The 60,948-nt window shown below is 39.0% G+C and overlaps 2 protein-coding genes across 9 annotated transcripts; both read left to right on the top strand.

Annotated features, from left to right (window-relative positions):
• Positions 1 to 1,425: 1,425 nt before the first annotated feature.
• Positions 1,426 to 31,853, top strand: ap3d1 (adaptor related protein complex 3 subunit delta 1). 8 transcript variants are annotated; one of them, XM_061738185.1, is made up of 35 exons: positions 1,426 to 1,694; positions 4,959 to 5,054; positions 7,481 to 7,561; positions 7,857 to 7,937; positions 8,077 to 8,184; positions 8,348 to 8,477; positions 9,248 to 9,387; positions 9,741 to 9,814; positions 9,952 to 10,001; positions 10,364 to 10,413; positions 10,798 to 10,846; positions 12,552 to 12,697; positions 13,062 to 13,210; positions 13,304 to 13,534; positions 13,808 to 14,039; positions 14,153 to 14,298; positions 14,475 to 14,616; positions 15,310 to 15,381; positions 15,485 to 15,560; positions 15,765 to 15,964; positions 16,146 to 16,219; positions 17,295 to 17,318; positions 18,506 to 18,674; positions 18,968 to 19,111; positions 19,551 to 19,604; positions 21,710 to 21,820; positions 22,072 to 22,227; positions 22,649 to 22,696; positions 23,915 to 23,935; positions 24,316 to 24,505; positions 24,760 to 24,848; positions 25,518 to 25,603; positions 28,622 to 28,743; positions 28,948 to 29,027; positions 29,159 to 31,853. In XM_061738185.1, exons 1-35 carry the CDS (start codon positions 1,599 to 1,601, stop codon positions 29,252 to 29,254), a joined length of 3,813 nt encoding a protein of 1,270 aa, XP_061594169.1. In that variant the 5' UTR covers positions 1,426 to 1,598; the 3' UTR covers positions 29,255 to 31,853. The 8 variants fall into 8 exon arrangements, with proteins under 8 accessions (XP_061594169.1, XP_061594166.1, XP_061594165.1 ...); XM_061738182.1 differs by having other exon boundaries at positions 10,798 to 10,870; positions 18,971 to 19,111; XM_061738181.1 differs by having other exon boundaries at positions 10,798 to 10,870.
• A 2,053-nt stretch (positions 31,854 to 33,906) lies between these two features.
• cdc34a (cell division cycle 34 homolog (S. cerevisiae) a) lies at positions 33,907 to 58,453 on the top strand. Its single transcript, XM_061738180.1, has 5 exons — positions 33,907 to 34,344; positions 49,197 to 49,283; positions 49,934 to 50,031; positions 53,936 to 54,070; positions 55,592 to 58,453. Exons 1-5 carry the CDS (start codon positions 34,162 to 34,164, stop codon positions 55,812 to 55,814), a joined length of 726 nt encoding a protein of 241 aa, XP_061594164.1. The 5' UTR covers positions 33,907 to 34,161; the 3' UTR covers positions 55,815 to 58,453.
• The last annotated feature ends 2,495 nt before the right edge of the window (positions 58,454 to 60,948 follow it).

The raw sequence follows: 60,948 nt of genomic DNA, 5'->3' as shown, positions 1-60,948 counted from the left end.
ATAATAATAATAATAACAACAATAATACATATATACAGTATATACCCTTGTTCTTGACATATAAAAGTATGTCAATATAAAAGTAATTAAAAGACAAGTGAGTCAATAATAAAAGTAGCTAAAACCAAAGGCATCAAGCACAGAAAAGAAGAAAAAGAGTCAATGAAAAAAATCAAAAACAATCACCATAATAAAAGTAGCTAAAAAAGAAAGAAAAGCATCATGCACAGAAGAAAAAAAGACAATGAAAAAAAATAAAATAAAAAATCATGGTCATTATAACATCAAATGTTGGTAGTTCAGTAAGAGAATCTGCTTATAGCAGCGTTTGAATAGCCTGATGTTCTTGCAGACCTTCACACTTTCATCAAGATTGTTCCAGAGTGTTATACCATACACTGAAATGCACATCTTTTTCAATGTAGTATGAGCCATTGTCTGTTTAAAAGTGTGTTTATTCCGTAAATCATGAATACCATCTCTTTTCCTAAATAACGTTTGGATGTTTCCAGGTAAACTATTATTCCAGGCTTTAAACATGGTCTGTGCCGTTTTGAATTTCACCAAATCTGGAAACTTGAGCAAATAAGAATTTTAAAACAAATTATTCGTATGATCTAGGTATCCCGCTCCGTTTATTAACATCAGTGCTCGTTTTTGTAAAGTGCAAATCTTTTTTAAAGTGCTTTTATAATTATTACCCCACACTAGGGCTGGGCAATATGGACCAAAAGTCATATCTCGATATTTTCTAACTGAATGGCGATACTCGATATATATCGATATTTTTTCTGTGCCATAATTGGGGTTTCCCCCAAAGCATTATAGCATAGCATCTCTGTTAGCTTCATTTTTTCTGAGGCAAACCCTTAAAAAAACAGTCAGTTTTAATACAAAGCCTCGTGCCAAATGTCACACAGGTACATTTATTAACAGAGGTCTGCACAATATCAAAATGTATAAAACAAATGAAATAAAAATAAACTGCCCGCATATATAGAATAAAAATGCTTCTTTGAATAAAATAAAACAAATATCCCTTTCCTGCATAACAATTAAATTAAAATACACTGTGCAATTAATACAATGTAGACAGTAACAGGCAGACTTTTCCACTGAGGTTGACAGTTGTGCAAATAACAAAACATTTGTGCAAATCTCAAATAAAACATTCAAGTCAATTTGTCACAAAATAAGCTATATCAAAATAAAAAAAATAAAAAATTCTTGATATAAACGATATTGTCTCGTACCATATCGCGTTTGAAAATATATCGATATATATTAAAATCTCGATATATCGCCCAGGTTCAATTGAATTGAATAGCTGCTGCCCGTAAACCGGGGCTTACTGGACCTTTAACTGCTCAGATTTCCACGTGACGGCCTCCTTCAGCCCTCCAGTCAGCTGACCGCGGACGCCATTTTGTCAGCCATTTCCTCCCTCCACTCATCCAGCTGGCACCGTCTCCTCCGCGCTGCTCGGGACCTCCGTTCGGCCTCAGCAGCTCCCACCTGGCCGGGCTTCGGCCGCAGCACCGCGGCGTAGCCCCCTGCACACCCCGCTCCGTCTCCGGGCGGACGACAACACAGTAGACATGGCTCTGAAGATCGTCAAAGGGAGCATCGATCGGATGTTCGATAAAAATCTCCAGGATTTAGTACGTGGCATCAGGAATCACAAGGAGGACGAGGTACAACATTCACACACACGGGCTGCACGGTGAGACTGGGAGTGTGACGTTAACGGGGGAAGACAGCGGTCCCGTCAGCCGCTAGTAGCGGCTGACGGGACCGCTGTCTTCACCCGCTAATGCCGCCGATCAACGTCCGTCTGCTTACAGTTAAGAGGAAGCAGCACTTCCAGAAAACAGAAAATGACCATGAAGAGACAGACTTATTGTATGATTATGTTAAAATACCACACATCTGTGTGCTTGAACATGTCTGCTCTGAGAAACCAGTGTGGTGGACGCAATAACACTTAGGTTAGTAATAAGCTTTGCATTCTAGGAAATGTAGTCATCCTTTTAAGGCTGCACAATATTAGAAAAACATGACAATTTGCAGTATTATCAGAGCTAGGTAGAGCAGCCAAAAATTGTACTCAAGTAAAAGTACTGTTACTTCAGAATCATATGACTCAAGTAGAAGTAAAAAGTACAGAGTAACTGTTGAGTAACGTCTGATATATTTTTTTAACACAACCATTCAAACAGACAAAAGTACAAAATAATCATCTTCAGGCAAATTAAATCAATAAAATTAATTAAAATTAATAAAAAATAGCTTAAATTAAAATAATCTTAAAGTAAATTCAAGTACTTTAATAAATAATAAAATAAATAAAATATACCACATTCATCCCTGAAGGGAAATTCAACTGTCCAGCAGCTCATCAAAACAAAAGAAACAACCACACTTCCACTCAGACAATAAAAGCACATTAATATTAAAATAAGCATGAAATAAAAGGTTAAAAAATAGCATATAAAGTGCAAATTAAAATATAGTCCAGTTGTGGCAGAGGTGAGTGTGTGTGTGAGTGACTGAGTTCAGGAGGAGTTAAACAGTCTTATTGCTGTATATACTTGCTGTATAGAAATAGAATAGACTTTTATTGTCTTTATACATGGGTACAGTGAGATTAAAAGCAGCATCACCTCTCCAGTGCAAGACAGTGCAAACAGATAAGAAATATAAATAATATAAAAATGTTAAGGTGCATTTTGAATAGTGAAATCAAGACCTGCGATCCTATCTACAGATAATAACATAACTACACATGTGGTGGAATATTGCACAGATAGGCCGGGAAAAAGTATTGCACGGTAAAAAACATTAATGAAGACATTCACATATTGTTCAGGGCGATAATGGCTTTGGGGAAAAAAGGGAAAAATACAATGTATACAATACTTCAGTGTATGATGTACTTTCTTTTCTGCTTTGCTACAGCAGCAATCCAATTCATTTAAAGCATCTAAATTGGCATATCAGGCAGCACGGTTCCATCAGATTGGCCAAATACATCATTGATATTAGAAATATATCTCTTCATAGCTCTTGGAAAATCATCTTTTACCATTTGTTGCAATATTGTTATTGTAATGATACATTTCCTATATATTAATCAACCTTAATTCATACTTGTGGATAATGTGTGTATCTATTGGCATGGAGAAAAATGTATTTAAAAAAGAAGAAGAAAGAAATATGCAAACATGACACATCTATGTCATGTCAAAAATACATTCACTGTAATAACCAGCTTCTCATGTTAAACATCCTATTGAGGGTTTTATAATATCAACCATATCGTAGTTCTGGTGCTGCTCATCATAACATCAGCGCTGAGCGGTAGGACATGTTAGTGTGTGCTATTTGGTCTGACAATTTTTATAAAATTCCTTAAATCAGCTTATTCTGTTTTGAGCTTTGTGATGATGATATATATGTTGTAAGGCCATGATGGGTGGGTATTAAGTAAAGTTGGTGGGTTGTGCTGTTGTGCAGACACCTGCCCCAGGCTGATGGCCAGGTGTGAAATATAGAGTCTGTGTGTCTAATCCAAGGGAGAACTTTCAGAAATAAATAATACATTTGTCCCACTTGTCATCTGAACACGGCGTTGAAGCAGGATCTAAACCCATACGCATATTTCATCAGCATTAAGCTTGCATATGAAGGTGTCTGTGCTGTGCTGTGCTGTGTTGATATAAAAAAACTACCAAAGTCAGTTTTGATTCACAAAGCCTTGATCTCTTGGTTCAGTATATGTTTCTGTGCTGTGCGTCAGTGGTAACCCAACCTGCACTGTCTAGATGAGGTGTTGGTTGCCCAGTCAACAGAGGACAGTTTGTTAAAATATTAATACTCTACTTGGGCACTCCTGAGTACGGGTTGACTTTTGTCCTGACCACCCTGCATTTTCTCATGCTTTCTGTTTGTCTTTCACATGTGGGCTGAGTCTTTGCACAGTTCATTCATTGCAATCTCTCCCACGCCTTTGGAACAGAAGGTGTATTGAACGTGGGTGTGAGCATGTCTTGAGTAAAATTCAAGAAGGTATTAAGACCCTCGAAGCCATTTTAAGGATTTCTCTTAAAAGAAAGGATGCAGCACTAGTTGGCATCAAATAAAAATTTTGTAAGCACAGCACCTAGACTATAACACCAGTTCAGAACTTGCAGAGAGGCTCTCCCTGTTGGCCTTGTATCCACTATTCCAGCTATTTCAATATGCTCCAAAGTGTGCTGGAAAAATGCTGTGTGTGTGTCTAATAGTAGGTCAGAAACTCTTCCTGCATGCTCACCACTTCTGCAGGCCACAGCTTCTTTGGAGCAGCAGCAGAGCTCACCCGCTCCTCCTCCTCCTCCTCCTCCTCCTCCTGTCAGTGCTGTCTCATGACTGAACACACATGACCAGCACACTCTCAAACTCTACATGGCTATATGTTTGTTTTTTTTGCAAGGTTGCTCCCCTCAACAATGGTTGGCTGATTTCTTGTCACAAAGGTCTAACTCTGCTGAAAAAATGGAGTCAGTGTTCTAAAACTATATTAGGAAATGTATTGTATTAAGGTAGTGGTCACAAGGGACCCCTGCTTCTTTCATTCATTTAGATATGACGTTTCTGGATATGTTAATCAGCTGTGTTGGTTGATAAAGTTTGGAAGCCACCTCCTAACATTTTTTATATATATATAACAATTTGATGTAGTATTTTGCATTTCACTAAATACAAGAGTAAAGTTTTGAACAAAAATGGTGACTGGAGTTTGAATTTGTGATTTTCTTTTGCCCGTGCTGGTAGCATTAGTAGAGACAAGTGATGGAGACAAGAGGGAGGATTTTTCTGTTTGTTTGGTGCGCATCATCAGCCTACTGCTCAGGATATTACTCTGACTAATTTGATCTGGTGTCTGTTGTTTTGTCCTTTTCTTTGTCTGCCCGCAGGCCAAGTACATCTCCACATGCATCGATGAGATCAAACAGGAGCTCAAGCAAGATAACATCGCTGTCAAAGCTAATGCTGTGTGCAAGCTCACCTACGTAAGTTCTCACACTTTATTAGCTCTGTTTCTCACATCAGCTCCATTCATATACACTGACGCACACGTCAAAGAGACACTGTATACATCTGTTGGTTTAAGCCAACAGACACATACAGTCCATACAAACTCATGGAGTTGCTTTGAAATCAAAACTTTTTTTTCCTTTTTTCAATGAAAGTGCAGGTCTCCAATATGCTAATAAATCAAAAATGTATCGTGTAAGATAAAGAATTGAGATGCATCAATATACTGAATTTTCAATTCCCATATCTGTGGACTTCAGACTTGCACACAATACCAGGTGGTTCATATAATGTATATTCAATAAAAAAACAAAAACCCACATGAATTACATAAACACCGTTGCAGGTTATTTGGATAGAAGCTCTTTGATGGAAGTCGAGACAAAGATCCTAATCCATTCTGACATTTTTGTTTGTATTTGCTAACCACAACAAAGTAAATGTGGAGAAGTTGCATGGCAGAACACTTCCCTTGCCTTTTTTCCCCCTGAAGCACAAAGTACACATCACCTGCACAAGTTATTTGCAGAGTCAGACTTTGGATCAATGGCTCACAGGGGTATTGATGCAATTGATGATTGGAGATGCATTGTGAGCTTTTTTTGACACAATTTCCGGCTGAATTAATTTAATTTCTGTGACACTACTTGGTAAAAATGTCATAGAAGTAGAAGCAGGGTTCGCCAACTTTGGTTTTCAAGGGCAGCTGTTCTGACACGTTTTTAGATGATTCTCTTCTTCAGCCCACCTGTTATAAAAAAGAATGTGTCATTAACAGACTTGTTGACACCTTGATGACAAGCTGATGGTGATCCATTCATTTGAGTCAGGTGTGTTGAAGCAGGGAAGCATCTAAAATGTGCAGCATCTAAAATGTGCAGGACGGTGGCCCTTGAGGACGGGCACTGTGCAGACCTGCTCTGTGTCAAACTGAGGATGCATGTCCACCATAGCAGAGAATCCTACCTTGTAACCTCTGCTGTAGCATGACGTGCACTTCCTCAGCATGGTTACAATGCTTCAGGTTATTGTGGACCATAACAGATGTAATCTTTGTTTGTTGCTCAACATCCCCCGAATTCAACTCTCATAAGAGAGTTTCTATATCTGATCTACATAAAGAAATTAAACAAAAGGAAGCGACAGCGCTGCAGAAATGAACCTGCATCGTCACTTATGGCCCTTTTCGACTAGTACCTACTCAGCGCGCCCCGACTCGGGACAGCTCGTCACGCCTCGTACTGCTTCCACCCGCTTTGTCCTCATTTGTTTTTCGACACCCAGGTGAGAAGTGGGCGGGTTCGAGCGAAGCTACTGTGACGTATTTAGATTGTGTGATCTAAACAGAGAAAACAACAACACTAAAGATGTAGAACCTGAAGGAGACGATATATGTGCTGCTGGGTCTGTGGTTTGTTCGATATCAAGTTAAAAAATGAGAGTGAAAGAAGCTTAAAGCGGTGAGGTTTTTTTTTTTTTTTTTTTTCGGCGGCGCTGATGAGAACTAAAGCCTGAATTATGGTTCCGCGTTAAATCGCCGGAGTAGCCTACGGCGTAAGGTGCACGTCGCCGCGTACCCTACGCCGTAGGCTCTGCGTTGGTGTAACGCGGAACCATAAATCAGCCTTCAGCTGAGAGCCGCGAGCGGCTGGGAAGTGACCGAGCCTGGTAGATCTGGTCGTTCCTTATCGTCCGTCTAGATCCCTTTTTTTAATTCTCTCCTCAGCCACCAGGTTTATGAACATCTGCACCTCAGAGTTGGATCACCAAACAGACTTTTGCGCTGCCATTGCCTGTCGGATAAAATGAGGAAGCCGCGGGTCGCTCTCGTGCTGACTCCCGCTTCCTGACTCAAACGTCTGACGGCCCCGCTCCCCGACCAATCGGTGGCGTGTAGTGTGATGACGACAGATCCAGGGCCGACTCAGCACGCTCAGAACCTCGGCAGAATAGATACAGAAAAAGTATCTACTTGGCCAGCCTTTACCCGTAGTGGGCCCGTAGTGGAAAAGCGCAAGACAGGGGCGTGGCGAGTAGAAGCGCACAGAGTAGGTACTAGTGGAAAAGGGCCATTAGTGTTCTGTGGTGTGATTACAAATGCAACAATGGACGAGTATAAACGCCAGCCACGACACAGGTCCCGTACATAAAATATGTGTATAAAAGTTTGCACAGATATCCAACTTCTATCAATCAGTGAACAAAATAGTGTTCAATATGACTGAAATGAGCCCTTTGATTTTTGATCAACATACATGTTTAGGTGTCTTGCTTCAACTGGAATGTTTGCTCACTTTGAATCATTTTGTTTCTCTGTGCATTAAGGGGACAGACCAAGCTGCTTTCTGTGTGTGTGTTATTTTTTTCGTCGTCTTCACAGCTTGTCTCTTTCCTGTTACAGCTTCAGATGCTCGGCTATGATGTCAGTTGGGCCGCCTTCAACATTGTTGAAGTTATGAGCTCGTCAAAGTTCACATACAAGGTAAGCCTGGGATATCACTATTGGTGTTGACAAGCGGGTCTAGGAACACATCAGAGTTTGGACAGGGCTGAAAGTGGCTGTAAAGATACCAGGAATCTTTGAAGAAGTTGAGGACAGGATGATTTGTTTGACTCAGTTTAGTCTTAATATAAAAATTCATCCAAATATTTTACTGGGGAAACTCACAGCAGATTGTGAACTTGGGGTAACCAGCTCCTGCTGCAGACTGATGCATTTTTGTGTTGTTATTAGATGTATATTACTAATTTGTTTGTTTTTTTGTTTCCATTTGCAGAGGATTGGCTATTTGGCAGCCTCGCAGTGCTTTCATGAGAGTACAGATGTCATCATGCTGACAACCAATCAAATCCGAAAAGTTAGTAATGCACTGACATTGTGCAACCTCTAGATATGCCGTGACTGTTACTTTTCTCTCAACCAGCCCTTTCTGTCTTACTGATGTGTGTGTATTATTTAAAAAAGAGATGTAATTATGTTTTTTATTATTAACCCAGGATCTCAGTAGTCCCAACCAGTATGACACAGGTGTTGCCCTCACTGGCCTCTCATGTTTTGTGACTCCTGACTTGGCTCGGGACCTTGCCAATGACATCATGACACTGGTGAGTCACGCCGAATATGTCAGGTGGTTTTACCCAAAGAGCTTATTTTCTGGAGGCTCTGGACTGGCAATTCATATTTACCAACATGAAGTGTAAATATGCATCTTTTTTTTTTTTTTCAAACAATTTAAATGCCACTTTCTTTTCTCTTTTTTCTCCTTAGATGTCACACACTAAACCATATATAAGGAAGAAAGCTGTGTTGATCATGTATAAGGTGTTTTTGAAGTACCCAGAGTCCCTACGCCCTGCTTTCCCCAGGCTCAAGGAGAAACTTGAGGATCCAGACCCAGGTATCACAAAAATGTCACAGGATACCTTTGCCCTTCATTTGACTTTGTTGGACAATAATATTATTTTCTAGTTTAACTAGGAATGTTGGTTGAGAGTTTGGCTTGGATTATATTTACATTTTTAGTTAAATGTAAATCATAAAAACAACTGGCACTTTTGCAGGACAGGTGTGTGTTTACATGTTATTTGAACCCCATTCATTATTCAGTAAGGAAGAATGTGAGGTATGAGAGATGTAATACTTCCACTGGTGTGTGGCACTTCCTACAAGGGAGGGAATTGTTAATTGTTCTTTATGGTTTAAGCTTTGTACATTGGAGGTATGACTCCTTCGGTCACCTATACTAAAAAGGGCTATACTTAAAATTCAACTAAATGTAAAGGATTTAAATCAAGATTATCTGTTCGTAAATGTGTTAATTCTCTGTATTTCCTCTTACGAGGAGGTGTATAATGATCCATAGTACCAGTCTTTTGTCCTTAAATTTTAATTTTAATTTTTTTTTATATAAGAACACATACATTGCAATTCAAATCAATGACATTGAAGGGATACTGAAAAGACTCGCTTGTGAAGAATACTTTAAGTAGGACTGCATCAGTCAGCTCATTAATTATTTATTTTATATAAGTTAGTTTATTCGTGGTCATTCAAGATTCTTTAAGGATCTAAAATCTTGCATGGAATTTGATGTAAGCTTTTATAGGCCTGGGGGAAACTTGTACACATAAAATATTATTAATATGAATGTATTTTTTCTGTTCTTAGGTGTTCAGTCAGCAGCAGTAAATGTTATCTGTGAGCTCGCCAGGAGAAATCCCAAGAACTATCTGTCTCTGGCACCACTCTTCTTCAAACTCATGACCTCTTCCACTAACAACTGGGTTCTCATCAAGATCATCAAGCTGGTACGTCTGCAGGGTTGAGGGAACTCTATTTACAAACAGATAAATTGTCTGGGGATGGATAGATAATTTTTAACAGTTTGTTTTTGTTACAATACAACAAAGACAACTTGATTTAAGAATTATTTGTAGATTTTATATTCAGGAAATGTACATTAAATTTGTTGCATTTTAAAAAAATGTGCTTTAAAAATAAATTTGACCTTAATCTTGAAGTATGAAATCTACCATGAAAGAGACGCTAATACTGTTATGTCTCACCAAGTCAAGTTGACCTTTTTTTTTTTTTTAGGTCATTTACACAGCATTTTATCAAAGGCCCATTACGTAATTTATTTGTTTTATTTTTTTAATAGTTTGGTGCGCTCACACCACTTGAGCCGCGGCTGGGAAAGAAGCTTATTGAACCTCTGACAAACCTAATCCACAGGTGAGGCTATTATTATTATTTATTTTATTGTTGTATTTCAATAGATGGTAATAGATTCTCATGTCATGATGTAAATTATAATGTATGATTTTCTTTTTTTCCCCTCCCTTCTTGTACCCTGTCTCCGTCTCTCACAGTACCTCTGCCATGTCTCTGCTGTATGAATGTGTTAACACTGTAATTGCAGGTCAGTACTGAGTTGGTGTACGCTTAGTGTAGGCGATCACTCGACAGTTGGAATGTCACGTAAAAGTTGGAGGTTTTAATGGTGTAAAGTTTTTTTGTATAGATTTAATTTTAAGGAACGTAAGCATTTACATGTGCATTTTATCTTTTTGTATCCATGTACAGCAATAAATTCATAATTTTATAATTGATCCTTTGATCTCCTGCTAAATTCTCAATTCATGAATTTATAAACACAAGTTGAATTTATACGTTTTTTTTTTTTTTGTAGATTTGGCAGAAATTTTAAGTCAGAATTTAGTTTCTTTTCCCAAATATTTCCTTTTTATATTCATATTTTCCTGTCCCTTTTGTATTTTGCAGTGTTGATTTCTTTGTCCACTGGGATGCCTAACCACAGTGCTAGTATCCAGGTAGGGCTCCAAGTTCCTGTCCCATGTCTGCATAACAATGTAGATTGATGATGATTATAACCCTTTCCACTCCAGTTGAATCATAATGCATGCTTTCACAAGTCTGTCTCATCCGACATATCTTGTTAAAAACACAACAACTGTCAGGTCAGGAGGGCTCAGTTTTGCTTTCATTGCACACCTTAATATTTCACAAACAAAGGCTGGTTTGCATCATTCAAGTTTGACTTTATTTTCCATCACTTTTGTTTGCCTTCTTTATCTCTTTGAAATATTCTCATCTGAGAAGACTGAAACTGGAAAGGTTTACAATGATGTTAATGGCTCTGTCTTTCTGCTTTCTCTCCCTCTTTCTCTCTCTCTCCCTCTCTTTCTCTCACACAGCTCTGTGTGCAGAAACTGCGAATCCTGATAGAAGACTCGGACCAGAACTGTGAGCCCTCTGTCAATGCCTGCAGTGTGTCATTTTCTCATTGTCTGCGTGTTTCTGACTATGGAACAGTCCACCCTTTTAGATGACATTAACTTAGACCCCCTGACTCTGGATAACTCGAACGTTGTTACCTTTTTTACTCTCATTTAGGAGGCCTGCTTGGCATGCCGTTGTACTGAGGTATCATCCGCCGCTTTTCCACAGAAGGCCCAAGTAGCGCAGAGGAAATGAACAACTTGCACAAGTTGCAGGGTTTATTTTTTTTCATCATGGATCATTGTTTCAATTTGAAGGGGCTAAACCTGTCAGTGGGTTGTTATCAAATCCATGCACTCCCTTGCACACAGCCAGTTGATGCTTATATTCCTGTGTTCAGCCATTCGAGTTATCTGGACTCCTCTCATAGATGATTGTGTGTGGAGTAGACATTAGGTTTGTGGTATTTGTAGAGCAGATTTTCCACAAGGTTTAAGGTTTTGTTTGGTCTTTTACTGCACCTCTTGTTGGCTTTTGTAAGGGGCTTTTTAAGTGTTTTTTTTTTTTAGACTTGTGGTTTGGTTTTTGTTTGCAAAATTAGTTCATGAAATTTGGTCAAAGCAAAAGTTTGGTTCAAAGCTTAAACCTTTGGTTCCCAGCCAGAACCATATGTCACTTCGATGTAAAAAAGAAGGGACATGTACCAAACTGTAAAAGTGAACAACCTGTTACATGAAGTGTCGACCTGGTGCTGCAGTTGGAATGCATCGGTTCACTTCTGAGCAGTTTGTTTCGTGGATCAGAATATCTGTGAAAACAAGAGCCAAACCAGTTTTCATTTGGGTAGAATGTAGAAGCAGTCGCAGTCCAAGACTTCTGTGACTAATGTAAATGATGAAGTCAGGGCTGTTGGAGCACTTGTAAAAATCCTGAATAATGTCATCATTGCTTGGAAATGTTAAGGATTAATTGAGGAAAGAGTAGATTTACATGTGCAAACCATTGTATTGTCTTCAATATGGTATGGGATGGGGATAACTTTCATAACCTCGTGCTTTAGCACTGAATCCACATTGCAGGCTATTTTTGTAATGCATTCCCTGCAGTGATCAGTGTTTCCTAACATCAAGGTCACTAGCACACAGATTTATTGATTTAGGAACCTGAGAGCCATTAGTCTCTGCCAAATTAGATCGTGGACATGCCATGCTTCAGCATATTTCTGAATTTTTAAAAATCCCCTCGAGTATGAAGTGCCAGAGATACTAGTAAGGAACAAACAAAGCAAAAACGGTGTCCCGTGTGTGTGTGTCATTCCATTGTGGTGTGTGTTTTGTGTCTTTCCTTTTCTGTGTTTTTATGTTGTTTTTATTTATTTATTTATTTTTCAGTTATAGATGATTCCATTGAAGCAGTATTTGAATTATTCTACTATTACTCAATTATTTCCATTTTCAATGCATTAGTATTTTTATAATAAATGGATCTAAGATTCAGTTGCAAAGTGTACTATAATGTAAACCTTTTTTTATTTTTTCTTCTTCCTTTTGATCTATTGAAAAGCAGTTTGTCTAAAAGCATAGAATTAAGACAGGGTAGTCAGATATATGAAGGTCAGGACAGTGTTAATACAGTCACTGATTTAAGGTGAAACAGGAACTAGATAGATCCCGATGCGATGGGGAGCTCTAAAGGCTCCATATGTAATGCATTTCTTTTCTTTACCCAGTGAAGTACTTAGGCCTGCTGGCCATGTCGAAGATCCTGAAGACCCACCCCAAGTCAGTGCAGTCTCACAAGGACCTCATCCTGCAGTGTCTGGACGACAAAGATGAATCTATTCGTCTCAGAGCTCTGGACCTGCTCTACGGCATGGTATGCAGCAAAATCATCTGACCCAGACATTCTTGCACTTATGCATTTAAATACATTCTCTGTACATCTAATTCACATTTGGTGTGTCAAGTTAGCTTAAATAAAAACTTTAAAGAAAAGCCACTTTTACTGTAGGTGCTTATAAACGTTCACATGCTGCTTCTTTTTTTTTTTTTTTTATACAAACCCACTTTTTGTTCAATGTCGAACAATTTTCTGAGGTAGTGGAGCAGTCGTGTGATAACTGAGTGTTTTGTCATGATTTTAAACCATAGATGTCTACACAATCAGAAAAATGACATGTAACCATGCACAAATTATTCCCATTCTCCATCACTTTGGATTTGGTTTGTTTTCTCTCCAGGTATCTAAAAAGAACTTGATGGAGATTGTAAAAAAGCTGATGCTACACGTAGACAAAGCCGAGGGAACCACCTACAGAGATGAGCTGCTTACCAAGATCATTGACATCTGCAGCCAGAGCAACTACCAATACATCACCAACTTTGAATGGTCAGTTTGACTGCTCAGTGGCATTGTCTTTTTTTGTTTCTTAAAGTTCCATTTATTTGAATTGTAAAACACTTCTCCATATTTGCTTGACAGGTACATCAGCATCCTGGTGGAGCTGACAAGATTAGAGGGCACGCGGCACGGCCACCTCATTGCCTCTCAGATGCTTGATGTGGCTATCAGGGTCAAAGCAATCCGGGTCTTTGCTGTTGCCCAGATGGCTTCTCTGTTAGACAACGCCCACCTACTGACTGGGAACATGCAGCGAAACGGCATTTGTGAAGTCTTGTATGCATCAGCCTGGATCTGTGGCGAGTTCTCTGAGTGAGTTGATTCCTGAAATGGGATGTGCTACCTACTCCGTTCTTTGATTCCATTTTGATTAGTTGTCAGCAAATGTCTCATTTAATCGTTCACATTCTCTGATAAAAGAGACATAATATTTGACATTTTTTGCAACTTGAGAAAGATGACTGTTTGAGCATTACTTCTCCTTAGGCTTAACCGAAGTGTTGCACAGTTTTACAGATGTTCTTCTTCCAATAGAGGAGAAGATGGCAAACTATTAATAACGTAAATTCTCCCTCCTATTCTTAGACACTTGGAGAACCCAATGCAGACTTTGGAGGCCATGTTAAGGCCCAAAGTGGCCACCTTGCCAGGCCATATCCAGGCTGTGTATGTCCAGAACGCAGCAAAGCTGTTTGCCACCGTGTTAAAGAGCCAGGAGGGGAACACAGACAGCACGGCTGCACAGGAAACCAGCCAGCTAATGATAGACAGGCTACCACTTTTTGTCCAGAGTGCCAACCTCGAGGTGCAGGAGAGGGTAAGACGGATGAAGAGCCAAGCCAAACTATAGTTGTTTGCGTTTAACATTTTCCAGATCACAATGCTGTGAGAAGTAACCATCATTTGAATTGCCTCACTGTCTGTCCCCAGGCATCTTGTATACTGCAGCTAGTTAAGTACATCCAGAAACTGCAGCAAAAGGATGTAGAAGTAGCAGAAGAAGTCAGTGCTCTGTTTGCTGGAGAACTCAATCCTGTAGCCCCCAAGGCACAGAAGAAAGTACCTGTCCCTGAAGGGTGAGTTGGCTCTGTGCATGAACAATCTATGCATTTCAAACAATGGTGCATATTTTTTACTGTTTCTGTTTGAATTGCAGTGCTTATTTATTTATGAGCTTCAAGTGCAACTGAAACTGTAATACTGTAAACTATTAGTTTTGACCGGTGAATTGTTGCCATGTTTGTTTGGGCAGCCTGGACCTCGATGCTTGGATCAATGAGCCTCCATCTGAAAGCGAGTCTGAGGATGAGCAACCTAAGGCCATTTTTACAAAGGAGGAGACCAAACATTCACGTCCCCGTCACACAGAGGTGGATGAGAAAGAGCTGGCAAGGGTATGCAAGATTAAATTGTGCTGTTTTGGAGTTCTCTGTATGAATGTAACTCTTCTCTCTCCGTAACGCTCTGTATCTCATCCTGCGAGAACTTTCTTCAAAACAATGAAAAAGGAAATCTCAGCTTTGAACAAAAACATCTTTGACAAATTACTGTGGTTGCCGCTAGCTGGTAACTAGATTTTGCTGACTGACACGTCGCATCCAGTGATGTCAGACAGGGAAAGGCACAAAAAGCCTTTGCATTACACTTTTCTGATAAACTGGATTATCGATACACCTGAAATACCATTTGTGAAAGTGTAAAAAGGCTTTTGTGATATTTGGGAGGTGTTTCAAATTAGTTGTTTTCGATTACAGGTTTTCTTTTTCAATAATTGGGTTATGGAAATGTGAGTACTGAGAGCTGATATAAGTCTTAGCCATTTTTCTTATTTATTTTATCATTAAATTGAGTCCAATACCCTCTATAAATGGTGGAAAAAATCAAAAACTGCAAACTTGAAATGGAAAGATGAGACAATATTGTTTGCTAACGAAGCCATGCTTATGTAGTTATTGTTTCAACAAACTAATCCAGAGTTTGTGTGTGATTAACCTAGCTTTCCTTGTGAATCATTTCTCATGCTATAAGAAAGGTAGACTGTTATCCATTGATAATTTTATGGTGCTGTTTTTCTTCTTCCCTCCCAGCGGAGAGAAGCCAGAAAGCAGGAGCAAGCCAACAACCCATTTTACATCAAGGCCTCCCCATCCTCTCAAAAGGTATACTGATCCATTTGATTAAAAAATATGAAACAATACAGCAGTGAAAAAAGTGTTAGTTTTTCCGCTGCATATTTTATCTTGTATCTCTTTTCTGTATCAGGTGTATCAGGAAAGCTCTGGAGTGGAACACATCCCAGTTGTGCAGATTGACCTTACTGTGCCTCTCAAAGTCCCAGGTAGGATTCACTATTCTTAAATTAACACACTAAAGACTCATTTCATTCTTATGTTTAAGGCTATGCCACTTAGAATGGTTAACTTCATTATAATTTTAGCTATTTCTAAGTTGATCAGTCATGTTATAAAAGTTACATTGAAAGCATATAAATTGGTGTATAGTTTTGAACCATGTCTCACTCGTCTCATCCTCTCTTCCTCAGGTCTGCCTATGTCTGACCAGTACGTGAAGCTGGAGGAGGAGCGTCGGCAGAAAGAGAGGGCAGAGAAAAAGAAGAAGGAGAAGAAGAAGAGGAAAGAAAAGCGCAGTGGACGAGGGAAGAAACACGACTCTGGTCCCGAGAGTGAAGAGGACATCACACCTGCGCATATGGTCGACATTGTAACGGAGGAAATGCCAGAGGTAGGCGCACTGGGCTTTTAAACACCATGGTCGTTGTTCATGTGATCGCTTCCTCGTGGGTGACACAACAGAATGAACGTCGGTTTTTCAGTGAATCTTTTCTTCATCTCCATTCGTGAATGGATTCATGAAGCAAGTTATCAACCCTGTTTTTATTGACTGCACCTTATCTTCGCTCCAGAATGCCTTACCCAGTGATGATGATGACAAAGACCCCAATGATCCTCACAAAGCCTTGGACATCGACCTGGACAGGTGAGTCCTCACTATATTGTATAAGTCTGGATATGGGCTAACACTCCTCAGCTTAACACAAAAGGTGTCAAATTTCCTGAAATAGCTACAAAGTGAACCTTTTGCCAGAATGTTGAATTTTCAGGCCAATTTTTTTTTTAGTTGAGTGTTTCTTTTAACTATTAATGATTAGTCCGTTGAAGTGTTAATGTCCGTTTTTGATTACAGTACTGATAGAGAGACCTACTCAAGTTTTCCTCATTTCAAGTTTAAGACTCGTCTTAAAATGTATTTATTTTTTAAAATTTGGAGTTTTTGCTTTCGCTGTTTTATGTTACTAAAATAGTAATAATTCACTATGTAAAACCATAAATCCCACACAAGTAAAAATGAATTAATGGTCTTAGATTGGTAACCAGTGGGAAGAAATTAGACTCAGTCTTAAAATAAAATATAGTCTAATTTATTTAATGTTGTAGGTATTGATCTTTCTGATCTCACCATTGAAGCTGGTCACTGTTTGCATTTGCTTGTCTGGGCTGTTTAACTTACCTGTACGATCATGTAAGGGTATTCAATCTGCAGAACATATTTTATCCGAGTGCCACAGTAGGTGGCAACATGCCAGCTTTCAACTTGTTAGTATCGGGCTTTTCTGGTTGATGATGCCAAACGGTAAACTGGACAGATTTACAACTTTATACTATTTGGATGTCTTGTATGCTTTAGTTTTTCTCCTCTGTATCATGTTCTTCTGTTACTTCTCAGTTTGTCTGGCGCAGGAACTATGGGGCATGTGCAAGACCAATGTCAGTCCAGTTGAATGATGGCATGCAGCAGTAGCTTGACTACCAATCGCATTATCTGTGTGTTAGTCCGATTGCGAGAATTTCAGTTGAACTAATATGTTAACTTGCATTTTAAAACTACTGTTTCATTTGAATTCATGCAAAGTGATTTTTTTTTTTTTTTCTAACATCATGGAAACCCAATGATTGTGACTTTGCCCCCTCACAGTCCTTCTCATGGCATTACCCTTTCTGTTTCTTCTTTTCTGTGCCTGCACACACCCATCACTGCCTTTTTGTGTGGGCAGTTTGGTGGAATCAGCTGGGCGCAGGTGAGTAGCATCCCAGCAGCAGGACCTGGACTGCCCCTGACTGCACATGGATTGCTTCCCTTTTTTTGCTTTACGATGTCGTCATGCCTTCTAGCATGAATCGATCCGTCTTTACACATCTGGAGCTTTCAGTAGTTGCATCCTCTTGCCATTTTTCCGAGTGTTTTCAATATTTAGGCTTTAAACTCTGACCATGATTTATTTTTAATTTTTTGCTCTAAACTTGAGAATATCAGCATCTTTGTTTCTGAACTTGTTGTTCTTTACCCCCACTTTACCCTTCCCTTTTGTTCTTTGGGGGGAAAAATATCACTATCCCTAAAACAACATATAAAAGAAAACACGTCTGATTGCTGCTGATCTCACATATTAATCTTTTTGCTAGCTGTCCTCTTGGAATAGTCTTCTAAAAGCGTTTTGGCGTTTATTTTTTATTGGAACAAATAATCCATAACAGCATGCTTTCAGAAGCCTTTTCCCAGAAGTGGGACACTACAGTTCCCAGGTTCTCCTCAGCTGAGCTCAGTTAATTGGGCTTGCCTTCAAATTCTCCCAAGGTTGTTGAGGTGAAAATATCAGTTTCTGCCCTTATGTGGAAAAAACCTGATGTGATAACAAACACTGAGGAAACTCATGTTTTTTTTCTTATGGTGTTTTTAAACTAAATGTGATGCAAATTTTCACCTCTTATTTAAATGGCTTGTGGATCTTGGAAAAAAATGATGCTGCATGCTGTTGTTTGAGGGTGTGCTACAGACATATATGTCTGTATTGTCTTTATTGATTATTGCCACCAGGGGGCCTCACAGCCTGGTTTGTACTTCCAAGGTCCAAACTGAGGAAGAGGAGAACTTCACAGCTCATAAACTCACTACAGAGGAATGTTTTGGGCTAGTTTTGAGTTGCCTGGGTATGTGTTTTGCCTAAAGCTTTGCAAGAGGAATGACAGCACCGTGCTTTTAAAAGGGATCTACCAGCTTTATAGTGCAAAATGCGTGCTTAGATATGTTGGACTGCCACAAACACCCAACATGGCTTTTTTGCCTTTTTGTTACAAATCCATACTCGCAGAACCCAAAAGTTGAAGGTGTTTTCAGATCATGGAAAGACATCCGGTGGACAATTATCATGTCAATAATCTCATGAGCAAATTCAGAATGTGTACCTTTTACATTTTCTTTGTTTAGGCCGCTTGCAGACAGTGAGAAGCTGCCAGTAAGATCGCACCGTGCAGTAGAGGCTGCAAAAAGCCCAGTGGAAGATGGAGAGACAGAAAATGCTGCCCCACAGGAGCCCAAAAAAAAGAACAGCAAAGAAAAGAGGGAGAAGAAGAAAGATAAAGACAGAGAGAGAAAGGTGAATGATCTTCATATTACTTAGATGAGCTTTGCTGCTGGAAACGGCACATGTCATTTTCACACCTGACCTTGAAACTACTTCTTTATTTTTATTTTTTTATTTTTTATCCCCGTTTTTTTCCCCATTTTTCATCACCCAGTGCTCCTACCTAAGTGACAGTCCTGGGCAACTGCTTCTTTAAACGAAAAAATCTGATTTATGCTCCATAAATCTGTCAGTATAAACCTGTCAACCGCTGTCACTGTGATCACTTGGTGGGTGTACTCCTCAACCTGTTTTCTATTTTTTAGAAGAGCAAAGATGAGAAAAAGAAGAAAAAACACAAACATGAAGAGAAGGAGGAGGATCTTCTTGGGGGTGAGGCTGATGAGCCTGTGGTCCAATCAGAAGAAGCAAGTGAGGTGGCAGCCCCACCCACTTCCAGCACTGCTGAGGTATGCTGCTCTTATATGTGGAAGCAAAGATTTCTCATTTTTAACAGTTGAATGTATTAAATATTTGATTTGATTTTCGTAAACTTAATTAAATGATCTGATCTAAAATGATTGATCAAAAATGGCTCAAGAATACCCCTGCCTGCAGTAGAGTGTACAGTTGTTTTCTTCAAAGGTTATATGCAAAAGGATATATTTGAGTCATTTTCATTGATTCAACACTTCCCTTGCTTCTTCTCAGTCTCTTTCATCAGCTCTTCCGGCCAAGTGTCAGTTCCTCGTGGCTGGCTCTACAGTCTCTTGCCAAATGCCTGATTTATTTATGAAAAAGTGCACAGTCATCTCTATCCGTTTTCATGAATAGTAGTAAGATACAGATCCTGTTGGGCACTCACCCCTCTCACTTCCTGCCACTCCTCTCCCTCCCTTGCTCTTCTAGGTTTCGGATCTGGATTTCTGGCTCTCAAACGCTCCAGTGCCCTCTAACACCCAGGTTGAGTTGTCTTCCCTCCCTCTCTCTTATGTCCTGCCCTCGTCTTCTTAGTTAGCACATTCCCCTCTTCATAACCTTATGTTTCATCGACCTCTGTTATAAACTGGATGTGCTGCATAGTCTGTTTCGGTGGTCTTTTGCATCACGTTTTCCTTTTCCTCATCTGAAACACCGTTTTTGATATTTCCTCTCTCCACAGGTCACACAAGCTATTGTCTTTCATTTTAAGCCCCACCTGTTTGCAAACGCATGTCTGTGAACACAGTATGTGTAACTGTCGCACAGTCCCAGTGGTGTTGCTCTGCAGCTCTTGTTTTTGTTTGTTGGTGGTCTTGCCAGTCAACGTGGGTAGCCTTTGCTGTTGTTTTGGAGATGGTGACAAGTAAGCAGAGGTCTGACACGGTCACTATCATGACTTTTGACTGATTCTTCAGTGGTCATGTGGGTCAAACTCAGCCCCCGAATCTCGCGCTCAGAAGGCACGCCGATTTTTTTTCCAGTGTCCAGCCGCGGTACTGCAACAAAAAATCCCATGGGGCCCAGAAAGCTTTTTTCCCATAGCAATAGTAAAAGAGAAGCTAAAATTGTTCACAGGACACCTCCAGCTGTAATCACCGGCAATTACTAATATGTGTATTCTATATTTTTAAGTCATGGACTTTATATCCGTCAAAAATGTTTTATAACGGCCAGAAAAGTCAAAGAAAAGTCTCTTTCTGGGCGTGACGTCACGGCTGACGTCACAGCCGTGTCCGTGCATTCCACGGATGTATTATATTAATAGATATTATGTAATTATATTAATACATTAATAATATATGTAATACTATACATGTAATAATATACATTAATTAATATATTATATTAATACATATTATATTAATATTCGCGTCATTGCCCCGGGGCATGATGGGAGGCCCCAGAGCATCATGGGAGTTGACTCAACTGCGCATGCTCTATGGGCCCCTTAACGCGGAAGTAAACCCAGAAGTCAGAAATTCTTTCGGCGTATGCGCTGGCTGAGCAAAATGCATTGAAATGAATGGGCGGCCATTTTTGATGTACCATCCAGTTCTATAATACATCCATGGTCAAACTCCCTAAGGATTTTTCTGTTTTAAAAGGATGTACTAAAAGTTTATTAAAGCTAAAAAGGCTTATTTTTAAAAGGGAGACATACTATTTTGTATGTGTTCAAGAATATTGCCGATATTTTTTTTTTTTTAAACTCTACCATAACACATTTTGAAAATGTGAGAGATACACTTAAGGGTTTTTTTTTGGGGGGGGGGTGGAGAAAGTTTAATGTATGTAATTCTTTCTCCACACGACACCTTAAACTTCCTCCTGTACTATCAGTAATGGAGCATATAAATAGATAAAATAAGTTGAGCCTTTAAATGCATTAAATTTTCTTTTTTCCTGACTCAGCAGTAAGACATATTGTTATATTATTAATTAAACTTTATAATGTATCACAGATTTTTTTTTTTTTTTTTTTGGAAAAGCTTGGTTTGTTATGTTCAGTTCTTTTTTGTATGTTAGGATATACTCAATAATTCAGGTGTGCCTGGTGTTTGTGTTCAGTCATTTCAGCTATCAGCCCAGGAGGAAAAGCTGACCCAGAAACATGCCTCGACACCTCCTGTGTGGAAGGCTTGTTTTTGTACTAGCTGTCACTGCAGCACAACGATCATAAAGTAGCAAATATGTAGGCTGTCACAAGGATCCTGCACACCAGGCTCTTAACTTTCCAGCAGCAGCTGGAATAGCTGGTTTGTGCAGTGGATCCAGCATTTCCAAAACCTGCTGCTGTACATGTAAAGGTTATTGGAGACAAAACTAACTTGTTAGTTTATATTTGATTTACTTACTTGTCCAAGTTTGTGTTCTTGCATGATAAACTCTTGGTTTTACAAATCCAAATTTTTGTTCATTTATTTATTTTGTGGAATCACAGATTTTTACAGCTTTTTTCTACAACACAGTGATCTCACTAACTTCACTTGCATCTCTTGACACAGATGTTGCAGACACTACTGTATACGTTACGTGTTATGGTCACTAATGCATTTATTTGGTGGTGTTTTTGTGTGTCTGAACAGGAAGCAGCAACAGTAGCGGCAGCAGAAGCGGCCCCCACGTCTGGGGCACCGTCTGGCGCAGCGCCAGACTCTGAGCCTGATGAGCCCAAAGAAACCAGCCTGGAGGAGTCTGTGAGTAACCACCGATGACGTGATAATTGCAAGGTTTGGCTGAGCCCTTTGTAGTTCACAATGTCCCAACAGGATACAGCACACTGGTAGCTCTTAAGCGCTCACGTGTTTCTGTAAATGATGTGGCATAGACCTGCCAGTTTGAGAAAGAAAAATATTTTTACCAGTCGCCACGCTTCATTACCAGTTTAACCATCTATTGATTGTCCAAGAACTTATAATTGTGTTCTTTTGGGGTTGTTGATGATTAGAAGTCCTCCAAGCACAAGAAGAAGAAGCAGAAAAAGGAGAAAGAAGAGAAGGATAAGAAGAAGAAAAAGAAGCATCATCACCATCACCACCACAGCGATGGCGGTGGAGAGGAGTCGGTGCAGAATGGCACAGTCGAGGAGGAGGAGCCTCTTCCGGTCAGTGTCAGTCTTAATACAGCCAGAATTGAGAGCAAAAACAAGTATTGCTTAAATAGATTTTTATTACACATTTCTTTACTTTAATATATCATTGTTTTTTGGGGGGAACTGGCCTTAATTTGTTCACTGTTTTGGAGAAGTAAAAATGCACTGTAACTTCAACCATTGTGTTGTTTTTGAGTTTTATTTTTATAATTTTGATTTTGGGAATTTGAAATCTGCTGGTAACTCAAGGCTTCATTCCCCTACAGTAATTCTTTATTTTGGCGGCAACTTGCTATAAAACCCACAGTCATTTACAAATGTACACGCACCCTTGGTCGTTGCACATCTTTTCTACATTGATCAAACTCCTGTTTCACGGTTAACACAGTGATGGAGAACACCTGATCTGACCTGAGCACTTCTCTCCTTTCAGCCCATGTCCAATTACTGTCTGCTGGCTGAGAACTCCTACATCAAGATGGTGAGTGGTGCTAACTTGGCTACTGCTAGGGCTCATTTTGGTATCGGTGAAATCTATTCCCAAATTCAATGTAACCAGACTATGTTGGACATCCTTTGTTATTCAATGATGATTGGTTCCTTCTTGCCTATTTTTATTTTGTATTTTTTTTTAATGATACAGAAAGATGAATTGGTTTTCTATCCAAATTCTGAATTGTATGTGATTTAATGAACAAGAAAATCATTTTGATTACTTCAACAAATTGTCTCTTTCACCACCCCTGTTGTGTAGTGTTCCTGCGCCTCAGTACGTCTGTGTTTTTGTAAGAAAATGTAATATTTTTATGGAGTTAAAATGGATACCCATGGATTTTCCCAACAGAGTGAGGAAATTTCAGTCAATTATTGTATACTGTACTTGTTTTCAGACAAACATGGCAATGACCATATGTGTGTGTGTGTGTGTGTTCTTTATGGTTTGAAAACAATTTAAGTTAAGACTTAGCAGAACATGCTTGTCTTGCGATTGGGAGTTTAGAAGTCGTAGTGGATTTACACGGCAGGATTTACTGACGGCATCGGGTCACTTGACTCAACTCTTGACTCCTCCATCTGGTCTCTAACAGCTGAAGCTGTTATAAATGCATCATGTTTTGTCATTAACATTATGATACAAGTAAGTTCCGGTGACTTGATGTCTTTTTCTCCATAGTTGACGTCAGCTGGCATTTATCCCAATGCTTTCTCTAGCGTGCTATTTTATGTGCTAGAAACACCAAAGAGACTAGGGCCTTTCTGCTAAAGTTCAACCAAATTTCGATCAATTTTCCCAAGTCTAAAGGGATTGAATTTTCTTTTTCATGTTCTTCCAACAACACTGGGGTTTTGCCCTTCATTCCCCTCATGCCATCTATTGCGCTTTCACTGCCTATTTCTTTAGCTAACATTTTTCTCAAACTCCTTCTCCACCAACTCCTTCAAATTATCTAGAATACTTGAGATTTGGACAAAGTCTGCGAGTCATTGTCAAGTGTCACAAACTGCATCTTGGAAACTTTCAGGCAAGGCAATTGGTAGCTGATCCTCAAACTTAGATTTGCTTCTAAAGCTCGGTGTATCTGCAGCCCAAAACGTGTGCAATGAGAATGTCAAGCTTAAAGTCACATAGTGGGAACAAGGAAAGCATTTAAAAAAACACATTGTCTAGATTTCTCCCTTTGTCTCCCTTTCTTTAAAGATGATGGAGGATGCTGAACAGGTATTGATTTAAGTTCTGTCATTGACAGGATATCTAAGAACTCTTTCCTGGACTTGTTTTTCCTCTTTTCTCTGTGTTTACAATCTGTCGTCAGGGGCAGACTACACAAGTGCCACTGTTGCACAGTATCTTCACTTTCTGAGAATGATTCTGTCTGTTTATCTTTGTTTCAAACTGGTTTTGGAAATGTAAAGTGTGCTATAAAATCAGGGTAATCAGCTTGGTTTTGCTGTGTTTCCTGAGTGCTTTCTTTGCCTGATAAATGTTTAATTAGAGAGGGAGGGGACTTTGAATGATAATTATCAGTTCAAATAGATTTTGTAAAAAAAAAAAATGTTTATGAAGAACGTTAACAATCATTTTTTTCCCCTCTCCCTAAGGTGTATGACATCCAGGGGAACCTGCAGGATGGTAGTCAGGTTGTGGTGTCTGTTATATTCGAAAACAAGTGTGACAGCTTCCTTAAGTCCATGGAGTTCAATGTCCTGGACTCTCTGAACTCCAAGCTGCAGAGGCCAGAAGGTTCAGGTCCACATGATGGCCTCACCGTCCCCTTCCAACTTCCTCCTGGTAAGTGCTTCGCTCTTGGATGCAAGTCTTTATCTTTTTTTCTTTATCTATGTTGTGTGTAATAACATACTCACAACAAAGATATTTTAAGGGAATATGTAGTGTGTTGGCATCTTTAATCCACTAGTCTAAAATGGTGTGGACATCATCTTTCATGCAGTCTTTCACCTTTTACCAAGTCACTTGACATGTAGGCTACCATTAGTTTTCAGTTTACTTATTAAATGGTTTTTCTGGTGATTTTTTTTTTTTAGGAGTGTCCAATGAGGCGCGGTTTGTCTTCACTGTGCAAAGCATCATAATGTCACAGAAACTGAAGGGAACTCTCACGTTCATTGTTAAGGTTGGTAACAAAACATGCTTTTTCTCATGTATATTCTTGCTACCTGTTTTATGGTTGAACAGTTACGGGTTTACTTGCAAATGCACAATTCTGTCAACAGGGTTATCAGGGTTATCGACTTAAAAAGTCGTATTACATTGTTTTGGTTTTTCTCCCTGTCCTTTGTTTATTTTTTCTACTTGGCAAAGGTCTACAGAGTTTTAATGCTAATTTTCAGAAGAAATTGAGTTCTTCTAATGGCTGACATTTTACTTTTTTTTTTTTTTTTTACTGCTGTTGATACACCTCTTACCCAATGTAGACGCAGCTTAATTTGCCACATATTTACATTACCTAGCACAGCATTTTCATACTGCTTGACTTGTCTGAAACCCTTCTGTACATTAAGCTAACCATTCGGATCCATCGGGACCTTTGATTCTAGTCTCCATCTCCTTAATGGCACCCTTCAATCATTTCAGACAGACATAGGCTTTGCAGCAGTTAAGAATAAAAGGATATTTGAGAATGAAAGCTTGAAACTCTTTTCTTGTGGACTCCCAAAATAGGCACATCAACATACGAATGTATGTAATGTTGAAAAATGACTTTGTATTTTAGTAAGACAAGGGTACCATGTTACCGTCAGATGCAGTTTTTATTTTTTTATTATTTCTTTGGTCCCGGCAGAATGAAGACTCCTCCACTCATGAGAAACTGGACTTCAAACTGCACTTTACCTGCACCTCTTACCTAATCACTACTCCTTGTTACAGGTCAGTGATTTACAATGGAAATTTGAGCACCAACTAAATAATTGTATCTGCTGGATTCATTTGCAATAAAATGAAGTTGAATATTTGTCAGTTATATCATCTCAGCTGGTGGCACATAATTACAACATGTCTTTATTGAATACACCCATTGCACATTCACATTGTTCAAGAAAAATTAAGTTAACCCTTGGAGTTAATAGCTGGTTGAAGTCCTTAGGTTTTTTTTTTGACAGCTTGTTTACAGGAACTGTTAGACACTTTTGTAGGATCTCTGGGGTTAACGCCTCTCTTGACATCATCTCTACAAAGTCACGGTCTGGACTCTGACTGGGCTCCTCCAGAAAGCAGATTTTCTGCTGTTCTGTGGTGAATTTAACTTACCTTGTCCTGCTACATCACTGTTCTTCTTAGCTTCAGTTTGTGGACAAGTGGACTATAAAAAAAAAAACAAAAAAAACCTAAATAATGTCCTCCTACCGTGCTTGTGGCATGATGATTTAAAAAAATAATAATTGTAATGCTGGTAAAGCTGTAGCCTTTTTGCAGCTTTATAATAGTGCTTATATATTTTTCAAGTTTTGTTACCAAGGTGTCTTTTGACAAATTTTAGTTTCACAGCAATGTTTGTTCTTTTGGGCAGCACTGGCTTCCCTTCCACACTCCCATGAACCTGCCTGTTGATTGGGTTTTACATATGATAGACTTATGAACAGATGTTTGCCAGTTCTAGCCATCAGCTCTTACTTGCACGTTCCTCTTTACATTACTGGAAATTCTGCATTGTTCCTTTGGGGTCATCTCAGCCTGGGGGGAGCTGCTTCTGGGAAGAGTAGCCACAATCCTGAACTTGTTTTTCATTTATAGATTAAAAACAAGTTCAGATAACTTTGAACTGATGATTGCATAAATCCTTATGAGATGTATCCCTTTCCAGCCTTATACAGTGGGTACGGAAAGTATTCAGACCCCTTTAAATGTCCTCTTTTTCATTGCAGCCATTTGCTAAAATAAAAAAAAATCATTTTATTTCTCATTAATGTACAATTAGCACCCCGTCTTGACAGAAAAAAACTAAAATGTAGACATTTTTGCTAATTTATTTAAGGAAACACTGAATATCACACAGTCATACATATTCAGACCCTTTGCTCAGTATTGAGTAGAAACACCCTTTTTGAGCGAGTACAGCCTGAGTCTTCTTGGGGATGATGCAACATGTTTTTCACACGTGGATTTGAGGATCCTCTGCCATTCTCCCTTGCAGATCCTCTCCAGTTCTGTCCGGTTGGATGGTGAATGTTGGTGGACAGTCATTTTCTAATCTCTCCAGAGATGCTCAATTGGGTTTAGGTCAGGACTTTGGCTGGGCCGGTCAAGAATGGTCCCAGAGTTGTTCTGAAGCCACTCCTTTTTTATTTTAGCTTTGTGCTTAGGGTCATTGTCTTGTTGGAGGGTGAACCTTTAGCCCAGTCTGAGGTCTGCCAGAATATCTCTGTATTTTCATCTTTCCTTCAATTGCAACCAGTCCTCCTGTCCCTGCAGCTTTTTGCAAACTATGCAGGCTTTCATATGTCTTGCACTGAGGAAAGGCTTCCGTCTTGCCACTCTGCCATAAACCCCTGACTGGTGGAGCGCTGCAGTGATAGTTGACATTGTGTAACTTTCTCCCATCTCCCTACTGCGTCTCTGGAGCTCAGCCCCAGTGATATTTGGGTTCTTCCTTGCCTCTCTCACCAAGGCTCTTCTCCCATGATTGTTCAATTTCTGGTCTAGGAAGAGTTCGGGTCATCCCAAACTCCTTCCATTTCAGGATTATGGAGGCCACTGTGCTCTTAGAACACTTGAGTGCTGCAGAAATTCTTTTATAACCTCGGCCAGATCTCTGCCTTGCCACAATTCTGTCTCTGAGCTCCTTGGGCAGTTCCTTCGACCTCATGATTCACATTTACTCTGACATGCACTGTGAGCTGTAAAGTCTTATATAGACAGGTGTGTGCCTTTCCTTATCAAATCCAATCAGTTTAATTAAAGGCATCTGGACTCCAATGAAGGAACAGAACCATCTCAAGGAGGATCAGAAGAAATGGACAGCATGCAAGTTAAATATGAGTGTCACAGCAAAGGGTCTGAATACTTATGACCATGTGATATTTCAGTTTTTCTTTTTTTAATACATTTGCAAAAAAATCTACATTTCAGTTTTTTTTTCTGTCAAGATGGGGTGCTGAGTGTACATTTATGAGAAATAAAATGAACTATTTTGATTTTAGCAAATGGGTGCAATGAAACAAAGATGGAAAAATGTAAAGGGGTCTGAATACTTTCTGTACACACGGTACAGGTCAGCTCTTCTTGGTTGTATGTCTCCGGAGGCCTCTTTGCAAGGTATAATCCACATCAGCAGATGTTTCTGTTGAGCAATAAACTGAAAATGTCGGGGTGCATTTTACCAAAGTACCACTAATCCACACCTCCAAATTAATTTAATTGACTGGACTCCAGATGTGTACATTCTGACTAGAGTTAGCTTTTCTTTTGGTAATTCTTTCACTTACTTTTTCCTCCTGTACTGTGAATGTTTATACATAGTCGGTAAAAATGTTAAAACGTCGTAATTGTGTGTTATCAGCATAAGCATTTTGTGTTTATCTGTTGGGATTTGGATGAAGGTCTGATCACATTTTATGGCAATTAATGCAGAATCCTAGTTGATTCCAGGGGGTTCACATCTTTTTTTTTTTTTTTTTTTTTTGTTTTGGTCTGTGATGTTTCTAAACATGAGTGTCCCCTTACTTTGGGGATATTTTGTCAGTTTATAGGTGAGATGTTGGCTTAACTTCACCAGAGATCAATTTTAGAATATCAATAATGAAGATGGGTCATGATGTGAACTGATTTACATAACTGATCCAATTGTCTAAATCTTAGCTCAGTGATGGAAATACAGAAAAATAATTAACCTCTGGGCTCCCTGAAACTCATCTGAAGTTTTTTTTTTTCCCTCCCTCCTCCTGCCAGTGATGCTTTTGCAAAGCTGCTCGAGTCAGGAGACCTGAAGAGCAGCTCCATCAGACTGGAGGGAGTTAATATGCCGTTCCACCACCTGCTGGCCAGGATCTGCTTCCACCACCACTTCTCTGGTACGGGTTTAATGTTTCCACGTGACACATTTGCCCTAAAACACTGAGGCACACATTTTTTTTAATAATTGGGAGGTTTTAAGTCAGTATAATGATTAACTTGATTGGTAATTTTGTTTAGTTTCCCCCCCAAAAAAGTAGTAATAATAATAATCATGATTCATGCAGTTTGTGCCAGAATTCTTGTTCTTTGTTTCCTTTAAGTTGTGGAGAGGATCGACTCCTGTGCCTCCATGTACAGCAGGTCTATCCAGGGTCATCATGTCTGTCTGCTGGTCAAAACTGTGAGTGAACCAGTAAAAGTCTTTTTGTCCTCTGTTCTCCATCGAATCTTGGTATAAAACGTAGTTGACAACTTGTAGACAATTATTTCAGATTTTGACTTGCGCTTCGTTGTTTTGTTTTTTTTCCTCAGTCTGGTCAGACAGTTTCCATTGACGCTAAATGTGACGAACAGACGCTGCTTGGGAATGTGCTGGATGAGATCAAGCAGACCTTTTCTCAGTGCTGATTGTGTCCACCAGCCCCAGGGAGCCCCCGACCGCTCCATGCTGCCCACTCCCTCACCGAAACACAACATAATCCTGCTACAAAACACTGCAGCTGCCACTTCCAGCGTTGTCCTATTTATTAGCCCGCCGACTCACAAGGTTTCTTTTCCCTTTCTTCTGTTTTAGTGCCCCATACTTTCTTCTCTGAACTCTGAAGTCACTCCGTCATACTTTATTGTTGTTTTACAGACTCACTGTGTACATGCTGCATCTTCTTTGCAATGCACTTTTCCTTTTTACTCTGGGGTTTTCAAACAGCTGCCCTGTCCCTCCCTGACTCTGCGCAGAGATCCTGTTTCAGGATGCATCACGTCCTCTGCTCTTTCCTGCATTACCTTTCCACCCTCTACTCTGGCTGTTGAGTCTCTGATAGTTGACAGTCATGTAATGTTATGTTCATAGCTGGACTTTTGCTGTTGATGGTTGAATTGTATTTTTACTGTTTGAAGTTTTACGTTTTTGTCATTAGTTTGTTTTTGTTTGACGTTTTGTTGGTTCTTCTTTTTCTTTGGCTGAAGCCTGTCTGCGCCTTTGTCTCCGTCCTTTCCTTTCACTCACTAAACCTCAATCCTGCTTGTTCGCATAGGCCTAGCAAAACAACATGACTGAATATTTTCCAGACTGGTTCTAGCAGCAAAAGAGCACTCTAACCTGATCACCCACCACTGACCTGATGGCTGGAGAAGACCAGACACTTCGCAGCTGCATTGACAGTAAAACAGAGATAAAACCAGAGCTAAATACAATAAAATACAGGAGTTGTAAACTTGTAAAAGGCTTTTGGGATCAGAGCGGAGTCAGTGTATGACACTGCTGGTGACGTCTGCAGTGGTTTGGTGATTTTTGCTCTGTGCCTTAGCCCCTGTTGTCTGACCTACTCCAGCACTTGAGGATTATTTTAGAGCCCCACCTCTCTCCTCAGTATATCTGTTGATCTAGCTGTGCTGATCCCCGTCACATTGAACGTTAAATCTCTCTCTACAAATGTTAAAAATGTTGAGGAAAAAAAATTGTTGAAGTGGACTGTCATTTTTGGATGGTTTTCTGTCAACTCAAAAACATCTCTGTTCTCTTCATATTCAACTTTGATTATTTAGTTAGATATCAGCAGATGTCATTATTGCAACCCAAACAAAGGAAATGGTTATTTCTGGGAAGCAAATGTTGTAAAGGAGACTCTGTTCTGTCTCTTCTTTGTTTACACATAAACAAAACAATCTAGCAATGAAATGCCCGTGCTGCACTTGCTGTGTCAAGTTGAAGCACCATGGAATTACATTGTCAGTTTCATCTATTAACAGCTACTGCTGAGGATTTCTATGAATCAGTATTAAGTCAATATGGGTTTCAATTTGAGGAAGCATTTACTCAGTCTTCATGTGAATTATTTGCACCTGTGCCAGTGGGATATTTTCACGTCCGTAGCTCCATCAGTGCTGGCTTACGTCCAGATAAATCCATGGTGTTTCTTTGCCCTTCTGGAACAGTCTCGCTACCTTTTATGTGCTTTAACACATCATGAGAAGCATGATTTTGTTTTTTTTCTTCCCTTCCTAAGAATCAGCCTCCTCTTAGAAGCTTCTATGGGGTAGTTGATGTTTTAATTTGTGTAATTCATAATTTAGGTCACTATCCGATCCAACTAACCTGGTAGTAGCAAGATTAAAACTGACTCAGTAGCGTCTGTTTATATTTATATAAATATATATATACTGCTAAGGCCCCTTCACATCTGTCTGCTATTGTAGATAACTGTTATAATTGTTTGTGACCAGAAGTTCAGGTTAGCCATTCCACTAGTTATTCAGTCCAGTAGTAAAGTCTGAATACGGAGGTGATCATTTGTTTTTTTGTTTTTTTCTGGAATGTTAATAGAAGATATGTATGTATTCCTTGTTCCCAAAAATGACTGACAACCGTCAATCCCAAAAATGACTTGCCTAATCATGCATTGTCCTTTTTCTGAGCATTCTGTGCATAATAGATTAAAATGTTTATATTGCATGAGTAGGAATGTACACCTTTATTTCCCTGTTTGTTTTATGAACATGCTTACATACATGGAAACAAGACATTCCAAATGGTCCTCTTTTCCTCTTGAGATTTCTTTTTTTTTAATTAAATGAAGTTTACTTGACCATTCTCCTTTTTTTTGATGGTATTGTTTTCATCTGTTCAGTTAAAAGAAATATCATTGAATGTTTTTAATTATTAAGCATGGGGGGGAGGAAGGGGCTTCTGTTTGATGTTATGACTTTGAGGGTGTGAGGCTCAGAAAATGTTTAAAAGGACAGGTCACATGAAGCAGTGTACTGAGAAACAACCCACTCTGTCTTAATTCTTTTAGTTCAGTTGTAGTGAGTTATTTTACCAAGTTTGGCTTGTGACATTGAAATATATTCTCAAAATGACAGATCTTGGTCATGTCTTTTTTTTCTCCATATTCACTTGTCAAGCTTACAATGTACAATGTCGTAATTTAAAGGGGTTTAAATAAATTATGTACACCCCCTTTAAATAACGTTCACCCAAACTGAAAATAAAAACTGTAAGAAGCTGTTGTAGTCTTTCTTTCTTTGCTTGTTCAAAAAAAATATTCTTTGAAGGTTTGTTGTATAATGAAACTAACTTCTCTACGAATTACACAACTTTTATTTCTTGATAAAACGCAAGATTTTACCAATAATGTATGAGTCACTACGCTGAACTTCAAGTCCCATGATCCCTCGCGACAACGCGTCATCGAGACCTGTGCTGAGTGACAGCGTGCAGCTGCGAGAAGTAAAGTTTACCAAGTTGACCAAACTAGATTTTGGATTTGTGGTTTGTCTGTCCAGTTAGTTAGTTTTAACTCAGAAATATCTCTGGTAACCCTTTTATATTTTCGCACACGAACTAAAAGACAGACTAGCTTCCTACTGCATCGCCAGCCGTGATAAAAATCAGGTTTCCGGTTTGGACTTTCAGAGTTTTATTAAGATTAGACGCAATGTCTTTATTCTGCTTAAATTACAGCCTTTGACGGGTTTGTGTAGACTTTAAACAAACTGATAGTGATTCAACCAGGTGTGTTTTAACAGGGAAACATCCCAAAACACGCAGGATAGTGAGCCCCGAGGACTAATGTCCAATATGTAAAAACAAAGGGTGTGAATAAATAAAATGCTGACAGATGAAAAATGCAGTTAAATTATAAAATATTATTTAATAAAGGCTATCAAAGAAGACAAGGACTCAAACTAACTCAGAATCACCAGTTAGGCTGACGTACACGCATTAACTATGGGAGTACCGAGAGAAAATTAAGCAAATTCCTATCAGAAAGGCCTCTGCATGGAACCCATGAAGCCCAATTTTTCAGGATATTTACGTCTCAGATAGACCCCACCTACAAATGTTGGCTTGGAAAGATATAAAGAAAATAATATGTATGAATTTTTAAGGAAGCTAATTGGTAATGGTTTCTTAATCCGCCCATACTGATACTAAAATAGCATAGAAAATCTGTAAATATAAAGTGAGGAAAGAGATCACACAAGAACACTGGGATAACTTTTTATTAAAACTCTTTGGGGAAGCGTATGCTTCGGGCTCAAACCAAAAAACAATCTTGAGACTTTATTTCAGATTCTAAGTGCGACCTGTAGAAAGGCCATTACGAGAAAGTAGTTAAAACCAGAAAAACCTACGGTGGATGAGTGGATACACATCATTTATGATATTTTTAAGATGGAAAGAATGACTTTTGCCATAATATTGCAACAAGGGGTGTTTTTGAAAAGATGGGCTAGATGGATTATGTATGTCACACCGGAACGACCATCCTTTATCTAATGCTAAAGCTTGGTTTTACGTCCCTCTCTCCCCTTTGGTTTTGCTTTGTCTTTTTACACCTCTTGTAAACATTTTGTTGTAGTAGCATAAAGGTGGACCCCAGCATCCCTGTTCTAGGAAGTTTACTTCTTATTTAGTTTTTATTTCTTATAATATGGTGGAAGGACCTTTTCATCTTTGTATTATTTGTATACTTCCATCCATCCATTTTCTATACCCACTTTATCCTGTTCCACTGGCCGATTTTTCTACTTATTTCAAGTGAAAATCTACTTGAAACAGGTGAAAATTGTTGTTTTTTGCAGTGATGAGTCTTGTTTTAAGTGTATTAAGATTTTTTTTTACTAAAATAAGACATTTTAACTAGAAATAGGACAAATATTCTTATTTTGAGTTTTTGCAGTGATCCATTTTACTTATCCTGTGAAGGACAGAGTCATATTGATAAGTTCAGAAAACTGTTTTTTAATTGTTGTGTTTTGATGTATTTGATGTAAGCCCAGTGGATATTTAAAGCTTACAGAAGGCTGCATTTAACTGCTGCTATGTCATTCGTGCAGTATTTCTGCAGGTGTTTTGGTCAGTGCTATTATTTGTAATATATTATATTATTTGTAATCAGCACAAATTATCTGTCCCCATATGATAAAATCCACCACCCCCCCTGATTTTTTTTCACAACTGGGTGTAATATGGTCCAGTTTCCTGGTGTTTGTAAGGACTCTCAAAAAAAATAGGGCTTTTCTTTTGAAATCCGTCACCGGAAGCCTCGCTATGATTGGAGGAGGCTGATGTCGGCAGGAGAAGCTCAGCTCCTCCGGATCGCTCACAATAACAGAGGAAGGCGCACAACTACCGACCAATTAAAGCCCGGCCGTTGCGACTTTAGATCCTGTTTTTGAAGACAAACAAACGGAAACTAAGTACGCCGGTTCCTGCTCGACGGGGCTCGGCTGTCGTCTCTCCGACCTAGCTTTGTCCTCCGCAGCTGTGTCGGGTCGCTGCTAAACTAACACTAACATAAGAGCGGAATATGGCTCAGCATGGACATCATGTAGCCAGCTCACAGAAAGCACTGATGCTGGAGATGAAGAGTCTCCAGGACGAGCCGGTGGAAGGGTTCAAGATAACTTTGGTGGACGAGTCGGACATGTACAACTGGGAAGTGGCGATCTTCGGACCGCCGAACACGCACTACGAGGGGGGGTATTTTAAGGTGAGTGGCTAACAGGCTAGCAGGGCTCTATTGTTCCTAACAGGTCCATGTTCACCACAGTTAAACCTGGAACCGGGACTTTAACTCCTGCTTTTGGCAGCTAAAGCAGCTGAAAGTTGATACCGTGAACTAGTGATCGGAGCTTGTTCCTGGTTTAATCTCGCTCCGCTAAACGCAGCTCTTTGTTCAACTTTTTTTTTTTTTCATTTAACCCCCCTCAACTGCAATATAATCGTTTTTTTTTTAAATTTTTTATCAATATAATTCTGTCCTTCACAGGATAAGTAAAATGGATCACTGCAAAAACTCAAAATAAGAATATTTGTCCTATTTCTAGTTAAAATGTCTCATTTTAGTAAAAAAATCTTATTAACTGCAATATAATCGGTTATTATAAAACTTTTATTTTTTTATCAATATGATTCTGTCCTTCACAGGATAAGTAAAATGGATCACTGCAAAAACTCAAAATAAGAATATTTGTCCCATTTCTAGTTAAAATGTCTCATTTTAGTAAAAAAATCTTATTAACTGCAATATAATCGGTTATTATAAAACTTTTATTTTTTATTTTTTTATCAATATGATTCTGTCCTTCACAGGATAAGTAAAATGGATCACTGCAAAAAACTCAAAATAAGAATATTTGTCCTATTTCTAGTTAAAATGTCTCATTTTAGTAAAAAAATCTTATTAACTGCAATATAATCGGTTATTATAAAACTTTTATTTTTTATTTTTTTTATCAATATGATTCTGTGCTTCACAGGATAAGTAAAATGGATCACTGCAAAAACTCAAAATAAGAATATTTGTCCTATTTCTAGGTAAAATGTCTCAATTTTAGTAAAACAAATCTTATTACACTTAAAACAAGACTCATCACTGGAAAAAACAACAATTTTCACCTGTTTCAAGTAGATTTTCACTTGAAATAAGTAGAAAAATCTGCCAGTGGAACAAGATTTTTTTGCTTGTAATGAGAAGATAAATCTTGTCCCACTGGCAGATTTTTCTACTTATTTCAAGTGAAAATGTACCTGAAACAGGTGAAAATTGTCAAATAAGTTATTTTTCTGGTGATGACTAAATGTTGAAATAACAGTAAAACCACATTCATGATGAAATGACATAAGGGATGGAAAGGGGGGATGGCAGTTTTACAGGGGGGATGATTTTGACTGTTTTTATTTCAGGGGGGGTGGCATCCCCCCTCATCCCCCCTCAACTCGAGTACTGCTTACAAACACCAGGAAACTGGACCATATTACACCGGTTTACTTTTAGTTGGAGTTCACGTTTATGGACCATTGTGCTGACATTTAAAGGCTGGATTATGGTTCCGCGTTAAATCGACGCAGAGCCTACGCCGTAGCGTACGGCAGTTTGAGCATTTTTTAGTCATTAGAACAGTGATTCTTTATTTGCCATAAAAGAGAGATTTGATCTGAATACCTTTTGCATTACCTCATTGAATAATATTAAACCTAACAGGCTCTTCCACTAAAATAAATGCATCCTAAAATGGATATTAATAATCTAAAAAAAATACAGCTGACTATTCTACAACACATTCTACATTTAATGTATTTTGTTAAGTTGCAAAAAAACTGATAACATATATAAAAGACACAATTTGATTTACATTAAAAACTGACAGCAACAATGTCATGGGCTCATACATGTTTTGTTTTGCCTACCTTAATCCTTTGATATGACGCTGATGTCCCATGAACCGTCTTCTGCCTTGACAGAAGACATCGCTTATGTAGATGGCCCCTTAATGTGGCCCTGGATGCAATACATTGACACAACTAAAATAATGTGACCACAAATGACTTAGACCACTTCCAAATGGGGTTTAAGTCATCAGATCTGTTATATTTTAAGTTAAGGCTGTCAACCTCTGGAGAGATTTTAATACCAGGTGTAAATGAGGCCTTTATGTACATTTTGTATGCTTAGTAAAGCTGAGGGGAGGTGGCGGCGTGGGAATCCGACAAACAGGAAGGGTGTTCTTTTTTTTTTTTCCTGGTGACTAGATGTGGTTTAATGCGTCACTACCGCCCTGCAGATAAAAAAAAAAAAACCCCAACAAAAAAAACCTTTGGTCTTTGCAGGGTGAAAACGCAATTTTTGAACCAGGTGTAAACAGGGCTCAACTGTAGAAGGCATTCAATACTTAGTTTGACAAATAAAATTACCCTTGCAGAAACATTGGACCACCTCTACAGGTGCACTTTATCAGATTTTGTTTTGAATGTGTTTAAAAATGTGATCAAAACATCCTAATAGTGCAACTGTATGTTGTTTTTTTTTACATGCAATGTTAGTTATTTCTTATCTCATTATGTAATCTAAATTGCAGGTAGTCTCTTGCCGCCAGGCCCTGTTCTCTTAATAAACAAACTTATCATCAGGCTAACTAATTCTATCATCTTCTTTGAGTTCATCACTACAAACAAGAGCCCTGGGTTGAGCAGGCTGTTTGTATATTCAGGGATCCAGTCTTTAGTGCACAGTAGCTTTGCTTTGGAAAAGTAGATGACCTTAGTCTTGTCTGTGTGTTGTTTCTTTTTGTCTTTTTAATAAATAATGAATACATTATGTTGTGTTTTCAGACTTGCTTCCTCCCTTGAGTGCAAATATGTTTTTTCTCATGTGTTCTTCCTCTTTGATTATGGGTTTTCTTATAAAAGGGACCAGAACTTCAACTGTCAGTTGTTTTTTTTTAAGATTAAAAAAAAAAGTTGTTGCACGTCTGCTGGTTAAAAACATTATGCTGACATTGTACCTTTCAGTTACTCTGTAGCTTTCTAGTATTTCTACCCCTTAAAGGTACAGTATCTGCTTCACTTTCTTACTAAAAGTTACATACCTATGTTGTAATTACTTATTACTCTTGGATTTGTTGCCATAACTCACAGCCTGGCTTTGATTTATATCACGTTCAAATGAGAATCTGAACATTAAATGCAGATGTTACAAAACCAAGAGGGGATTATTTGAAGTTCTGTACTAATGTATGTATTCATCCCATACAGCTTGGTGATTAATCACGTTGTCTGGCCAAGTCTAATAAACCCTCAATAGTTCTGCTTGAAAACTGGGTAGTGACATTTATTTTGTTGTGCATTGAATAAAAATAACAGGCTTTTTTTTAAGTGGCGCAAGAGTTTACTGAAGAAAAAGGAATCATTTAGATTTTATTTTTTTCAGCAGAAGTGGCCAACAATCAAATCAGTCAATTCATTATGTGTTCATAATGATGAGCCATTGTTGTTTCTGTTTGCAGGATAAACTCATTTATCAGGAGCAACAGTCTACTTTAGATTCTTTTTTTTTCTTCTTTTTGTTAAGCATAGAGCAATGCCGTTGTTTGTAAAAACATGTCTTCTGCTGTGCAGGGCTTGGTAATTCCAGTTCTTCAGTAGCATGTTAATTTTGCCTCTGGTCTTTTTGAAGCATGTGAACACAAGCAGAGGGCCCTGACCAGGCCGCTGTGTTCAGTGTAGCACTGTGGGTGCTGTACAGGATTCCTTTGTGGGGCCAGGAATGCACATCCCGGCTGTGAAATCCACCACATGGTTGTGACTAGATTTCCATCTAACCAGTTTGCCTTTATTAGCCTGTTCCATCATGGAGAAAAAAGTTCTTTGGAAAGTTTACCCAAACAAGCAGTTACGACATGTTGTAGATATTGATTTCTCATGAAACATGGCTGAGTCAGGGTCTCTCTCTTTTATTTTTTCCTCCTACACCAGTGTTCTTCATGACGGCACACACAGCAGGTTGAGTCATATTGAACAGTCATTTAAACACAATTAGGTAACGCAATGCATAATAACTTTTAGGGTTAGAAACTGACCGTTGATCTATAGTTTTTTGCATGCTCCCCTATTCATTGACTGAGTGCAAGACACATCCAATTTACAGATGCCTTCTGCTTCATCATGAGAATAGTTCCTCCAACCTATGGTGGGCTGATCCCTGCCACAGGACCAGTTTGTTTTCATATCTGGCTTTTATCTTGATTTGTGTTTTTAGAAGACAAGTGGAGCAGGCTACTCTGGGTACAGATAACTTTGATTCCTCTGCTAAGAATGTAGTCGAAACTGTTTGTTTGCTGTATTACTCATGTGCTTGGTGCGTCAAGCTGAGACTTGTCATGCATCAATAATGTTGATACAAACACCAGCTTGTGTTTTATCGAATTATTTTTAACTTCTGGTGGAGATAGAGATTATACAGTATTTAGATAGTATCCTGTAATATTGCTTGTACCACCTGTCTGGTAAATAAACACAAACCTCACCATGTCACCCCGGTAGGGGTGGGTATTGGGAAGGACCTCACGATACGATACGCATCACGATACTTGAGCCACGATACGATAAACATTGCGATATCCCGATTTTGCAATATCCCGATTATTATATTCTACATAGTTCACCGAAAAATTTAAAAATGCATTACACATCTTAAAATCCAAGTTGTATATATGTACATCAGATGATAGTGATGGATCTTAAAATCCGAGTTGCACGTTCATCAGATTATAGTGACAATTCATGGGACAAACTGAGTCAAAACAATGTTTTATTATAACTATACAAGCTAAAGTTACAACTTATTTGTATATGTTTTTCATATTATTTACATCATATGAAATTAACATTAAATTTAGTATGAGGTTGCTTTAATTATGTGGCAAATGATAATAAACACAAGAAAGATGGGTACTAAAACCAAGGACAGGCAGTGATCAGTCAGTATAGATATAAATCCATAAATAAATAAACCTCTGTCCATTATTTTTCATTTTTTAAGGACAGGCAATTGTGTTATATAAATTATAAAATGAAATAAAACGTGAAATAAAAAAATCGATATTCAAATTTTTAATATCGATATTGAATCGGCTGGAAAAGTATCGCGATATATTGCCATATCGATATTTTTGCCCACCCCTACTGGTAACACTGGATGTGATGTGATCAGTCAATCTAAAGTTATCAGAATCTAGTTTCCAGCTCGTTTTTGCCTCAGTAATATGATGTAATTGGGCTATAACACTACGTAATCATTATACATTACTTCATTACGTAAGGGCTTTGCCTCTGAATGGTCATCTAGTGCCTTCATTCTCAACTATTTTCTTAACTGCAGTAGCGGCAATCGCAATAATTTGTCAAAGACTAAAGATGTTTTTGTCCACCGCAGAGTGTTATGGAGAGAAAAGTAGGAGAGTTGCACTTATACAGAGAAAAACACATTTCAGTAGAAACACAGATTGGAAAGCTTTGACCTCTGTTTACTTTGTTTTGTGTCATGCACCAGAACAACATGGTGTGTATAAAGTGCATATCCACAGTTATGAAATCATGTGTTTATACTTCAGAGAGATTTTTCATAGCTACGTTTGGCAAAAGTTATGCCATGTGTGGAGTGACAGAGCTGCTCTGTTGTGGAATGGGTAGAAAATGAAATAGATTGGTGTTTTAATTTGTGATGCTTGATATTGTAAATACTTGTTCCAATTCCTAGTGTGAATGAAAATGGAATTCAAATTGCTATAACTTGGTTTTGTCAACTGACAGTAGGTTTTCTCACCTGTTATGGAAAAGGTGTGCTGCCCCTTTGGCTTTGGAAGCAGGCCCCCCTGTCTTTTTTAGGTTTTGACATTCACTTGACAGGGACTCAGTCTTGTCGAGCAGAAGTATTTGCGCCTACTTGTCTTCCCTCCCCTTCGGGAGCACAGACTAGACATCAGCCTTGCAGGAGCAGTGAAGGGCACTGGGAGCCTAGCATGGCTCAGTAGGGCTTGTCTGAGCCGGGCTGGGCTGAACTGTTGGAGTCGCGTTTCGCTCTCTCTAGCTATGTCATAGAGAAACAGGAGGCAGGGCCAATAAAAAAGAGGCAATGCTGAGGCAATACTGAAACTGTTCTTTCTTGCACTGGTGTAAAAAAAATGGTTAAAACCACTGAAGTCCTCACAATGTGTTTGTTTGTGCTAGTGATGCACCGAAATGAAAATTTGTGGCCAAAACCGAAAATAATAATAAACACTTGGCCGAATACCGAACAATACTGAACATGGTTCTTCAGCAGTTTTTCATTTATTTTGCCAATTTTTTCACCATTGCATAAATCAAATACATTTGATTTAGGCATGCTTTTCAAAGAAAAAAATCTTTTACAAAATTACAAGGTAGAAAATATTTATTGAACATAAAAAAATGAAACATTTTTAATTTCCCAGCATTATGTTGTTTTGGTTCCACCTTCTGGTGAAGGTTAGGTAAAATTCTTATGGGGTTAGTTTTTGGTTGGTCAACGATTTATGTGGTGCGCAACGTTACGGGACGGAGCGGCCAGTCTATTTCCTTATTTTACAACGCCGTTATTAATTGTTCGGTTTTTTCCCACTTATTCCACCGAACACCGAAAGTGTTTTTTTGCCATTTTCGGCCGAACAATTTCGGTTACCGAACAATCGGTGCATCACTAGTTTGTGCCCCTTCCCCCATTCTGCTTGGGGCACCAAAGCAGTAATCAAAGTACTGAAACATGTGCACTATTTTGTTTTGAAATGCAGCAAAGATAGCAGAAAAGAGTGCATTAAAGTCTGTTTGACACACAACTTCAGTTCAGTCCATTTCCTTTTTTCTCATGACCAAGATAATAAGTCTGGGGCTTGTTTGATATGAATATGGTAATCCATATGGTAGGCCCTGGGATTTTCTCTCTTCAAGGTCCTTTTGTCCGTCATTCAGGATGATTTTTAGTTGGTTGCATCTGTCTGTGGATAAGACATTAAAATGGTTTGAAAAAGAGAACAGAATGATTTGTTCTTTTCAAGGTCCTTTCATTGACCTGGTTTTTGTAGTCTTGCTTCCATTTTGCACAGAGTGGGTTCATTCTCCCTCTCATTCCTGTTCTCTCCTGAAGACTGCTTTTTAGGTCACAGTCCAAGAAAGATTTTCATAGAAATGAGGAAACTGAGCGTGCATTTTGTGTTCTCAGTAAAAAGAAAGGTCTTTCATAAGTCTTGTTTGCTCGATTGGCAAGAACTTGGCTGTACTCATGTCTGTTGCTCCAATGAAATGTTCAGAGTGAGCAATGCAAATCGAGATGTCTTTTAGAATTTGTGTGTTATGGTTCACCAAAACTGACATAATTAAAAATAAAAGCAGAATTGTATATTTTTTGTTTTTCCTTATACGTGCATTCCTTGTTTTTAAATTCCCTCGTCTTCTCATGTTACTTTACCTCATTCATTTCTGCCTCATTATGCAATAGAGGAGGGCTTCCCTTCTTGGTCCTGCTCCTCTACTATTGGTCAAACAGGAAGAGGCAGGATCCTTCCTGTTTATTGATTGTTTGAGCTACTGAAATACACTATGTGAACAGAAGATCAGGTCACTGTAGAGGCTTAAGCTCTATGAGAGGATGTTTTAATAAAAAGATCACTGACGTTAATTACATTAGTGATCTGTGGTAACATTTCTTGAGACATATTGAAACAAAAATATACTAGACAATGTAAAATGTCTGTTTTCATAGTTTGTTAAATAAGACATCAGATCAAGGACTAGCAGACTTTTTACAAGTTTATTTTGTTCAAATAAGTGATCTGCATATCTCTAAATGAAGGAAGTAGTGGAATTGTTATAATAGGGACTCAATTAAAAGCCTTTTGGTAATCTTCATTGTGAAATCATGCTCCTGCCTTCTTATTTGGGTCATTTTTCACGCTTATCCTAAACACATCCCAACTCTCCTGCTTTTACTGTTTATTTTAATTCTAACTGTCAGGATTGTGATCAATGAAGTTATTTTATTGGACACACAGTGTAGCTGTGTTCTTTCATATTCCTTCCAGCAACAAGTCAAAGACTGAACAACAGGATCAGTTCATAGTCAGATATGTATCTGCTTTGTCTGGGAGCTCGGTCGATCTGTTTTAGGCATTGGTACAGCTTTACATTCACCTAAATGTTTTCTTGTTTTTCAATTCATTATAGCTTAATTTGGATTTGACTGAATATCTTCTGAAAGTATTGCAAGTTGGTGTTGATTAAAGCATCATTGGTAAATACTGCATCAGTAAATTCAGTCATTTGGTTGCAGACGGCCAGATATGTTAAAGACATGCACTGTTTTGAAAGACGGTCACTTTGATGCATGACTTTCCTCTCCCTCCACTCATCCTTGCTTGCTGCTTTGTGCTTCACTGTTGCCAGCCTGTAATGTGTGCAGTGTTGGCTTGAACCTTGCACTCAGCCTGTCTGCCAGATCTCTGGCAGGAACAATCGAACCAGGGTTGTTTTGTTTTGTCCCTTGTTTTCTCAATTGTTTTAGTTTGTTCTGCATTTAATAGGGTTAGTGTAAATTCATTTTATTGGTTGTTTACTCTTATCATATATCATGACAAAGTAGTGCATTACTAAACTGTTATGAAACAATCTGTGCACATTAACAGGTTTTCCATTTTTAGATTCTGAGTTCAGACTGATCATTTGGCACTTGGTTTAAAATATGCAGTACAAGCAAACAAGTCTTATAGCTTATATTGTGTAGAGCCCATCCCCCTGCTCCACCCCTTTGCTCCCATGCCCCCCCCCCCATACCTCCTCTATGAGGCGAGGACCAGCTGACCATGCCGAATCAGCAAACGTGAGCAAGTGTGTGTTGGGTATATATGACAAGAGGATCAGCAGAAGGGTTCCTGCTGTGAATGATGTGCATGTGTGTAATCAGTCCCGTCGGTGTCTGAGCTCTCCCATCCTCTGTCTCTCTTCATCGGCACACTTTGTAGACGGAGGAGGGGTCTTCTGCAGAGCAGGTTTACTCAGTTTGTTTGTGCGGTTGTGCTTCAGTGTTAGGATACGCTGTAGCAGAATACAGCTGTGAGTCGTGGGCCCTTTTCTGGCTACAATGACAGCTGGAGAGGGCATACACAATGTCCTTATACCCCCAACCCCCTCCCCAGCCACCAGTGTTTCTTTGAGCTCCACGCTCTGAATGCACTGCAAGCCTCCATCCCTCCCATCCTCCACACAATATTACATTACACTGTCATTAGCTCCTCTATGCTCAGGCAGCTCGGAAGGGTTTGCGATGACTCCACAGTTACTATTTATATGTTTCTTTAAACTACTATTGGAGCTAATTAGCATGATTGTTCCAGATTCATTCAGCAACCGCTTGTTGACTCTATTGCTGCAAACACACAAGGAAAGCTTTCAGAATGAAAAGTTTGTTCTTGTCAGCTCCGTGCGTTCGTGTGCTTGTATGGCCATCTTTGCTTTATACCAGTATAGGTCTGAACAAAGACTGTAATCCAAGTGCATGTTTGCGACTCCAGTAGCCCTACCACTAACCATTATTTTATTGTTGAGTTAATATAACAATTTTTTTTTAAAAGATTAATATTAATTTTTCTTCTTCCACTTTTTGTTACATCTTTCTTTTAAATGCCAACAAATGATCAGTTTTTACCATTCTCACAACTTTTTACTCATGGAAAAAAAAAATCATGAATGTCATACATAAACCAAAGCAAAAGTGTCTTGGAGCATAATTTGGTTTATCAGAACAATCACCATAAATCTAAAATAACTAAAGTGCAAATACTGTTTAAGACATCAGTTTGTGTAAAAGTCCATTATTCTAACATAAATTCTGCCCAATATTGTAAGTCTGAATGGTTTTTCCATCACTGCACAATTCATGTTGAATATGTAGTCACTTTATTATCTTTATATGATCTTTTACCAGGTGATGGCACAGAAAGGGATGTTTTATTAGTGGGAAGGGAATAAATAAATAAAAAATGATATTACTGGCATGGCATCACCTGTGTCTAACTGGACTCACAACAGTCTGGAGATGTTGAGCCGCAGTCAGCGTGGTGATGAGAAGAGAGTACGCGACCTGCAGTTCTCGCTCTGCCCGCTAGTGGCGCTGGTCCCGGTCAGATATCAGCAGATTCAACGGTCTAACATACCATCTCTGATGGCGCTGGCGCATTTTCCTTTGGCGAGATCGCAACCAAAGCAATGTTATAATCTCCTTTACATCCAATGTTGTCATGTTAACTTGTTCGTTGTTCTAATCTGCTACTACCGCTGCTACTAAATATTTAATCCCTTTTCCAACTGTTGCTCTGCTTACTGCCCCCAATCGGTTACTGCTGGTACTACGCGAGCGACGTTGCAGTTGGTGGTGCACGCGAACGGACGCAAACGCAAGCTCAAACTTAGTAAGGAGGAGGAGGAAAGGAGAATACGTCGTTTAATACCAGCAACTTGATAAAACATCTCAAGACGCATCATATAGCTGAGTATATTGAGTTTGCTAATGCTACTGCAAGACCACAACAACCAACATTAGCTCAGGTTCTGCAAAAGTGATAGATAATGGCAAGAGACAACCCACGGGCCGTTAGAGTCCAGATATACTTGCTGTTGGTGTTTGCGTTTGCGTCCGTTCGCGTGCACCACCAACTGCAACGTCGCTCTCGTTGTACACGAGGAGAGCGCGTCGTACCGGCGGTGACCGATTGGGGGAAGAAACTAGAGCAACAGTTGGAACTGATTAAATATTCAGTAGTAGTAGCAGCAGTGGTAGCAGTAGCAGATTAGAACAACAAACAAGTTAACATGACAAAATTGGATGAAGAGGAGATTATAACATTGCTTTGGTTGCGATCTCAGCAAAGGAAACGGCGCCAGCGACCTCTGCGTCGTCACTTGTGGCCAGCTGGGATCTGACTAAAACCTGTCTTCTAATTCATTGCATTTTTCATTGCATTTTTAGCCTAGTTATTTCTGTGCATCCCTAAAAACTACAAAATAACAAACTACATTTAATGCAGCTAATGCATTTCCTGTCAATTAATAATTGGGCAAATGCTTATATTGTTGTAGTGTAATCACTTTAAGGTTTGAGAACCACAGGATATTTTCTTTGGATATGCTCACGCATGGCACTTGTGCTGCTGGGATACGCTATTTTGAGTTTTACTGAGCGTACGGAGCACTATTTTGTTGGGTTTCCCTTTGGAAAAAGTACCTAACCTGATGCTCGAAGCCGGTTTTAAGAGGTAGAAGTTTTCATTCGATTAATATTTTCTACATTTACTCGCCATTGTCAGGATGCTATGTGTGTATGTTTGGAAATCAGAGTTGAGTTCGTTCGTACATTAAAGTTTTAGCACAAGCTCATTATGGATTAAAACCAAGTTTCAGTTTTTAAGACTGAAACAACACTTGGTGGACATGCGGCATGCGACGCATCAACCCACTCTTTCCTGGTTGACGTAGTTACGTAATCGATGTAATCTGTTATGTCGACGCATCGTTGCAGCTCCAGTGTCCAGGGTAGTTTTTAGCAGCAGCATCTTTAGATCCACTACGAGCTATAATAAACTCCAAATATATTTTACCCCATTATGACTTTATACTCCTAGAATATCTCCTAGAATTATTACAATTTAAAAAAAAAACAAAAAAAAACACACAAACAAGAAAATGTTTTAGCAAACAATAAAAAGCTGCAGGATTTAAGCCTCAGGTGATTTGTATTTCATGGTGTGTGTGTTTGTTTTTTTTACTATTAGCTGAGAACTTGAGCATTTTAATATACTAGTTTCTTTTTCCTAAAATTAAACTGTTGTTCTGGGGTCAATTCGTTTCAAGTCTTTATTTCAAACATGATGGTAGTGTAGTTACAGAAATACTTGGACATACTTAACCCTCCGGGACACCTTTAATAATTGTTACACTCTGACCCCTTCGCGCAGAAAACGCGCTTTTCATAAGGTAGCTATAAAACATATTATACATTAATATTATATTCTACTTTAATTGAGCTAATTTCTTTCACCAATATCTGACCTAAGTATTGATATCAAATATTCATGATTTTTTAAAGATTTAACCCTTTAAATGCCAGGTTTTTGTCACGATGCCACCATGTTTTTAGATGAAAAAAACAGAAAAATTGAATTATTTTCAATATACTACATGCAAAGTAGATTTTTTTGTTTTGGGTTATTACAGCCTGGGATAAGTCAATGATGAGTAGCAACATTGATTTTCATGCATTATTATTTTTTGTGCAGTGTCAAATAGTTACACTTTGACCCCTTTGCGCAGAAAACGCGCTTTTCATAAGGTAGCTATAAAACATATTATACATTAATATTATATTCTACTTTAATTGAGCTAATTTCTTTCACCAATATCTGACCTAAGTATTGATATCAAATATTCATGATTTTTTAAAGATTTAACCCTTTTAAATGCCAGGTTTTTGTCATGATGCCATGTTTTTAGATGAACAATACAGGGAACACAGAGCAGCAACATTGATCTTCATGCATTATTATTTTTTATGCATTTCAAAAGGTAGCTATAACACATACTTTTTTACCCAGAAGTGAAACAATGAACAATGAACCGGGAACAGTGAGCCAGGAACATCAAAACTGACAAAATAACATTCAATAACAGCAACAAAATTGTGACAGAGAGAAAGAGAGTGTGTGTGTGTGTGTGTGTGTGTGTGTGTGTGTGTGTGTGTGTGTGTGTGTGTGTGTGTGTGTGTGTGTGTGTGTGTGTGTGTGTGTGTGTGTGTGTGTGTGTGTGTGTGTGTGTGTGTGTGTGTGTGTGTGTGTGTGTGTGTGTGTGTGTGTGTGTGTGTGTGTGTGTGTGTGTGTGTGTGTGTGTGTGCGCGTGCGCGTGCGTGCGTGAGTCAGTTCAGGTGAGGCAGGAGCTGCAAACAATTTGGTAGTGCTCCTTGCAGATGGGACTGTCGCACTTTCTGCAGGTGGAGTACACGTAGGAGTTTGTTGCTGGTGCTCAAAACACACTGCCTCCTCCTCTGGGTGGTGTCTGGGGATGGGCTTGCACTTGAGCTTAGACCTGGGTCTCCTTTGAGTTCAGCACCAACACCAAGGCCGCAGCAGCTGGTGTGCGGGGAGGTGGCGTCTCCTTGCCATTTGTGGAGCTACAAGAGTCTTCCCCAGCTCCTCAATGAACAGCCTCCTCCGCTAACTTTTTCCCCGTTGCCATGAGGGATCCACAGTGGTCCAAAGGATGAAAGCAAATTTCACTGCCACTGAATTTCCCCACTTCTGGAAGTCTCATCTTCCTCACTGTCAGAGGACACATCCAAGCTCTCAGAAGACGATTCAGACACCGGTTCCTCGTCTGTAGTATCTGTGTTCTCTGTGTCAGATTCCTCTTGCCCGCGATCAGAATCAGACTCCATCGCTATGTCCAAAGCGTTGTGCACTCAATAGGCTCTCTCCATCTTGCCAAATAAGAAATGACTAGTTCCACAGGCTGCATTTTTATAAACTTTGGCTGCAGTCGCAGCTGTGTAAACGACTCAACAAAAAGCATGATTCTCTCTATGGCTGCACCTTTCATGTGATTCAAAATGCCCCATGTTTGGATTTATTTGTGTTTATGGACCTCTTGTGTAGGTGTGTGTGGTGTGCATTTATACAAAATAATCTTAGAGGGGCTTTAAACTTCTGCACAAAAACGATGTGAATGAATGAAAACAGTGGCACTTGAAAGCCTTTGCTCATAATGTCATAAGGTCACACACACACACACACACACCACACACACACAAACACACACACACACACACACAAACACACACACACACACACACCCATATACTAACTGTACATGCACACACACACACACACACATTAAGGGAGGGGGAGGGGTGAATTGTGACGGTGCCATCCAGTGGAAATAGCATGTTTTTTCAACATATGCCAAATATGGTAAAAATGAGGTAATCTGGTTCAGAGTAGTAAATATGATCAATTCCAAGGCAAAAGACCAGATTGACACCTAGATATAATAAAATGCATTTATTATGCTTTAATGGAAGCGAGATCAAAAATTGAAGTTTGAATGGGTTTCAATGGCGCGTTTTTTGCGCTAAGGGGTCAGAGTGTAACAATTGTATTTTACAGAGTGTATTTTAGACTTAATGTAGGAACTGAGCTGGAAATATAAAGATCATATAAAAATACACAATCTCACCAAAATTCATGCCATATGGATGAACTCAGCCAAAATTATCCAAAAATGAAAAGTGAAAAGCGCGTAAAATGCGCCTAGGTGTCCCGGAGGGTTAAACAATGAATGCAAGAGACACTTTTTCTTTTTTTTTTTGTAGCAGCAGCAGTCTTGACATGTTTGAAAAGGAGTAGGAAGAACTAAAAAACTTATGAACTCCTACCCCTTGAACTCAATACTGTTTTCAGATGCACCCTTGTTATTAGATATCCAAAAACTTGATGTATTTAGAAGTTACACAAATTAATAGTAAGAATTCTACACAGTGTACATGTATATTGTGTATACCTGAGTATAAATTAGCGGATACCTGAGTGAACAGTTAAATACACACATTTCCACATACATATACACAAGTCCAGTCCCCCCACCAACCCCTCACCAGGCAGCAGCAGCAAAAACTGACATGTGCTGCTTCTGACAAAAATATTTTTTTAAATATATTTTTGACCAAAGACTAAATGAAAAAGCCTAAGGGACTGGAACATGCATTAAAATTAAGGTTAATCAATTTTCCATTTTGGAGATGTCCGTTTTTGCTGTGAACTCACCACACATATGCATATATACTTAGATATATACATGCATCCACCTATACACCTATCTATAAACACACTTAAATCCAGCTGCCCAGCTTTAACTAGAAGAATCTGTTTTTAATTAGTAAAAATATTTTCCTATTAGTGACGGCTTAGTGGAAGTAGTTGTAACTTGTCTTTTGGCTTCTCTCTCCCTTAGGCTCGGATCAAGTTTCCTGTCGACTATCCGTATTCTCCACCTGCTTTCCGCTTCCTCACCAAAATGTGGCACCCCAACATTTATGAGGTAATTTCTTTTCAGTTGTTGAATTTTTGTCTGTTTTCAAAGTCGTCCAATGCACCATACGTTATACTTAAGAAGTCAAAGGTTGGATTTTAAAAAAATGTTGTAATTCTTAACCTTTGTTTTTTGAGATTAAGAAAAAGCAGTTGTGACTTGCATTTTCTTAAAATGTTCCTTATCAAAAAATAAATACAATTCTGAGTTGCCATTGACTGTAGTGTGAATGTTGAATGTCACAAAAGGGAGAGACTGAAAAATTAGAGAAATAAAATCTACCAACTAGGTCACAGGGGTCATGTTCTGAAACATAAACGCATCGGCAGAGCTCTGTGGGAATCTGCTGTATTGGCAGATTTATATAAAATCCACTTTCTGCCAGCGAATCATGTACGCACGAGCATGTGACAGCCATTTGAGCAGTTTGCTGTTTAGTCTCACAGCCACATGCTGTCATTGGCCTGTGATCACACACCCTCTGCCCAAAGGTTGCAGCCCATGAGCATCCCGCACACAGAGAAGTACGTAAGTAGTAATCAGGGAAATGCCCACGAGAGCTGTGGCTCTGTGAGACCTACCGGTATGTTACAGGTTTAACTCTTGTTGAAAATGTATAATTCTCGTGTGAACTTGTTGGTGTATTCTGTTGTCTCTAGAACGGGGATGTGTGTATCTCGATTCTCCATCCACCAGTGGATGACCCACAGAGCGGCGAGCTGCCTTCAGAGAGGTGGAACCCCACACAGAATGTTAGGTAATCAGAAACGCACACACACACAAAATATTGTTTGTCCGGTGGCAGCTTTCCCATCTTTCACTAATATTCAATAAGTAGATTTTCGGCTGATTTTTTTTTTTTTCCAAAGGATGGAATTTTTTTTTTTTATGAATCATGAAGACATTGTCACAGGAGATTTGTAGTAAATTATATAGTATGTGTTAAAATCTTTGACTTCACCACGACCACCATTTGTTCTTTAAAATGGTTTCATAGTTTTTGGATGAAAGGGATCTCTGAACCTGCTGATCGGACTCCGCTCCAGCAGATAATACAGATCTGCCCTGTCTTTAGTCTTATGTCCATCCCATTATCACAAACGTGTCCCTACAGTTTGGAAATTAGGCGCAATAGAACTTGTTTACATGGAAGTATACCCCGTTGTTGGGTTCAAACAAGATTTAATTTTAGATATGCACCAATCAGGATTTTGAGGGCCGATCACCAAAAGCAGTATCTGCCGATCCTGATTTTACCGATCACAGCGTGAAATCCATAAATTCGTCAATATTGTTGTCTCATTTACAAATATTGTATTATTAGGTATAAAAATTAGGAATATTTCCCACTCTAGAGACGACTTAGACTCTGCTTACAAAGAGTAAGTGTAGCTTACTAGCTTAAGCTTTCTTGTGGCAATAATTATGCGTGTACAACACACTATGTGCACCAACACAGACAACAGTAGACATGTCACCCTCTTAGAGTTGATACAAGTTGTAAACTATAAAAACATTTTTCTTTGGAAAAATTAATTAAATCTTACAATAAAAATGAATTATGAAAGCTTAGCGAAAGCTTTAACGATAGCATCCGTCGCGTGTGACCCACAATCTCTTGTGAGTGAAGCACAACTCTTCACACTAGAACTCCAAATGTCACTCGTGAAGCCGACTGACACGATTGTCGTCCTGCATAAGACTTTGGACTGTATATAATCCGGTATAACTCCGACGGACATTCATCAGTGAAATATTTACGACTCGGCAGCGCGTACCGCGGATCCAAGCTGCTAACGACGCATTGAAACCCAATGTCTTCTACAACAGAAAGCGGCTGGTGATCAAGGCTTATGAAGTCATTACCTTACGATGTAGTTCTTTATTTTTCTAACTGTTTGGTGCTGTCGTTTCTAGGTCTCTGTTACGTTAAGCTGAGTTAGTGCCGTTGCTGCACCTCCTTTTTTTTCTCTGCCTTAGCAGCAGCCAACTTTGAAAACTCAATATACTCCTTGATGTGAGAAACTTTCAAATGTATTATCAGCTTCGTTGTTGAAATTCTTTGGTAGAATTCCTCCTCGGGGTATCTTCTTTGGACACACCTTGCAAACTGCAAATTTGTTGACCTTTTCTGACATTGTAAAACTGCCATACCGGCCGTTTTCAGTGTTGATGCTTTGTAGAAACTCCTAGGGACCCCTTAGGACAGCTCGGTCTGAGATGTGGGAACGCACGCCCTGGATGCAGTTTGTTGTTGTAAACGTCATCAGATCGGCCTGCTTTGAACTATTATTTTGACAACTCCAATCTAAACCGATAGGGGCACTATCAGCCGATCCCGATCGGTTGCCGATCGATCGGTGCATCTCTATTTAATTTGGGGTCTGAATGATTCCCAGTGCAACAGGAGGGTTGAAAACATAACAGTAGAGAATAATTGGAGCCTTTGGCTTGAGAGCGTCAATTGATGTTAGCCAAGTCTTGTTCTCTGCTCCGAGACGTTTGGCAGCTTGTAGTTTAAACGCCACAACGCTAATATTGATCAGGGCTGTGAACTCTCACACATGGAGTTCAAGACTCATGTGGTATTTACAAAAGAGGTCACACTCTCGTAGAGAAGTAATTATTAGTATTATTTTGTGAGATGTGGCAGCAGGCTTCAGGTGGCTCTCTACGCTGTAACCATCTGGATACTCATACTCAACGCCAACCCTGACCCTAGCGCACAAACATTTTGAAGATATGGGGAACTGGCGACGCAGGCGGTGAGGTGGTGAAATGAAGCCAGATTCATGTCATACTTTTAATGTCATCACATATCAGACTTATAGATCCATGTACATCCAAGCCGGTGTTCTGCCGAGTTGTCCTACCTCCGCGAATCGTCCTACCCGTAGGATGAAATATACTTCTCTGCCGAGGTGTCCTACCTCGGCAGATAATGCTACCATACGATCCCCGTTTCTTTTATCTCAGTTTCTTTTTTTTCAAAGGCTTTTTCATGCAAATAGACGATTTAACAGCAGGAAGTCAGAATGTGCTTCACATAGATCTATGTGTACGACGCTTTGGCTTTGGCGTGTCCGCGGTGCAGGACACGCCGTGCCGGTGTCGTGCCAAAAAGTGATTGTCTGCCAGAATCTGATTTCTCCCCTGAAAAAAAAAATGGATTGAAGGCCAAATACAGTTAATGAAAGTTTGTTTCTACCTAAATATGATTTGATCTCATTGTTGAGCTTCATAATCTGAAAATCTGACGTTTCAGGCAACTCACTCGCTTTATTTTTGTTAGTGATGCCACTACTGTGACCACCAAATAATGTTGTTTTCCTGGCCTCCACCTCATCCACAACATCTCGATCTCCGTCTCCGCGAAATTTCGCTTTCTGGTCTTCCCTGCCATGATTTTTGAGTATAGAACACCGTTGATCGGCAGGTTCATTTATATACAAATACAGTCGCCAGGTGCTTTGCATTGACCATTCTTGGTAAAAAAGTGGGCGTGTAGAGGGCGGGATGTGAGGCGACTTCACGTGCGCAACCTTCCAGCTGGAATGTAATTTATAAAGCGAACATTGCGTGTGTGCATACACACGGTTTTCTTAATCCGGATTTTTTTTTTTGCGCACGCCATTTTCTGCTTTTGGGCGCACGTGCACTTTTAGAATGAATCCTACACACTCTTTTATAGATGAGGCCCCTGAGCAGTATGAAGAGAAAACGTGTTAAAACATTTTTTTGGGGATGTGAGATCGAAAGTTTTCCTAATAAATGGAATCTTTTTCTGTTGTGGTTTAACATCTTTGGATAAGATGGGCATGAGCAGACTGATTTTTGTGCTGTCGAGTCGTGAACAGAACTTGCTGGGTCTGTCGTCTGCGACTTACATCATGATAAAACCATGATGAATATAATACTTAAAAAAAAAAAAAGGACCTATTTCTTCTAACAGAACTTGTGCATCTGAGTCTTTAACTCCTTAAATTGTACAGTAACTGATTTTTATTACACAGAGAAAATCACAGCAATGTTTCAATATGCAGTAGCTTTCCTGACTTCCTGCTGTCTAGGCAGTAAACTTTACATTATTATTCCTGCCTCTCAGGCTGGAATAATGTTGTTGTGGTTTGATAAGCAGCATTTTCCATCAGGTGTTTACTGAGCATGTATTAAGTCCCTGTAGTTTCCATTCTTTAACTTGTTATGCAGTCTGCACATAAACATACTCTGATAGCTGAATGTAATAATGGACCTGCTGTAGCCCTGGAGCTGACTATTAGAAGAAAAAGAAAAATGATGATGCCTTTTGGCCCATGGACAGGAGAGATGCTGAGAAGTGTTTGGAGATCACTGGGGCCTTTGAATTTTTAAACAGTTTGCATTTTACAAATGAACAGCGGCCAGAAATGTGCATGGGGACAATCCACACCCACTCAGTCTTTGTACACTTTTTCTGAGGTGGTTACTCCCTTGATAATTTGAATTACTTAATTTAAATGATGTTTATTGATGTGCATAAAATTGTGCTTTTTTTTAATTTTATTTTTTTTAAGATGTAAGCAGAACCATCTGTCCTGTTGTCTATTTTATTTTCATAATTTATAAATGTCTTCAATTTGTATCTCTTCCCATTCTCCCTGTTCTGTCTGCATCCCTCTCAGGACCATCCTGCTTAGTGTCATCTCCCTGCTCAACGAGCCCAACACATTTTCTCCAGCCAATGTAGACGCGTCCGTCATGTACCGCAAGTGGAGGGACAGCAAAGGCAAGGACAGGGAATACATCGAGATCATCAGGTACCACAAAGAATACTGCACATTAGGAATGACCTAGACCATTTAGAAAAATACATCTCTGTACAGTTGTTACCTAATGTCAACCAGTGTCAGCTGTCAGCATCTTTCTGCTTCTCTGATACTCTTTCAGGTGCCATATAATGCAACTCCATTCTTAGTCATTGATGTTTGTTTTTCTGTTCGTTTATCAGGCAGCACAATGAGTCATTTGACTCATTAAGACTTCACAATGACCAGAAGTCAGAGATTTTAACACATACTTTATCATCTAGACTTGTAGTCAAGACCGCCTAACCTGAGACCAAGAACAGCCGGTCTCCAGACCAAGTCAAGACCAAGACTAGTTCAGCTCAAACCTAGTTTTTTTTGTCATCTTGCGTGAGTTGTAGAACATAAGAACACTCGTGGGTTCAGCTGTTAAGTAAACATTAAGTTGTATTCAACTGCAGCAAAATAACAGAGACAGTGATGTCTTAAGTGTGAACTCACTATAAATGTTTTAATCAATTAGCTGAGATCAAATATGTGCAGCAATTGCACTACTGCTATTTCTATACTATTTGAGGATTGACATGACTACTAACTAGCCCCAAAATCATCTAACAAAATAACAAGCCTCCAACACCACCGTCCACCTCGTTGTAGGTGAAACGTGAATTTTAAATATTAAAGATGCACACAATTATTGACTTTAAATTGCATTTTTTACCCTTATAGTAGCCAGATTACACTGTATATCAGCATCACTGAAATAGACCTGATGCTTAATCAATCACAACAATATGCAAATATTATTCAAAGGCCAATGATGCCATATATTTATTCAAACAAGGTCATTATAAACACAATACTGTAATTAAATACAGACACACATGCAGATGCACCAATCCTGAATTAAATCAAATACAAAATACAAACAGTTTACAAAACTGTACATTAACAAGAGGAAGAACTGGTGATCACAAGATTCTGTCAACTTGGTGTGTGCAATGGCAATTATCTATTCAATTATCCGAGACCCAAGACAAGACCAGGACCAAAGACTGTCGAGGCCGTGACGAGACCAAGACCACAAAAGAGTGGTCTCGAGAACTACAAGTCTAATATTATCTAATAAAAAATCTTCTACGACAATGTCTTCATGATTCACTGTAGTTTCATGTGTAAAAGCAGACGTTTTGCTCAAACACGCAACTTGTATCCAAGCTGACAGAAGGGAAGAAGCTAAAGACTAGTTTTCTCTTTCGGGGCTGATTTTGGAGATGCTGTTCAACAGTTCTCCTAGTTCATTGATAAATCTAACACTACCTAGATCATTTTTATTTTTTCTAGAATTGTGAACTAAATTGCTTTGTTTACAACAATGAGGAGATGTTGGTGTGAGTTTGCAACTCCTTGTGTTTCTGATTTAAAAATAGTTGGAAATGAGGGTCAATGTTTTGAGAAACAGACACAAAGATATGACAAGTGTTGGCACTGAAGTTTTCTCTCTTTTTTTTCCCCCCCCTCTCCGTCTGGCAGGAAGCAGGTGCTGGCTACCAAAGCTGAAGCAGACCGCGACGGAGTCAAAGTTCCTGTCACGTTAGACGAGTACTGTGTTCGCACCCAAGTCCCACCCACAGACGACGGCTCCAACCTCTTATACGACGACTACTATGACGACGAGGAGCTGGACGAGGACGACGAGGACGAGAATGAAGACTGTTGCTATGATGAGGATGACTCTGGCACCGAGGACTCATGACCAGCTCCCTGTGATGTCACCCACGCCGCCTTCTCCTCACCCCTGGCCACATTTTATTCTCACCCACATACATGTTGCTTTTTTTTTTTGGTCATGGACTGAACTTTAACCCCCTCCTCCTTTCTTCTAAATCCTCACCTACCATGGGCCCCCCGTCCACCCTCCCACACGTGCAGTCGCCATAAACACACTAAAGCCTGATGCATCGAAGAAAAGGGAACAAAAAAAGCTGCAGAGTTGTTTTTGGTTCTTTCTCACATGTTATCTTTTGCTTTAAAAAAAAAAAGGTCTAAATTTAGGTTACGCAAATTAAAACAGCAGGATTACTAAAGTTATACTTTGAGTTTTCCCTCATCTTCTAGTCATTAGTTGCACTGCTACGCCCCAATTTTTAAGAAAAAAAAAATCTTTGCAAGCTTTTTAGCTCCACAACCTAGTTCTTCCACAGATATTGAGCAGATAACAGCTTTATTGCCCATGTTTCTCTTCTGCTCAACAGTGGACACTTCTTTTTGCATCATCATTAGGCAGGAATGTAACGACAGAGATCAGATCACTGTAGAAGAAGAAGAAGAAAGAATCTGCAAAGAAAGGCGACGAATGAACAATGCTACACAGTTTTGCATTTGCAGGAAAAAAAGCTGCTCATTTCTGTCTCTGAGCCATGTGTTTGACCCGCAGGCTGCCATGCTTCACCTCTGACCTTTTTAAAGCAGCAGAGTTCACGCTGCGCCAAGCAGGGACGTCATCCGTTTCAAAAGGCCGCTCACACTCCCTTGTGCCTTCCTTTTTCCATAACATCTCGGATCTCAGAGACTGGCGGCCCAGTCAAAGCTCCTTCAAGCCCGACACATAGAGGTGGCAGAGGACAATGTTCAGGCTCACAGTAAAGGGTGCAAATATTGCCAAATTGATTGAACAGCTCTCTGCTTATTCATAACAGCACCTGTCAGATATGTCAGGGGTGTGAGTGAGAGAGGTAAAATCCAACAGCTGCTCAAAAGAAAGGAATGTAGACCAAATGTTCTTACTGCCACACAGCCTTCACCATTCAAGCACATGCTGCTATAAGCCTGGATGCATTAAAAAAAAAAAAAGAAAAAAATTAAGCCTACTGCTGCTCATGAAATCCAATTTACTGTATTTAAAAGAATAGAGAAGACAAAACTATGCAGTCAGTGTTTGTACTTTTTTTTTCTTTCTTTTTTTTTTTGAAACTTGCTTTGCTTAAAACCTGGCAGCAAAACTGAGTCCTGCAACAGTGTGAACAGTAAAGCAGCTTGAGATCTCAGTGCATCTGTGAGAGGTTTGTAGTGGCTGTGTCATCGGCTAGAGGTGGACGTGCGCAGCTCTGTCCGGTTTTGTTTGTCTGTGGTTTGTGAATCTAGTTCAGTAGCACAAATATCCACAGCAGGGGAGTTGCATTATACACCAAGCTTTATAGAGTTTGCCCCCTACTGGTGGATGCATGTACAAACAAGGATTTTACTCTGAAATGCAAAGCTGCAATGCAGCCATCTTGACTTGCCAGAATCCGTGAACCCTGTTACCTCGGAGGAGATCAGGTGCCGGTGTGAGTGATTCAGTTGAATGGAAAATGGCCTAATGAATATGTAGACCAAGGGGTTTTATTTTCAGCCTATTGTGCGCCGTCAGATGCCCTCCTCCCGCCACCAACCTAGAGGTCTCCATTGCGCACTTATATTACCACAGTCCAGCAGTATTTAAATGAAATGTTCAACATCACTGTAACCCCGTTTCTTCTGTGTGAATATTCAGTGATGATCATGTGCGTGTAAGGAAAGAGGAAGCACAAACTGGGAAGGCTGTGGGCAAGGGTTCGTCTCTGAGCATGAGCAGGAAAATGTGGTCTTTCACTCGCATGTTTATGTATTTGTGGTTTTAGATCTGCTAGAAGGGGCTTAGAGTGTGTTGGGGTTTGTTTTTTGTTTTTTTTTTCTCTGCAATTATGACTTATTTCCTAATTGTGGTGTGAGCTGCAATGTTTTCTTATGTATTAGGGGTTATTGGCTTGACTGTTAAGATGCCACAGTTGTACATGGAGGAATGGCAACATGTATACGATTATCGACATAAATGTTCTTCTGAAACTAACATCACACTCTGTCATGCACCATCAGTTCTGGGTAATTGACCAGTGTCCAGGATATGGTCTATGAATGACACCCCCCTCCCCTGCTTTTTCTGTTTTTCTTTAGTTGTTAAAGGTTTTGGGAGAATGGGATTTACCATTTTGTCAGACTACTGTTTGTGTAGTCCTTGCTCCGCCTTCACCCACCCTGAGTTCATTGAGCTCAGATAGGTGGCAGCATCACTGAGAGGAAAACCCAGCAGTTCAGAAAACAACAAGAACCTCATGGAGAGGGAAAAAAGAAAGCAAACCAAGATAAAAAATCCTTTTCCAGCTGAGTGAACCTAACCCGGGGGGAGGACTTGCCTTTTGGCTTCAAAGGACTGTTTACAATCTCTACCTTGATATGCACATGTGGATATTTTGACGATCACTTGATGTGTTTTTTTTTTCTTCTTTCTTTCTTTCCTGTTTATATTTTCCTTTTTTTTTCTTATGGTTTGTAAAACTATTTAAAATCTGAAATAAAGCTCTTTATTAGATGCTGGCTAATCTTTTTTTATTTTAAATCTTTTTGGGGACTGATTTGGATTCTACATTTTCTATTCTCACTAAACTCTGGGTTCAGCTTCTTTCACTCATTTGTCTAAAAATGAAAAAAGCACATGAGGTGTATCCAGCGGTCACCCTACTATAGTCGGGGTGGTGGAGACTAAAAGGATTTTCTGATGCTTCCTGTGTTTTGTGTCATGCGGGAATTTGGGAAATGACATCTCTAAATGAACATGGTAATCTCAGTTTTCCCTGCAACTTTCTTTACTCCAGGAAATATTAATTGTAGGAAGTAAAGGCAAGACATAACTGAACTCGTTAGTGCATGCATGTCATGCATGTCATGCATGTTCTTTAACACAATCCTTTTACATTAAACACGACAATTGAAGGTATAATAGAGTCGACATGGAAATCAATACTTTTATCTTTTTTTAAATCAAAATTAATAAATGCCTTTCTTTGGATAGTGTTTTTTTATTTTATATATTTTTTTAAACTGATTTGGATTCAACATTGAGACAGTGAAGTTAAACTTAACATTGAAAAATGTCCGTCAAAAGTTTTTTTGTTTTTCTTTCAAGTGTGTTAGAGGAACTTTTCAAAACATCAAATGTTCAAGTTCTGAGTATAAATATTCAACTTTTTTGGACAAATGGTAAATGAAATGATTATCAGCTGCCTCTGTGCTGCCCACTCCTGCTCATGTTAGAAATACTCAAGTATGCATTTTGTCGACATGTATTTTACAGTATTACTGTAAAATACATGAGTACTGAGGTTTGCTAACTAAAGTTGTTTAGGAAAAGTAATTACAACATCAGGCCGTTAAGAAAGAAATTACTCAAAATAGCAAATAATGTCTGTTTTGGTCTTTTCCGATCATTTTGTAATAGAGTTCAATCACAATAAGTGGTCTCTAGAAACCCAGAAATCTAGAGGCACACGTGGGCTGTGTAAGTGGTTTGTTGTTGGCTAAAATGACAAGAGATTTTTCCTTAGACTTGGATTCAGGTCTTTTAACATTGATTTTGTTGAGTCCTGATCAATACTTGCAATTTTCCATGCACATTATACAGAGGTCAGACCTGTGTTTGTGTGTGGGTGTGTAAGTAATTCTGTGTTGCCTGAGTATTGCGATGCTGTTTCTTTTGATACAGTTGGACACCATGCTTTGCTTTTACTGTCTGAAACAGAGAACTTCTGGGATGGGGGAAAAAGCCTCAAGTCTGACAGTAAAGGAGGGCTGCAGTCAACAGCGATACAAGTTGGAATTTCTCTGTCAGTTAAACAATCCCATTAATATTTTTACGTGTTATGACATTTTAAAATGTACAGTAAAGTTTGACCAAATTTGACAGAATGCAAAAATATTGCATTATACTATACTTATTAATACTCACACAAGTGATGTAACTTATCAAGAAGTTCATTCACACTCACAAGCCACTTTATTGGATGTTAAACAATTTCTGAAGTAATTTCTTTTTTTTTTTTTTTAAAGCCACTCTATGTAGCAATAACACTGACCTCAACATGTCGACTTATATCAAGAAAGTTCATGTGTCAACCACTCGTGTAACACGCAACAGTCCATTTTTAGTGTGAGTTTTATAGCAGGACTGGACCCTCCACTCTTGAACAGTCAGCTCTTTTGTGACACAGCAGATCCATACGCCCCCATGTGGACAGAACGGGTATTACTACATAGTGGCTCTAATACAAATTTTGTTCAGAACAGAATTTTATATTGATATTTTACTGCAAAACAAAGCTGTAGGTATAGCTGGTCCAAACTGAATGTGTGAACATCATTTACTCAGTATGTCGACGATCAGTAGAGAGTTACTGGTTGTATACCGTCAACAACAACTGAATGCAATGTTTTTCCATATTATTGTATAAAGTAAACTTCAAAGAGTAATAAAGATTTAATCTACTACAACATTTCTTCTTCAGATTAATTTCACAAACACCAGAACTCAATAACTCTAAGTGGAAACAAACAAGCTTATATTAATTGCATCCAGGGGAGTGTTTTTACTCGATTTATAATTAATTGCACCACTTATTGACACTCCTTCAGAACTTATTGACACATTTTTCCACAAATCTGAGTTGCTGTGTTAAAAAAACTATTAAAAGCATCTGCAGCTTATTCTACAGTCACCTTCATAATTAAGGAGTAATTAAATAATTTTCTGCTGCTTGACTCAAACAATAAACTTGCTTTCCCTTTAGGAATTCAGTTTTTCTGTTTTACACCTCTAGGGGGCAGCAAAAGCTCGTTTCTTGTAACACAACCGTGTAAATAAATCTTCTTCAAAACCCTGAGTGACCACAAAAAGATTTGAGTAAAAATATTATCTTTGAATATGGATGAAATTGTATTTACAAAAGAACAAACAGCTTCTTTCTTTTTACTTTTATTTGAACAACAAAAGCACAAGCTTAGGTTGTTCTTTTTTGCAGCAGCACCAGACTAGAGTA

This window comes from Cololabis saira, chromosome 13 (assembly GCF_033807715.1).
Source record: "Cololabis saira isolate AMF1-May2022 chromosome 13, fColSai1.1, whole genome shotgun sequence".
Taxonomy (NCBI): domain Eukaryota; kingdom Metazoa; phylum Chordata; class Actinopteri; order Beloniformes; family Belonidae; genus Cololabis; species Cololabis saira.
The sequence above is the reverse complement of the archived record's forward strand: the minus strand, read 5'-3'. Positions and strand labels throughout refer to the sequence as shown.

Bases quoted from the DNA above. Each gene is read 5' to 3' on its own strand.
- ap3d1 (XM_061738181.1), top strand. From the start codon at position 1,599: ATGGCTCTGAAGATCGTCAAAGGGAGCATCGATCGGATGTTCGATAAA. The intron at 9,815-9,951 runs GTGAGGCTATTA...CGTCTCTCACAG, and splicing joins CTGACAAACCTAATCCACAG to TACCTCTGCCATGTCTCTGC. The intron at 10,871-12,551 runs GTGTGTCATTTT...TTCTTTACCCAG, and splicing joins GCCCTCTGTCAATGCCTGCA to TGAAGTACTTAGGCCTGCTG.
- cdc34a (XM_061738180.1), top strand. From the start codon at position 34,162: ATGGCTCAGCATGGACATCATGTAGCCAGCTCACAGAAAGCACTGATG. The intron at 34,345-49,196 runs GTGAGTGGCTAA...TCTCTCCCTTAG, and splicing joins ACGAGGGGGGGTATTTTAAG to GCTCGGATCAAGTTTCCTGT. The intron at 54,071-55,591 runs GTACCACAAAGA...TCCGTCTGGCAG, and splicing joins GAATACATCGAGATCATCAG to GAAGCAGGTGCTGGCTACCA.